General features: G+C 44.3%; 2 protein-coding genes, 1 long non-coding RNA gene and 1 other non-coding gene across 9 annotated transcripts; 3 read left to right on the forward strand and 1 right to left on the reverse strand.

Annotated features, from left to right (window-relative positions):
- Positions 1-8,840: 8,840 nt before the first annotated feature.
- LOC109943618 (uncharacterized) lies at positions 8,841-9,459 on the forward strand. The gene is made up of 2 exons (XR_002266662.1): positions 8,841-9,044; positions 9,333-9,459. It is a non-coding gene; the product is annotated as an uncharacterized lncRNA (long non-coding RNA).
- Positions 9,460-34,256: 24,797 nt separating this feature from the next.
- Positions 34,257-36,350, forward strand: LOC100276515 (Calcium-dependent phosphotriesterase superfamily protein). Its single transcript, NM_001150283.2, has 2 exons — positions 34,257-34,844; positions 35,447-36,350. The coding sequence occupies exons 1-2, from the start codon at positions 34,388-34,390 to the stop codon at positions 36,001-36,003; spliced, it is 1,014 nt and encodes a 337-aa protein (NP_001143755.1). The 5' UTR covers positions 34,257-34,387; the 3' UTR covers positions 36,004-36,350.
- An 8,713-nt stretch (positions 36,351-45,063) lies between these two features.
- Positions 45,064-55,164, reverse strand: LOC541955 (enhancer of zeste 3). Of its 6 annotated transcripts, none has more exons than XM_035960914.1 (17): positions 54,966-55,164; positions 54,762-54,875; positions 54,315-54,646; positions 53,647-53,813; positions 53,134-53,218; positions 52,875-53,012; positions 52,708-52,755; positions 52,561-52,632; positions 50,478-51,130; positions 50,197-50,347; positions 47,412-47,629; positions 47,090-47,221; positions 46,804-46,894; positions 46,665-46,712; positions 46,445-46,573; positions 46,278-46,355; positions 45,064-45,664 (listed from the first exon to the last, which is right to left on the reverse strand). In XM_035960914.1, exons 4-17 carry the CDS (start codon positions 53,796-53,798, stop codon positions 45,476-45,478), a joined length of 2,184 nt encoding a protein of 727 aa, XP_035816807.1. In that variant the 5' UTR covers positions 53,799-53,813; positions 54,315-54,646; positions 54,762-54,875; positions 54,966-55,164; the 3' UTR covers positions 45,064-45,475.
- Positions 55,165-55,465: 301 nt separating this feature from the next.
- On the forward strand, positions 55,466-55,538 carry TRNAK-UUU (transfer RNA lysine (anticodon UUU)). The gene has a single exon. It is a non-coding gene; the product is annotated as a tRNA-Lys (tRNA).
- The last annotated feature ends 16,551 nt before the right edge of the window (positions 55,539-72,089 follow it).

Genomic DNA, 72,089 nt, shown 5'->3' on the forward strand with positions numbered 1-72,089 from the left:
CTTTTTGGTGATTGATGACAACACAACCAAAGCAAGCAAATATAACAAATATTTGAATGAAATTATACAATTTACCTGCTAGGATGCATGAGTGTCCCCTTAAAGTGAGATTATGGACTTAAGCCTCCCCCTAACTCCATAATTCACTTACTTCCTATTTTAGACCAAAGAACCAAAACCACTTGCAAGATCACAAAATTTTAAATTGGTGGTGTTTGGTGTTTGATATAATTTCCATTGCTTTGGTCCCTAAAACTTCTCCCCCTTTGGCATCAACCACCGAAAAGGAAGACATTAAAAGCATGTAGGAAGCAAATAAGACTTGCCTTCTTAAAAGATTTATCAATTGAAGCACTAAAAGATTACTCCTCCTAAACGAGTGTTCTCCTTTTGAAAGAATACTCTCCCTCTTTGTCATAGACGAATAAATACTCCCCCTGTCAGAGATCTTCTTCTTAGGAAAAAGCATGTGAGAAATAGAGGTATAAGACATGATTTGATTAGACTAACTCCCCCTATGCATAGGTAACAAATATATTTTGACAACATATGCATTCAGCAACATAAGTATAAGATATGAAATATAGTCTAGTCAAAAATTGGAGAAGACGTGTAAAAGATACCAATGTAGTCATGTGAGACATGAAACTACTTGAAGATTTGCAGTGGAAGCTTATTGTCTTTCTCCGGGGACTCCATTTTCCTTCAATGAGACTACTACATATAATAGACTTGAAAACAAGTATTAGTCTCAAAGACTTAGATTATAGAGTAACCTCCCCTGAAAGTGTGCATACAAGTTTTGAATACTTGTATGAGACATGCACTTTGATTTTGATATCAAGAGGGGCAAATTATCTATAATCTAAGCTTTGGCACATATAAGTTAAATGATACCAATTGAAGCATGGAGGATATCAAATGTGGAATATGTCATATACCAATACCAATTGAAATATCGTTTACTTAGAATGTTTAATAAGCTATGTGCCATGCTTAACTAATATTTTTAAACCATGTAGGTTTGCTCAAGAATATGAATTGAAAACGAGCAATCCTACCATATGATTGACCTAGTATGCATGAAACTATAATCAAAAGTAAATATCATATGTAAAACTAGGCATGTAAGGTAAAATCTAGATATAAGAAAATAGATACGCATATCTAAAACAAGAAATACAATAAATCTAGTTACCTTAGTCATGGGTGGGTAATTTGGGTCCAAAGTATACACTAACCTACTTGGCAATAGACTTGATCCAATATGATGCATCCCATGATATACATCCCAAATTTGCCAAGTCTTCAAATTCCTCGATGTCCTTTGGACTTCTTACTTTCCTATCGGGATCCAAACCTTCTTGGTGCTTTTCATGGTTGAAATAATTTCCTTTGGCACCCAGATGCGTTTGGCCCATTTTCTTTGTTGGCTTTCTTGTTTGCCTTGATTGCTATCACCTTTCCATTCTTTTTCTTTTTGATCAAGTATGGTCTAACAGCCTTTTATCCACCTTGTTGATGTAGGTGTTGGAGATTTTGCATGTTGGCTTTTGCTTGAGCTTTTGCTTATCCCCGGTCTTCGCCTTGCATTGGTAAGACTTGTGGCCTTCCTTGTGGCATAGCCTACAAATCACAGTTTCTCCCTCTACAGGCTTGCTCACTCCCGTAGTGGTGTTATCTTGAGGAGGTTGGATTTGTTTGGCTTTGCCTTTCTTGTCATACAAAGCCTTGCCAAGGTGAGCCACCTCTTGCTTTAATTCCTCATTCTCCATTGCAATATCATCCGAACATGTTTCTATAACGACATTCTTAACAAAAACTTGATTGCAGGGGTTAGAATCATCAATTAAATCAAAACAAGAAGTAGAAGCATCTTTCTTAATAATTTTAGGTATTTCAACCAAAGATACTCCTGGGGTGCTACCGATGTTTTGTAGCTTAGTAGTTAGCTCATTATTATGTATGCTAAGAATTTCCATTTTTCCCTAGCAAGTTTTCAATGGCTTCTTGAGAGCTAGCTAACTTATCCTTAAGTTTTTCATTCTTTTTAATAAGTCCATCATCGACAGCTGAGGATGGAGCACTAGACTCTAATTTCTTAATTTTAGTTGATAGCTCACAATTTAAATTTGCAAATGTTTCAATTTTTTCTAGCAAACATTTGTAATCATTTTGAGAGCTAATCAACTTATTTTTCAAAGTTTAAAGTTGAGCCTTTTGTTTAGTGCATACATCCTGAAAAAAATTATGGCTTCTGCAAGCTCATCTAAGGAGGGCTTTCCCTCACCTTCATCATCATCAGTACTGCTATCATCACTAGAGGATGGGATACTCATTTTACCTCTTGCCATAAGGTATTTATGTGATGACCGTGATGAGCGTGATGAGGATCGGTGGCTACGCTTCCTTGGAGGTTCATCTTCGCTTGAAGAGACATCCCAAGTTTTGACACTTGTAAGCGCATTGCCTTTGCTCCTCCCGTTTGTGGGTTCGGCCATATTTGGCCAGTTGTCCCTGAAGTAGCCCTTCTCCCCGCATGCGAAGCATTCTCTCTTTCTTTGCTTTTTCCTGTCAATGTTAAAGAGAAGATCCTCGACCTGCAAGGGCACACCCATTAGATTAATCTTGTGGATCATCCCCATTAGATTTCCGATGCGTTGGATTGTTTCTTCGTCCTCGGAGGATGATGCTGATGGTTGATTATCTTCATCATCATCACTTTCTTCTTCTTCCTCTTCATCACTTGAACTTGGAGCGGGAGCCTTTTTCTTTCCTTTACTCTTTTCATCACATGCAAAAGCATATGGCCTTGAAGAAGTTGGCTCCTCCTGTCGACCCATTTTTCGCGACATTTCAAATGCCGCAATCTTTCCGATCACAATTGTCGGGGTCATTTGACTCAAGTCCTCCATATTGTGAAGAATGTTGATGATGCTCCCATATCTTTGTTGTGGTAGAAGGGAGATAATCTTCCTCACAATGTCCGCATCACCTAGCTTATTGATGCCAATAGAATTGAGCTCATTGATCATTAGATTCAAACGAGAATACATAACTCTAACAAGCTCATTATCCTTCATAGCAAAAGAATTATACTCATTTAATACTAGGCAATGTTTTTGCTCACGGACATTGGATGTGCCATCATGGAGCTCATGCAATTTTAGCCAAATCTCATTAGCAATTTTTAATGTTTGGCTCTAGCATTTAAATGATTTTTTTCCTCACTCGTAGTGGGTTTCTCGGGATTCTTAAGTGGTTTCATCCCGTCACGAATAACTCTCCAGACACCTAGATCAACAGCCTCTAGGTAACAAGCCATTCTAGCACTATAATACGGGAAGTTAGGGCCGTCGAAGTGTGGTGTCCTATGGGTATCCATCCCCTTTCTCTAAAAAGTGTCGGCTCTTTTAGCGGTGAAGCTAAATCATTTCAAATGAGCCAAACAAGGTTTTGATACCACTTGTAGGAAACAGTGACGCCTAAGAGGGGGTGAATTAGGACTTCTAAAAACTCTTTCTAAACTAGGCGACAAATGAATCCCTAGAACAAAACCTATGCAAATAATCAAACTAGAATGTGCAAACTAGGTTTTGTCTAAGTGTTGCTATCTCTACCGTAAAGCCTAAGTTTCAATCCTAAGTAATCTAACTAGACAGACAAGATTGAAACTTAAATACTTGATATAAATGCGGAAGGTAAAGAGCAAGGTAGAGATGCAAAGTCTCGTGGATGATGTCGGTATTTTACTGACGTATCCGGAACCACGCAAGGTTCCGACTAATCCTCGTTGGTGCCCCTACGCAAAGGGTAGCCCACGCGAGGGCCAAGCACCACGGTCGAATAACTCCGTCGAGAGTCGCGGGCCTTCTCCACGTGCAAGTGGTGCTCCGCTTCCGACTCCTCTCGGACGCTCCCCGCCGTCTCCACTATCGAGCTTCCGGCCGAAACAACGCGGGCCTCATTCCCTCCGGTACACGGTGGCGGCCGTGACGCAAACTTGGTTGTCACGGTCTCGCAAGACTCTCGCCCCACTCGGTACAATTTACAACGGCTCACGTAAGAGCCGAGGGGTTGTGCGGTTTTTCAAAACTCACTCAACTAACTAGGATTCACCTAGAGCAAGTGCTAATGCAGTCTAACTAACCTAAGCACTTCGCAAAGCACCTACGCTAATCACCAAGTGATTCTATTAAGCACTTGGGTGTTTGAGCACTTGAAAATATCTACAATATGCCTTAGTATGTTGCTTGGGCTCCTACACCACCAAATGGCTGGTTGGATGATGTATTTATAGGCCCCAACTCAATTATAGCCATTGGAGGAAAAGATGCAGCTCTCTGCGGCACACCAGATAGTCCAGTGGTGGGCACCGGACAGTTCGGTGCCCTGTCCGGTGCACCACTAGCCGTTGGATCTGTCAGTCGACCGTTGGCATTGCCAGACTTTGCACCGAAAAGTCCGGTGTGGCACCAGACAGTCCGGGCCCTCCTCCACAGTGACACTAGGAACTAGTCGGTTGGCTACTGTTCCCTGGTGCTTGTCACACCCGGATTTAAGGGAGAAAGCCGGGTGCATCTCATACATGCGCCAAAGAAGACAACATAAATAATAACAGAGTGTATAGAGATAAATGTCACAATATAATCAGAGTACTTATTACATAGCAGAAGTCTTACAAAATAAAAGATAAATATAACAAGATCTAAAATCCATCCTTGGCGCCAGAAAGTCAACTGGGAGACACCACCTAGATCAAATCGAACTCCTCGTTGTGTGGCTCCACTTGAACCACCTGTTCTTCTCCTGTGGGGGTGTGAGACAGTAAGGGTGAGCTCACACATGTTCATCGCTCAACAAGTTGTGGGGAATAATGTGGCATGAACTCACCAAAGGTGGGAGTTCATGTAATGTGTAACGCTGGTCAACAATAGGGGTTAAAGCTGAGCATTGCTTTTAATAAGTTGGTCAAATTTTATTAGCAGTTACTAAATGTATGTAAATACCAAATCATAATTAATAATAATAGAACAAAATTAATAATAAATCTCATGCAATGCATATGACAAATTGAGTTTAAGTTCCATAGATTATTCATGCGAGAGTCCTGAGCTGCTCATGACCATGAGCTCGGCTAGTATACCAGTTTTACACTCTGCAGAGGTTGTACCCTGTACCCACAAGTCGTGTATCCCATGTCACCAGGGTTTGCAAGGCCCTTAGACACTACCGAGGTGAATGGCTAGGGATCCACTACGAGGCCTTTACAAAGTTTCACTAGCTTCCAAAAACCCGCTACAGTTTATGGGAAGTGCACTTGCAAGAATCCCTCGTCTGACCGCCATCGCAGCAAAATCAACCCGAGAACCTCCTTGCATGCAGCTCCCCTACTACCCTTGCCCCTTTCGGGTAAGGTAGTCTTCCACTAGCTTTCCTAATTAGTTAGCCAAGGGCGTCCCATTCCACCCTTGTGGTGGCACGTGTTTCTCAAGCTAAGCTCCATGTTCTAATTAACATTAATGATCTTGACATGAACATAAATAAAATAACAGAATAATTGGAACATGGGTATAATGAAATATTAACACAAAACCATATAATGCAATAGCATAACTACCCAAGTGAATTAGGGGTAAACAAGGTAAACAGGATAAACAAACTAGGGTGACCTATTGGGTCCCATCAAAATTAAATCTATGCATGAATAAGTGATATTAAAGAACATTATTGGGTAAACAAAAGTGATCAAGGGCACAACTTGCCTGGCACTTGAGATTCCAGTTACCAAGGTAATTCTTCATATCCTCGTGACCGCACTGCTAGTCGTAGCAATACAAACACACATGGTATAGACAAAATTAACATCACACCAAACATAAGTACAAACTGAATAATAATGATCTACGCGTCGTAACGAGATCGTGGGATCGAGAACTACTAAGATCGGAGTTACGATTAAGGAGTTATGATCTTATAAAAGATCTGTGTGGTTAAAATATTAAACTATCTTATAAATTGGTTAATATAATCATTTGAGAGGTTATTCTCTAAATAGCAATCTCCACTTTAATCTAAATTATAAATTGACCTTAGATCATATTCTAGTAGATTATAATGGTAAGTAGATTAACAAGACTAACCCACATAAGTTAAATAAAGATCAAGTCACAAAATAATGAGACATGGTATAATAAATGTTGTTATTGCATAGTAAATACTTGTACGAGACTAACGCAACGCGAATGGATCAAATCGGAGTTATAGATTTTAAGTTACGAATTTCTAAAGATTCTATGTGTTTTGTACAAGATTAAATATGATATAAATTTTAATGTGACTTTCATGTCAAAACAGTGGTACTAAATGATAAACAATAATATTATAGCATTATAGAAATTGGAATGGATTAATTTGGACATCATATGAATTTCTAGGAATTAAATAAGTTTATGCAATTGTTTCTATATTCAAAAATCAATTTATAATTCTTTTCTCTGGTTTACTAATACTCTGGACTGCGCGCATAATTCCCGAGAAAGGCAGGGGCATCTGCGCAAGAATTCCTAAGACTCAAATTACCCACGCAGTGGGCCGCGAGTTGGATAGCTAAAAGCATAGGGTCTTACGCAAAACGCCCTGAACAAAGGGGTACGCAAAGATCTTGGCAGCACGATCTGATCACAAGGGTCCAGATTAGATTCCCACGCACCCGAACTGGTATGCAGCTCTAGCCGTCCGATTTTGAGTAGACGGCCAGGATTTAAAAGCCATGGATCTAATCACGCCCGTCCGTTAACAGATCAACGGCGCTAGATCGATTCACTCGAAACGTTACCACGTTATAATCCTATCCATTCGTGGAAGATCTGACGGTCGCCAAGGCAACCCCCTAACTTCTAATCGTGGCCGTTCGGATCGCATCCAATGGCTCGAGACTGCCCACATCCCCCGCATAAATCCTACGTCTACCGGATAAGGTTCCCCTTCCCCAATCCGAACTCAACCGTGGTGGCGCGTTCAGTCGACGACGGCGCCATGGCCGGTTCACACCATGAGCTTTCCCGATGGATTCCCCCTTCAAATCGAGCCGAGCAACACATTGCTGAGACTAAAGCGAGTAGTTTAGGGCCTTCTTACCTGAGGTTGGGGCGACGAGGCACTCCGCCCACGCGTTCTGCGGCACGGCAGTGGGAGGCGTGTTCCGGCGACAAATTCCTCAATGCCCGACCACCATCCACCTCGATGTCCATAGCTCCCCACTTTGGTGCCCTCCAGGGAACAATTCTGCGCGCACACCGAGGGCCCGACGCCGCTAGTCGTAATTATACCGTAGCGGCCGCTTCTCTAAGCTCTCTCTCTCTCTCTCTGCTTCAGCTATGGCACCAGGGTGACATGCGCATGGCTCTAAGGGACGAGGGGGAAGACCGCGACTGGTTTTATAGTCACGAGAAAAGGTTCGAGAGGAGAAACGGTCGATGACCAGCCGGAACGGAATTCCGAGATCTACGGGGCATTAGCGCGGTGGGCGGCATCGTTACATCCCGCATGCAATCCGCCAAGAAAGGAGGAGCGACTCGTTCAAGGACCCCACCTGGTCGTGGCGCGGCTTCATGTGCGGAGTGTAGAGATGGCAATGGGTACCCGCGACCCGATACCCGATGGGTATTTACTCCATTAGGGTATGTATGTGGGCTAAATATTCTACCCGTGGGTCTGTTATTGGGCAAAAATCTTCACCCAATGGGTAAACGGGTATTAGAACGTTCCGCCTTCACCCATACCCGTTAACCCGTGGGTATAAAATACCCAATATAAACTTAGCCCAAGCATGAACTTTGATTTTAGTCATCCATCTTTTTTACTATTTAACAACCTTTTAGGCCATAATGTTATAGAAGGTTTAACGACAATTTAATGACCATGTAATGGAACATGTAATGTGCTATGTAGTACTATCCTAGTGTTACTACTTTATCCAATTTTCTTTAGTGTGTTGAATGGATGGTTAAATAATGCTAGAAATTTTGTGATAGTATCTAGATAGATATACTTGACATTTGTATCATATAATATTTTGATAGATGTTTAGCTTTTGTGGGTACGGGTGACCCGATGGGTGACCCATACCCACATGGGTATGGGTATGGGGGTAAAACCATACCCACCAGTGTATATGGGTGACCCGATGGGGTTATTTTTGTGTCGTGGGTATGGGTATGGGGTAGTAATACCCGGTGGGTATTTACCCATTGCCATCTCTAGCGGAGTGTGCACCGAGTCCGGTCACCACCAGCAGGATTCGACGAGATTTGGTTGAGTCGGGGTGGGTACGGCCGAGTATTCCAGCGGCAACGGCGGCGACCCCATTGGTGAATTCGCGTTTACAGGGATGGCGTTGACGCCAAGGGTCCACACGCCATTGACTGGACACGCGCAACGTGGTAGAGAATGAGGGGCTGGTGAGATGGGCTCGCCCGGCACTCCGGCAGTGGCTATCGTGAGTTGTGTTACTGAGAGTCTGACAGATGGGGCACGATCGTTAGCGCCATGCTTACGGCTGGAAATGGGTTGTGCGCGGCTTGGAGGGGACATGGGCCAGCCAGGGAAGAATGGGCCCAGGTCACGTTTTACTCTTTTTCTTTTTATTTCTTGCTCCTTTTTCTTTTCTATTTTTTATTGCCCCTTCAAAATTCAGATTTAAATAGAATTTCAGTTTCTAATCTAATTGTAACATCCAGAATAACAACATGGAGGCAAAGTATATATTTTATAGACTTATATATTTATTTTAAGTATTTTTGTTTCCTTTGCCTCCTCCTTTTCTATTTTATTTTCTATTCTCCTTTGCCTGCAGCACGCCCTATCGCTTCATCCTGCAAGCGACGCACGCCACCAACACCTCCCCTGTGGCGATCAGAGCCGCGCGCTAGATCCAACACCCTCCCCGAAATCGCGGCGGATTCCGGCGCCAGCGGCCCTGCTCCAGATCTGCATTCCGCGCAGGGGCTTCTCCTGACCACCTCGCGCCCTCGTCTCTCCAAGTAAACACCCGCTTCCCTTCCTCATGAGTCACGAGCCTTGGCTTCCCTTCCTCGCGCAGGGGCTTCCAGTAACAAGTCTAGCATTGTCGAGCGAGGATACCGAGCAAGGATGTGTGCCTGCTATTTAATTCTTGCAGTTGCGATCAAAGCCAAGCCATGCAGCAACAGTGTAGATTTAGGTCCAATGAGCAGATGTTTAGTAGAATAGTCTGTTGTTGAGTGTAGCAAGATCGATGATTCAGTGATAACAAAGTGACTTACCTTCTCCTTCATCTGTGCACATTCAAGGTTTACTCAGAGCATCTGTTGCAACCTCTAATGGAGACAATTACTGCATTATTTCTGCAAAGCAGTTGTTTGGGAACTACTGAATCGTTGCATGCTATCCAGCTAGGATACGAGATCCGTTTGGCCACCGTCCATGAGAAGATGATGGAAATGTGGAAAAGCAATCATTGTGAAAACCATCTCTAAATTGTGAAAACCGAGTCTCGTATTGATGTTTGCTGTCAGTTCCGGGACTGATATATATGCTTATTATGTGTATTTTGAGACAGATGGATGTAAATAGTTTTTTGGTAGACTTGTGTTCTGCAATGGGTGGCCATGTATGTGTGAGCCCATGGATTATACTAATTCAATAAGCTAGTGGTGGTGCTTGCATGTTTGTGGGGGCCCTTGGATTGCTAATGTAATATTGCTATGGATTTTGAAAGGATCGGGGCAGGGTTGGGTTGCAAAGGCTTTAAAATCAGTTTGGATTGAGCTGCACCAAATTAGTTTGGATTCAAGTAGGGCTGGATCTACTCCTTAGTATTCTAGGATTGAAGTGGGGTTAGGATCGGATTATGACCCATTCCCAATCCTAGTTGTGCGCGGCTTGGAGGGGACATGGGCCAGCCAGGGAAGAATGGGCCCAGGTCACGTTTTACTCTTTTTCTTTTTATTTCTTGCTCCTTTTTCTTTTCTATTTTTTATTGCCCCTTCAAAATTCAGATTTAAATAGAATTTCAGTTTCTAATCTAATTGTAACATCCAGAATAACAACATGGAGGCAAAGTATATATTTTATAGACTTATATATTTATTTTAAGTATTTTTGTTTCCTTTGCCTCCTCCTTTTCTATTTTATTTTCTATTCTCCTTTCTCTTATTCTCAATTTCCAAACTAAATTTAAATTCATGTTTGAACTTTGAATTCACAATTCTCTCTTGAATAATACTTTTGTGCTTTGAAATCTTATTTATTATTTATTCTTATTCCCACTATTTAATTCTAGCAATAGTAGATGACTTTAATATAATTTCCTTCCTCTATTCTTTTTGAAGTTAAAAATTCAGAGGCATGAGAATTCCAAGAAGGTTTAAAAAATCTAAAATTTCTATCATAGATATTCTTATTTCTTTTTTTATTATTTTACTTTTTTATACAAGTTTTGGGATGTTACAGTGCTTCGGACAGTCCGGTGTCCTCGACCAGACAGTCCGCTAGTGGCAACACATTTCTTCGTTTCTTGGACTTTGCTTGATATTCTTTGATCTTCACTTGTGATCTTCATAATGTCTTCTTTTGAGGTTGTGCTTTCCTCAATTCCTTAGTCCAAGTCACTTTTAGCATCCTGTGAACTAAAAACATGAACACTAGCAAAATATTAGTCCACAGGCTATGTTGATCATCAAACACCAAAACCTTTTGAGCCAGATGGCTTGGGGTCCATTTTCCTTACAATGTGGATCAAGCGGATAGGGCGGTAGTCTCCCACTGACTTAGCATCTGGCTTCTTTGGACTGAGCACGATATTCGAAAAGTTGAGTAACTTGAAATCAGCTCCATTCATGGCATGTAGTTGGTTCAAGGCCTCCAACACATCCACTTTGATGATGTCCCAGCACTCCTTGAAGAAAATTCCTATAAAACCGTCTGGCCCTGGGGCCTTATCGCTTGGCATGGAGAAGATGGTTTCCTTCACCTCATCCAGGGAGAACGGCGCTTCCAAAGCCGAGAGATCGTGTCACGGTAAGGCTAGCGCCGACTAGTTGAGGGTGAGCTCTCTAGGTGGGGTTGTCCCTAGATGTGACTTGAAATGATCATAAATAATTTTTTTCTTTGTCATTATGGGTCTCTACCATATTTCCTATGGTGGGCTACAGGTATTGGATAAATTTATTCCTTGCTCTGGAGCTGGCGGTGAGATGAAAGAATTTAGTGTTTGCATCACCTAACCGAATGTGGGTAAGTCGGGTCCGTTGGCAAATCCTCGATATATCAATTACTGCAAGTCCCAAGGAGCCTTGAGCACCTTCAGGAATTCCAATTCTTTCGACATGAGCAATCTATCCTCAGTAGTTTCCAACCAAAGGATTAACTCTTTAGTAATTGCTAGTTGTAGTTCCGTGTCTCCAACTTTGGTTCTGCGCCACGCCTTGATGTCTTTTGCAGTGCGTGCTAGCTTGATATGGAGGCGTTTCAAGGGTGCGTAGGAGGAGCATAAAGGTTTGGACCATGCATCTTGAATAGCCTCTCTAAATCCCTCCATCTTTACCCAGAAGTTTTCGAAGCGGAAGGAGGGCTTGGATGTTCTCGTCAGCTCTCCTTATAGGAGAAGCGTAGTGTGATTAGACATGAGGGAGGGGAGGGAGTGCAGGTAGCAATTAGGGAAGAGCATCTCCCATTCAGATGCGCAGAAGAATCTATCAATCCTTGTTAAAGTTGGAGTAGCTTGACCATTGCTCCAAGTGAAACAGCGGCCATTGAGGCGGATTTCTTTGAGCAACAGGTTGTCCAATGCTGATTTGAACGAAACCATGAGATGCCGGTTTAAGTTTCTATTGTTTTTATCTGAGACCTAATAGATGAGGTTGAAATCCCCAAGCACAAGCCATTTGTCCCATCTCTGTGACGCTAGGTTTTTGAGCTCCTGGAGGAAAATGTGCTTCTCAGTCACCTCCAACATTGCCTGACATTACAAGGAACATCCTTGGTGTTTAAGCAAACAACAACAAGCCCCCAAATAATTTTGGCAATAGCACAACCGAAGAAAAGATGGTCAATAGATTCTATATGATTGCAGAAACAACAAGAGTTATCACCTTTCCAAATCCTCTTTGACATGTTTTCTTTAGAAAGAAGAACCTCGTTTTCAAGAAACCACATGAACATTTTGATTTTGGGAGGGATTTTCCCTCTCTAGATGTGTTTCATACTTGTACCATACACATGGTTACTCATATGAAGATAAAGGGATTTAATTGAGAATATCTTATGATTTTTTCCATTTCCATCTGATAATATCCGGCATAGTCAAATAATCAAACTCGCTGCTCATTTTACAAATATTTTCCCACTTTAACAACTGCTCACCTTGTAACATCTCCTAAATGACAAAAGATAGTTACACTCTTTACTTTGAGTACCATAATCTCTTTATATTTACAAATGACATAAAGGTCAGGAGTTGTGTCACACAAAGGCTGATTATTAACCCAACAATCCTCCTAGAATCTAGTCTTATCTACATATTTGAAAGCCACCTGCCTCCCTCTCATATAAAACTATTTGATTTTTACAAGATCGTGCCACACAGGAGAATCTCCTACATTATGAGAGACATAATGAATATTCTTCTCATGGAGATATTTTTTCATTACAATCTCCTGCCACAGGCCTTTTTCATTCTCCAGGTTCCACCACCATTTACATAAAAGGTTGATGTTCAACATTTGGAGGTCTTTTATGCCAAGACCTCAATTTTTTCTAAACAAGCTCTCTTCCAACTTATCAAATGCTATTTTCTTTTATCCACACCCCCTTGCCAAAAGAATTTCCTCCTTTTTTCATCAAGCTTCTTAATAGTAGTTTTAAGAAGAAGATACATATACATATGGTAGATTGGCGCACTGAATAAGCATGCGTTAATGAACGTGGTTCTGCCAGCAATAGATAAGATACTACCCTTCCATGCAAGCAACCTTTTTTCAATATTTTCCTCCCATATAATCCAATCAACTACATGAAGCTTACTAGGACTAACTGGAACAACAAGGTATCTCATAGGGAAGTTACTGATTTGGCAATCAAAGAGAACAACATAATTTACAGCAGTGTCTTCTTTGCCATTAATCACAAAAATCTCACTTTTTGTGAAGTTAATTTTCAGGCCTAACATAAGCTCATAAAGATAAAGCATCAGCTTAAGATGTCTGGCTTTCTCCAGGTTGTCCTTGATGCACACAATGGTATCATCGGCTAAAATAGCCACACTAGAGGGGATTATGTGATCACACAGACTAGTATTCAAATCATTCTCCTGAGCTTTATGAATCATTCTAGCTAGGCAATCTGCTACGAAGTTAAAGAGGATAGGAGACAGGGGTCACCTTGTCTGACCCCCTTATAGCTTCTGATATATTTGCCCAAATGGTTATTAACTTTTACTCTAACAATCCCTCCTTCAATCACACTGTTCATCCAATTAATCCATTTGGCACAAAACCCTCTTTTATAAAGTTAGTAGAATAGAAATTCCCAGCAAACTTTGTCATAAGCTTTTTCAGTATCAAGCTTAAGAATGATCCCAACCTCTTTTTGTTTTTTGTCTCATGCAAGATTTCATGAAGGGTCATCACCCCGCACATGATACTTCTCCCTTTCATAAAGGCAGTCTGTTGTTTGTTAATGAACTTTTGAGCAACAGTTTCAATCCGCATCGTCAAAGTCTTGGTAATCCATTTATATAAACAATTCAGAAAGCAAATGAGCCTATATTGTTGTATCTTTGAAGCTTCATTGACCTTAGGGAGGAGGGAAATGGTACCATAATTAATTTTGGTTACATTGATCTTTTCACTGTGAAACTCTTCGAAAACTTTAATGATATCTTTCCGTATAATGTCCCAACAACTTTGATAAAATTCGGAAAGAATATTGTCAGGCCTAGCAGCTTTATTTTTTCCATTTGGAACAAAGCTTTTTTTGATTTCTTCCTCAGAGAAAGGTCTACAAAGATTATTGTAATAAAAATGGAACCCAGGCCATTTGGCTAAAGGGATTTTGGTGTTTGATGATCAACATAACATGTGGACTAATGTGTTTGCTACTGTCTATGTTTGTAGTTCACAGGATACAGAAGTAACTTGGACTATGGCATTGAGGAATCAACACCTCGAAAGAAGACATTATGAAGACCCTAAGTGAAGATCAACAAGTATCAAGCAAAGTCCAAGAAATGAAGAAAAGTGTTGCCACTGGCAGACCGTCCGGCTGAAAGCACTGGACTGTCCGGTGCCACACCGTCAGACTATCCGGTGCACCAGGGAACAGTAGCCCAATGACTAGTTTCTGGTGGCACTGTGGAGGAGAGCCTGGACTATCAAGTGTGACACCAGACTGTCCGGTGCAAAGCTGACAGCGCCAACGGTCACCTGACAGATCTAACGGCTAGTTGCGCACTAGACAGGACACTTGGCTCTCTGGTGCCTACCACTGGACTGTCCGGAGTGCCGCAGAGAGCTGCAACTTTCCTCCAATGGCTATATTTGAGTTGGGGCCTATATATACTTCACCCAACCGGCCATTTGAAGGTGTGGGAGCCTAAGCAACATACCAAGGCATATTGTAGACATTTCCAAGTGCTCAAACACCCAAGTGCTTAATAGAATCACTCGGTGATTAGCATAGGTACTTTGCGAAGTGCTTAGGTTAGTTAGACCGCATTAGCACTTGCTCTAGGTGAATCCTAGTTAGTTGAGTGAGTTTAGAAAAACCACACAACCCCTCGACTCTTGTGCGAGCCGTTGTAATTGTACCGAGTGGAGCAAGAGTCTTGCGAGACCGTGACATCCGCGTTTGTGTCACGGCTGCCACCGTGTACCAGAGGGAATGAGGCCCATGTTTCGGCCGGAAGCTCGATAGTGGAGACGGCGGGGAGCGTCCGAGAGGATCCGGAAGCGGAGCACCACTTGCATGTGGAGAAGCCCTACGGCTCTCTATAGAGTTACTCGACCGAGGTGCTTGGCCCTCGCGTAGGCTTCCCTTTGCGTAGGGGCATCAACGAGGATTAGTCGAGACCTTGCGTGGTTCTGGATACCTTGGTAAAAATATGTAGCATCCCAAGAATTCAAATCTTGAAATTTTCTCAAACTCGCTCTAAATTCAAAATGAATTTTAAATTTCATTTCAAAATGTTTGTTTGCGAGTTGATATCAGCAAATAAAATATAGTGGTCTATATTATCTCCAGAATCCTCCTCAAAATGTCCTACAAATATTTCCCTAGTGATCCCCTTCAAGTTCTTTCTAGAAATACTGCCCAAATATTCCACCCATAATCCTCCAAATATTTTCCTCATGAGAAATACCTTCGGAATCATTTTAAAGTCCCTACAAATATTTTCTCCATAATTTTCTCAGGCTCATACGTATACGTACGCCTCTGGTGTCATACACTGAGCTCTACAAGCTAATTTCACTTATACATGACTAATACATGTTTATCTCCCACTAATCCTCGTCTCCTCCCCCTAATCACCCCCACCGAGCCTATAAATAGAGGGGAAAGGGCCTCCTCTCAAGCCACCCAAGCCATTTCATGGCAACTCTCCCCCCACCCACACACGCCCAATCCACCTCCCACACAAGCGCACACTAGCACAAGGATCGTTCGGTCGTTCTTCGAACGTTCGTCCACCTGTTCTTAGTTTGTTCGTTCGTTCATCCGATCGTTCGATCGTTCGTCCGATTGTTCATGGTTCGTTTGTCCGATCGATCGACCGTTCGTCCGTTCGTTCGTCCAAATAATCTTTGTTCATTCATTATGCTGCCAAAATTCCGATCGATCGTTCGTCCGTTCGTTCATAGTTCCTATTCATCGTTCGTTCATAGTCCCTATTCATCATTCGTCTCTTCGTTCGCCCAAATAATCTTTGTTCAGCCGTTATGCTGCCGAAATTCCGATCGTTCGTTCGTCCGATCATTCGATCGTTCGTCCGTTCGTTCATAGTTCCTATTCATTGTTCACCGTTCGTTCATAGTTCCTATTCATCGTTCATCGTTCGTTCATAGTTCCTATTCATCGTTCATCGTTCGTTCATAGTCCCTATTCATCGTTTGTTCATTCGTTCGTCCAAATAATCTTTGTTCAGCCGTTATGCTGCCGAAATTCCGATCGTTCGTTCGTCCGATCATTCGATCGTTCGTCCGTTCGTTCATAGTCACTATTCATCGTTCGTTCATACAAACTATTCACCATTACTATTCATCGATGATATTTATTATTACTATTCATCGGTCATCCGATCACCCCAAATTTCAACTACTCATCCATCATGTTGTCCAGTTCACCTAAGACCTGCCAGACCAACATTTCAGTCATACGAACTCCAGTTACTGTGATTTTCCTTCCAGTAAGAACTTTCCATCTGGTCACCCATCCTAGGTTTCTCCAAGTTGATCACTCTTAACTTTGAGATTCTTTCGAACCAGGCTTCCAAACTCATATTCCAATAATTCTTATTTTTGAAATTTTATCAAATTATTCCCTATCCAACGATGTCATCCCTTAAGCATGGTTCATATTCCAGAAAACTCCAAAAATACTCTTGTCTCATATTCTGCCTATAATTTCCTTGTTCAGACTAAGTCAGACGATTCATTCGTCACTATTCTCACCAACAGTGAATTCTACTGTACTACACCACATACACCCAGCTATAAATACACCGAGCTACCCTCTCCCTCTCCACACACTCAACACCCTCAGCCAAGGAAAACACCCCCACCCACTCGGTTACCCCGCTCTGCCGGCTACGAGCATAGTGTCGCTTCGCCTCCAATCCACCCTCCTGGTAAGTACCTCCACTCCGCTACCAGTAATATCTCAACACCACATGACACATATTCTACTTAAGACTCTACACATTCATATATCACCATTCTGACCACTATACTAAATATTTGTTGGTATACTTGCTGGTTTGTATGTTTGCTTGTTCATGTTGCATAGTTATCGGAGCGTTCGTGTCGTCTCGTGAAGGCCAGATCAGCAAGTCTACGCCAGGCGGTGGAGCCAGAAGCCAGTTCCGCGAGCTCTCACCCCTTTCGCCGGTTAAGCAACGACAAGCTCACTGGATCCCTTTGATGCATAAATTACCTATGCTTTTACAACCACAACCCTCAGCCTGTTATTTTATGCATGATATGATTTTGAGACAAGTTATTATGGCCACCCAGCCTTTTGCCGCAATCAATCTTTATACTCCTTGATATCTTTGTTACAAATGATTTGAGAAAAGGTGTGAGTTTTCAAAAGAAAATGCTTTTCAAAATGGGTATGATGAAGGCTTGTCACCCTTATCACCCTTGAGTGAGATGATCAGGGACTCCCTGGTTTAGGGGAGGGCCTAAGATGATGGCTCAGCTGGTTTAGGTGTGAGCATGAAGGATTGTCCCTCTCGACTAAGGACTGGTTTGTCATCACTCCTTACCTATACTCTTATCAAGTACAACCACTCGAGACTGTATGGGTAGTCTCTTGATCTGAACTTGTACGGTCCGAACCCCAGGGTTATGATGGCTGGGGAGCACTAGGAGGATAAGGAAGGGGAATGTTTTGTCCGGTTTGGGCATGGTGGTGGCCTGACTCCTTCCGGTATAATCGTTAAGGTAAGGACGTGCAAGGAAAGAGAGAGATTCGGCATTTGGATCTCACGACAGTGAGATTGCAGAAACCGGACTAGTGGGTAAAGTGTAAACCTCTGCGCAGAGTTTAAAAACCTATTCAAATAGTCTGCATCCACGAATATGGATGAGTCATGGCATGGATTTGACAATTAGTGTTTTGTTTTCCAAAAATTCTTTCGAAAAGTGGTTTTAAAAGGTCCGGCGGTTGAGCCATGAGATATGGTGGATGAGAAGTCCAGTAGCTGTTTTTGAAAATAAAAACCTATGGAAAACTACTAAGATACCTGGATGGTTTAGTCCAGGGGATTTTGTTCTATATCGAAAAAACTTTCTGCTCCTTTGGGAGAGGATGCGCTTTGAAAAATATAAAATGTTTTACAAAATAACCCTGCATCAAATATTGCTCTTTCTGCAAAATATCCTGAGCTCCACATATTCCATGCATTATATCTGATTTCCCCATTCTGTGGGTGAAGGTGGGCTACTGAGTACGTAAGTACTCACCCTTGCTTATTTGTTGTTTTTCAGAGAAGGAGATTGTTGATCGGGTAAGAGTTACGCCCGTTCCCAACCTTGCTTGTGGTTGTTGGACCGCTGATTTGCTTCGCTGCGTATATCGAGCTGCTTCAGCCCAACTCTGATATTATGTCCCGAGTTGTTCGCCACCTTTATAGGTTTGTCTCGTTTAAGCAGATTTGTAATCATCTAATGTATAAATGTGTTTACTAGCCTCCTGGGACTAGTAATTGTATCACATTTGAGTCCCAGAGGATTGGGGCGCTTCAAAATACCGGTGTCGTCCACGAGAGATTACATCTCTACCTCGCTCTTTACCTTCCGCATTTACATTAAGTATTTAAGTTTCAATCTTGCCTTTTTAGTTAGATTGAAACTTAGCCTTTGCGGTAGAGATAGCAACACTTAGGCAAAACCTAGTTTGCACATTCTAGATTATTTATTTGCGTAGGTTTTTGCTCTAGGGATTTATTTGTGGTCTAGCTTAGAGATAAGTTTTTAGAAGTCCTAATTCACCCCCTCTTAGGCGTCACTGTTTCCTTCAGTTATAATTGTCAATCTCATCCACCTTGTCTAGATTGTCCCAAATATCGTCATTAATTTGAAATTAGTTGCCACAGGCAGGGCCAAAAAGGTCATAGTAGTAAATGGTAGCATGCTCTAACAAATTATCATCTCCCTCAATCTTCTTGCCATCCTCTTCAAAAAAACTCAATATAGTTTTATTTTTTTTCCATTGGCAACTCTATGAAAAAAACTCATTATTGCCATCGCCCTTAAGAAGCCAAGTTTCATGAGATCTCTATCTCCAGTACATCTCCTCTTCTTCCATCATCATAATATTTTCACTTAACATCCTGACTTTTGGTTCCATCTGGAGGCCATTTAAGCCCCTCTCCTCTTCAATTCTCTCTAGCTCGGCTAACCAAAGTTGGTTTTGGATTTTCCTTTTTTTTTCTTTTTCCACCTTTTTCATTCTAGACCCAACCTTTTAGAAACTGTTTGCAAAGCTTCAGCTTTTGCTGAACTTTATCAAGGGAACTTTTGGTTCTACAAGGCTTCCCCCATATTCTTTCTATATGCTCCAAAAATTTAAGATGAGAGAGCCAACCAATCTCAAAACGAAAGACAAACTGCTTATCCTCATTCACTATTTCAGTTAAAACGAGCAAGGGGTTGTGATCAGATAATTCCCAAGGAAGCTTTCTTATGTGGACCAAAGGATAGATGGTCTCCCAATCTTCGCTCATTAAAATTTTGTCCAGCTTAACTAGTGTGGGGTCATTTTGGTTATTTGACCAAGTGAAACCACCACAGGGCATCTAGATCTCAATTAATTCATACTTATGAATCAAATCATTGAAAAGATCAGAATGCTTATGCAGACCACATTTTTTATTTCTTTCATTAGAAAATCTAATGATATTAAAGTCCCCTCCCACAATGTTGGGATCTTTATTATTTTCACAAAATACTGCCATTTCAACTAGAAAGTCATTTTTCTCCTTGTCATGGGCAGGGCCATAAACAGCTCCAAGGATCCATTTTCTATGGAAATTCTTATCCCAAACAATCAACTTTATCATATAATCTCCTTGATTAAAATACCCTACATCCAACTCCTCCATATTGATTCCCACCAAAATACCACCAGATTTACCATTAGAGGGCATGCAAACCTAGAGATAAACTTCAGAAGGATCGAACCCTTTGACCATATCTCATTATATTCATCAATCATAGTCTCCAACAGACATATGAAAGCAAACTTGTGAAACTTAATCAAATCCTACAAATAAACAGATAGTCCTTTCTTCCTTATGCCACTACAGTTCCAAAAGAGGCCTTTCATTGTAAAACACTTGAGGTTTTGTCATCCATCTTTACAAGAGGATTCCCCTTGTCACACTCCCCTTTTTTAGCCTTTTTCCTCGAGAACATTTTCTTTTGTTTCTTAGTCTATTTTTTCTAGATTGAACTAGAACAAAATCCCCTTGTGCACCTCTATCATCATAATGCTCATACTCCACCTCACTTACGTTATTTTCATCAATCGCTTCTAAACCATCCTTACACTGCTTTTAATCACTTGCAATTTTTTCTGATTTAGATTGTGTCTAGATAGTTCCATTTCTTTAATTTGGTCAGCAATATCAAAGTTTTGATCACTAATTTTAACCCCCATTTTTTGAAACCTTAATGATATCTTAAAAAGGTAAACCAGAAAATTTATCAGGTTTCTGGGAATTACCTTCAAGATTTCTCTTGGCATCCATCCTTCTATTTTTCTCCTCGATTCTAATTCCACTGTCCTTTTTGAGCCTCTCGCTGACCCTTCTTTCCTGGGGAGCTTCAACTTTTTTTTTCTTTTTGGCAGGAACCATACCTCCAGGTAGATCATTTGTCCTACAAACTTTTTCACCCCCTTCTTCACCTTTTTCACCTTGAGAAGCATTCAAGACAATACTGTCTTGGGTAGACCTCACATTCTCCTCTATATCATGTTGTCCCTTAATGATTTCTTCAATCACCATCGAGCTCTTAGCAACAGACTTTTGTTTAAAGATTTCCTCATTCACCTTCTCACTCCCCTTATCTTGTATTTTCCACACATTTATGTTAGAAGAACCACAAATTTCCATGCCTCCACCAAAATTTTCTTCCCCAAACATATCATTGTTTCTTCAGCTTCACTGTCTGTTATTTGAACCTTTTCTTCGTTATCCATATGATGTTTTCCAAGACTCCTTCGTAATATTGCCTTCCTCTATCACCTTCTTTCCTTTGTTAGCCTCCACAATTTTAGTGAAACTAGACTAAGTTTTCTTCATAATCTTTTGATCATTGTATTTTCCATTGCTACCTTTTCCAAGTTTAGGGAATTGTTCACCTCTTTCAAACTTGGTGCTTAGCAGTATGATGCTTGTTTCCCTCACTGCTGACTGCAGTTTTCAATTTCTCCTCATCTTCATCAGCTTGAACTTCTCTCTTGAAGAAGAAATCATAAATGTACATGCCCAAAGCACTCTCAACAACCTCAGGGACTGCACTAACCTCTCTACAAGCAATTCGAGCTCTGACATATTCATTACGCAATCCGGATTTTTCATCAATCTCCACCACTTTACCCACCAAACCACCAATTTTTGCAATAGTTTTGATAGACCTTTGTTCCATCGGAATCCCACGGATTCTGAACAAACCTCTCTGAAGGCAGCCTTTAGCATTAATAGATGGGGACCACGGGTCAATGGTGATTTGGGCATTAGCAGATCTCATACCAAGGGGACGAAAATAGCCCAGATCATTGATGATTTTGGGATCAGGTAACCTCATTAAAAACTTATCCTCCCTAATCTTCCTAGCCGACCACTGAAAGGGAATTAGGCTTACACCTAGTTCCTAAATAATTTTGGTGGTTGAATTGCCCAACACAAATATTGGACTGACTAGTTTGCTCTAGTGTATAAGTTATACAGGTGCAAAAGGTTCACATCTAGCCAATAAAAAGACCAAGTGTTGGATTCAACAAAGGAGCAATAAGGCAACCGAGGGCACCTCTGGCTGGAGGCACCGGACTGTCCGGTGTGCACCGGACTGTCCGGTGCGCCCGTAGACTTCGTTTTCTACCCTTCGCCAGAGGACTTCGACTTCAACCCTTCGCCCTCGGGAATTCGCGGAGGCCGGCGCGCTATAATTCACCGGACTGTCCGGTGTGCACCGGACATGTCCGGTGCGCCAACGAACCGCGGCCTCCGGAACTCGTCATCCTCGGGTTTTCACGACAGCCGTTCCGCTATAATTCACCGGACTGTCCGGTGTGCACCGGACTGTCCGGTGTGCCAGCGGAGCAACGGCTCTCTGCGGCGCCAACGGCTCCCTGCGCAGCATTAAATGCGCGCGCAGCGCGCGCAGACGTCAGACTTGCCCATACCGGTGCACCGGACATCAAACAGTACATGTCCGGTGTGCACCGGACACCCAGGCGGGTCCACAAGTCAGAAGCTCCAACGGCTAGAATCCAACGGCAGTGATGACGTGGCAGGGGCACCGGACTGTCCGGTGTGCACCGGACTGTCCGGTGCGCCATCGAACAGACGCCTCCAGCCAACGGTCAAGTTTGGTGGTTGGGGCTATAAATACCCCAACCACCCCACATTCATTGCCATCCAAGTTTTCCACTTCTCAACTACTACAAGAGCTCTAGGTATTCAATTCTAGACACATTCAAAGAGATCAAATCCTCTCCAATTCCACACAAAACCCTAGTGACTAGAGAGAGTGATTTGCCGTGTTCATTTGAGCTCTTGCGCTTGGATTGCTTCTTTTCTTTCTCACTTGTTCTTGAGATCACAACTCCATTGTAATCAAGGCAAGAGGCACCAATTGTGTGGTGGCCCTTGCGGGGAAGTTTTGTTCCCGGCTTTGATTAGAGAAGAGAAGCTCACTCAGTCCGTGGGACCGTTTGAGAGAGGGAAGGGTTGAAAGAGACCCGGCCTTTGTGGCCTCCTCAACGGGGAGTAGGTTTGCAAGAACCGAACCTCGGTAAAACAAATCTCCGTGTCTCATTTGCTTATTCGCTTGGGATTTGTTTTGCGCCCTCTCTTGCGGACTCATTTATTATTACTAACGCTAACCCCGGCTTGTAGTTGAGTTTATATTTGTAAATTTCAGTTTCGCCCTATTCACCCCCCCTCTAGGCGACTATCAATTGGTATCAGAGGACGGTGCTTCATTAGAGCCTAACCGCTCGAAGTGATGTCGGGAGATCACGCCAAGAAGGAGATGGAGACCGGCGAAAAGCCCACTACAAGCTACGGGAGCACTTCATCGGAAGAGTCCCGCACCAAAAGGAGGGAGAAGAAGAAGAGCTCCTCCAACAAAGGGAAGGAGAAGAAATCTTCTTCTCACCACAAAGAGAAGAAGGAAAAATCTTCTTCCCACAAGCCACATCGGAAAGGCGACAAGCACAAGAGGATGAGGAAGGTGGTCTACTACGAGACCGACACTTCATCAACTTCTACCTCCGACTCCGATGCGCCCTCCGTCACTTCTAAGCGCCAAGAGCGCAAGAAGTATAGTAAGATCCCCCTACGCTACCCTCGCATTTCCAAACATACACCTTTACTTTCCGTCCCATTAGGCAAACCACCAACTTTTGATGGTGAAGATTACGCTAGGTGGAGCGATTTAATGCGATTTCATCTAATCTCGCTCCACAAAAGTATATGGGATGTTGTTGAGTTTGGTGCACAGGTACCGTCGGTAGGGGATGAAAACTATGATGAGGATGAGGTGGCCCAAATCGAGCACTTCAACTCACAAGCAACGACAATACTCCTCGCCTCTCTAAGTAGAGAGGAGTATAACAAAGTACAAGGGTTGAAGAGCGCTAAGGAGATTTGGGATGTGCTCAAAACCGCGCACGAAGGAGATGAGCTCACCAAGATCACCAAGCGGGAAACGATCGAGGGGGAGCTCGGTCGGTTCTGGCTTCGCAAAGGGGAGGAGCCACAACACATGTACAACCGGCTCAAGACCTTGGTGAACCAAGTGCGCAACCTCGGGAGCAAGAAGTGGGATGACCACGAAGTGGTAAATGTTATTTTAAGATTTCTCATTTTTCTTAATCCCACTCAAGTTCAATTGATTCGTGGTAATCCTAGATATACTAAAATGACCCCCGAGGAAGTTATCGGGCATTTTGTAAGTTTTGAGTGCATGATAGAAGGCTCGAGGAAAATCAACGAGCTTGGCGACCCATCCGAAGCCCAACCCGTTGCATTCAAGGCAACGGAGGAGAAGAAGGAGGAGTCTACACCAAGTAGACAACCAATAGACGCCTCCAAGCTCGACAATGAGGAAATGGCGCTCGTCATCAAGAGCTTCCGCCAAATCCTCAAGCAAAGGAGGGGGAAGGACTACAAGTCCCGCTCCAAGAAGGTTTGCTACAAGTGTGGTAAGCCCGGTCATTTTATTGCTAAATGTCCTATATCTAGTGACAGTGACCGAGGCGACGACAAGAAGGGGAGAAGAAAGGAGAAGAAAAGGTACTACAAGAAGAAGGGCGGCGATGCCCATGTTTGTCGGGAATGGGATTCCGACGAAAGCTCAAGCGACTCCTCCGACTACGAGGACGCCGCCAACATCGCCGTCACCAAGGGACTCCTCTTCCCCAACGTCGGCCACAAGTGCCTCATGGCAAGGGACGGCAAAAAGAAGAAGGTTAAATCCAACTCCTCCACTAAATATGAATCTTCCAGTGATGATAATGCTAGTGATGAGGAGGATAATTTGCGTATTCTCTTTGCCAATCTTAACATGGAGCAAAAAGAAAAACTAAATGAATTGATTAGTGCTATTCATGAAAAGGATGATCTTTTGGACTCCCAAGAGGATTGTCTAATTAAAGAAAACAAGAAACATGTTAAGGTTAAAAAGGCTTATGCTCTAGAAGTAGAAAAATGTGAAAAATTGTCTAGTGAGCTAAGCACTTGCCGTGAGATGATTGACAACCTTAGAAATGAAAATGCTATTTTAAATGCTAAGGTTGATTCACATGTTTGTAATGTGTCAATTCCCAATCTTAGAGATGATAACATTGACTTGCTTGCTAAGATTGATGAATTGAATGCATCTCTTGCTAGCCTTAGATTAGAGAATGAAAATTTAATTGCTAAGGCTAAAGATTTTGATGTTTGCAATGCTACTATTTCCGACCTTAGAACTAAGAATGAAATGTTGCATGCTAAGGTTGTAGAATTAAAATCTTGCAAACCCTCTACATCTACCATTGAGCATGTCTCCATTTGTACTAGATGTAGAGATGTTGATATTAATGCTATTCATGATCACATGGCTTTAATTAAAAAACAAAATGATCATATAGCAATATTAGATGCTAAAATTGCCGAGCACAACTTAGAAAATGAGAAATTTAAATTTGCTCGTAGCATGCTTTATAATGGGAGACGCCCTGGCATCAAGGATGGCATTGGCTTCCAAAGGGGAGACAATGTCAAACTTAATGCTCCTCCAAAGAACTTATCTAACTTTGTTAAGGGCAAGGCTCCCATGCCTCAGGATAACGAGGGTTACATTTTGTACCCTGCCGGCTATCCTGAGAGCAAAATTAGAAAGATTCATTCTAGGAAGTCTCACTCTGGCCCTAATCATGCTTATATGTATAAGGGTGAGACATCTAGCTCTAGGCAACCAACCCATGCTAAGTTGCCTAAGAAGAAAATTCCTAATGCATCAAATGATCATGCCATTTCATTTAAAACTTTTGATGCATCTTATGTGCTTACTAGCAAATCCGGCAAGGTAGTTGCCAAATTTGTTGGGGGCAAACACAAGGGTTCCAAGACTTGTGTTTGGGTACCCAAAGTTCTTGTTTCTAATGCCAAAGGACCCAAAACCGTTTGGGTACCTAAAGTCAAGAACTAAATTTGTTTTGTAGGTTTATGCATCCGGGGGCTCAAGTTGGATACTCGATAGCGGGTGCACAAACCACATGACAGGGGAGAAAAGGATGTTCTCCTCATATGAGAAAAACCAAGATCCCCAACGAGCTATCACATTCGGGGATGGAAATCAAGGTTTGGTCAAAGGTCTTGGTAAAATTGCTATATCTCCTGACCATTCCATTTCCAATGTTTTTCTTGTAGATTCCTTAGATTACAACTTGCTTTCCGTTTCTCAATTATGTCAAATGGGCTACAACTGTCTATTCACTGATATAGGTGTCACTGTCTTTAGAAGAAGTGATGATTCAATAGCATTTAAGGGTGTGTTAGAGGGTCAGCTATACTTGGTAGATTTTGATAGAGCTGAACTCGACACTTGCTTAATTGCTAAGACTAACATGGGTTGGCTCTGGCACCGCCGACTAGCCCATGTTGGGATGAAGAATCTTCATAAGCTTCTAAAGGGAGAGCACATTTTAGGATTAACAAATGTTCATTTTGAGAAAGACAGGATTTGTAGCGCTTGCCAGGCGGGGAAGCAAGTTGGAGTCCATCACCCACACAAGAACATCATGACGACCGACAGGCCGCTTGAGCTACTCCACATGGATCTATTCGGCCCAATCGCTTACATAAGCATCGGCGGGAGTAAGTATTGTCTTGTTATTGTGGATGATTATTCTCGCTTCACTTGGGTATTCTTTTTACAAGAAAAATCTCAAACCCAAGAGACCTTAAAGGGATTCTTGAGACGAGCTCAAAATGAGTTCGGCTTAAGGATCAAGAAAATAAGAAGCGACAACGGGACGGAGTTCAAGAACTCTCAAATTGAAGGCTTCCTTGAGGAGGAGGGCATCAAGCATGAGTTCTCCTCTCCCTACACGCCACAACAAAATGGTGTAGTGGAGAGGAAGAATCGAACTCTATTGGACATGGCAAGAACCATGCTTGATGAGTACAAGACACCGGACCGGTTTTGGGCCGAAGCGGTCAACACCGCCTGCTACGCCATCAACCGGTTATATCTTCACCGAATCCTCAAGAAGACATCATATGAACTCCTAACCGGTAAAAAGCCCAACATTTCATATTTTAGAGTTTTTGGTAGCAAATGCTTCATTCTTATTAAAAGAGGTAGAAAATCTAAATTTGCTCCTAAAACTGTAGAAGGCTTTTTACTTGGTTATGACTCAAACACAAGGGCATATAGGGTCTTTAACAAGTCCACTGGACTAGTTGAAGTCTCTTGTGACGTTGTGTTTGATGAAACTAACGGCTCTCAAGTAGAGCAAGTTGATCTTGATGAGATAGGTGAAGAACAGGCTCCATGCATCGCGCTAAGGAACATGTCCATCGGGGATGTGTGTCCTAAGGAATCCGAAGAGCCTCCAAGTACACAAGATCAACCATCCTCCTCCATGCAAGCATCTCCACCAACTCAAAATGAGGATAAGGCTCAAGTTGATGAAGGGCAAAATCAAGAAGATGAGCCACCTCAAGATAATGGCAATGATCAAGGGGGAGATGCAAATGATCAAGAAAAGGAGGATGAGGAAGAACCAAGACCGCCACACCCAAGAGTCCACCAAGCAATCCAACGAGATCACCCCGTCGACACCATCCTCGGCGACATTTATAAGGGGGTAACTACTCGATCTCGGGTTGCACATTTTTGTGAACATTACTCGTTTGTTTCCTCTATTGAGCCACACAGGGTAGAGGAAGCTCTCCAAGATTCGGATTGGGTGGTGGCGATGCAAGAGGAGCTCAACAATTTCACGAGGAATGAGGTCTGGCATTTAGTTCCACGTCCTAACCAAAATGTTGTAGGAACCAAATGGGTCTTCCTCAACAAGCAAGATGAGCATGGTGTGGTGACAAGGAACAAAGCTCGACTCGTAGCCAAAGGGTATTCACAAGTCGAAGGTTTGGATTTCGGTGAAACCTATGCACCCGTAGCTAGGCTTGAGTCAATTCGCATATTATTAGCCTATGCTACTTACCATGGCTTCAAGCTTTATCAAATGGACGTGAAGAGTGCCTTCCTCAATGGACCAATCAAGGAAGAGGTCTATGTTGAGCAACCTCCCGGCTTTGAAGACAGTGAGTATCCTAACCATGTTTATAGGCTCTCTAAGGCGCTTTATGGGCTCAAGCAAGCCCCAAGAGCATGGTATGAATGCCTTAGAGATTTCCTTATTGCAAATGGCTTCAAAGTCGGCAAGGCCGATCCTACACTCTTTACTAAAACTCTTGAAAATGACTTGTTTGTATGCCAAATTTATGTTGATGATATTATATTTGGGTCTACTAACGAGTCTACATGTGAAGAGTTTAGTAGGATCATGACACAGAAATTCGAGATGTCAATGATGGGGGAGTTGAAGTATTTTCTAGGATTCCAAGTCAAGCAACTCCAAGAGGGCACCTTCATTAGCCAAACGAAGTACACTCAAGACATTCTTGCTAAGTTTGGGATGAAGGATGCCAAACCCATCAAGACACCCATGGGAACTAATGGGCATCTCGACCTCGACACGGGAGGTAAGTCCGTGGATCAAAAGGTATACCGGTCGATGATTGGTTCATTGCTTTATTTATGTGCATCTCGACCGGACATTATGCTTTCCGTTTGCATGTGTGCAAGATTCCAATCCGACCCTAAGGAATCACACCTTACGGCCGTAAAACGAATCTTGAGATATTTGGCTTATACACCTAAGTTTGGGCTTTGGTACCCTCGGGGATCCACATTTGATTTACTTGGTTATTCGGATGCCGATTGGGCGGGGTGCAAAATCAATAGGAAGAGCACATCGGGGACTTGCCAGTTCTTGGGAAGATCCTTGGTGTCTTGGGCTTCAAAGAAGCAAAATTCGGTCGCTCTTTCCACCGCCGAAGCCGAGTACATTGCCGCAGGACATTGTTGCGCGCAATTGCTTTGGATGAGGCAAACCCTGCGGGACTACGGTTACAAATTAACCAAAGTCCCTTTGCTATGTGATAATGAGAGTGCAATTAAGATGGCCGACAATCCCGTCGAGCATAGCCGCACTAAGCACATAGCCATTCGGTATCATTTTCTTAGGGATCACCAACAAAAGGGGGATATCGAGATTTCTTACATTAATACTAAAGATCAATTAGCCGATATCTTTACCAAGCCACTTGATGAACAATCTTTTACCAGACTTAGGCATGAGCTCAATATTCTTGATTCTAGAAATTTCTTTTGCTAAGCTTGCACACATAGCTCATTTAAATACCTTTGATCATATCTCTTTTATATGCTATGACTAATGTGTTTTCAAGTCTATTTCAAACGAAGTCATAGGTATATTGAAAGGGAATTGGAGTCTTCGGCGAAGACAAAGGCTTCCACTCCGTAACTCATGCTTCGCCATCACTCCGAGCAACTCTCTATTCCTTGGGGAGAAATGAGCATCAAAGAAAAGGACTTCATCCTTGGGGGAGAGAGTAAAAGCTCAAAAGCAAAAGGACCGGACTTCATCTTTGGTATAATCTTAACTCGTTACTTATGACCAAAGGGGAAGAAATTACTTCGAGGGCTCTAATGATTCCGTTTTTGGCGATTCATGCCAAAAAGGGGGAGAAATGAGCCCAAAGCAAAAGGACCGCACCACCACCACCAAATTTGAAAACTTAGTGCTTTCCAAAAGTCTTTATCATTTGGTATCCTATTGTGTTCAAAAGGGGGAGAAAGTATTATTTCAAAAATGGTATATCAAAACCCTCTTGAACACTAAGAGGTGAATCTCTTTTAGGGGGAGTTTTGTTTAGTCAAAGGAAAAGCATTTGAAATAGGGGGAGAAAATTTCAAATCTTGAAAATGCTTTGCAAACTCTTATTCATGTACCTTTGACTATTTGCAAAAGATCTTTGAAATGGATTTACAAAAAGAATTTGCAAAAACAAAACATGTGGTGCAAACGTGGTCCAAAATGTTACATAAGAAAGGAACATTCCATGCATATCTTGTAAGTAGTTATATTGGCTCAATTCCAAGCAACCTTTGCACTTACATTATGTAAACTAGTTCAATTATGCACTTCTATATTTGCTTTGGTTTGTGTTGGCATCAATCACCAAAAAGGGGGAGATTGAAAGGGAATTAGGCTTACACCTAGTTCCTAAATAATTTTGGTGGTTGAATTGCCCAACACAAATATTGGACTGACTAGTTTGCTCTAGTGTATAAGTTATACAGGTGCAAAAGGTTCACATCTAGCCAATAAAAAGACCAAGTGTTGGATTCAACAAAGGAGCAATAAGGCAACCGAGGGCACCTCTGGCTGGAGGCACCGGACTGTCCGGTGTGCACCGGACTGTCCGGTGCGCCCGTAGACTTCGTTTTCTACCCTTCGCCAGAGGACTTCGACTTCAACCCTTCGCCCTCGGGAATTCGCGGAGGCCGGCGCGCTATAATTCACCGGACTGTCCGGTGTGCACCGGACATGTCCGGTGCGCCAACGAACCGCGGCCTCCGGAACTCGTCATCCTCGGGTTTTCACGACAGCCGTTCCGCTATAATTCACCGGACTGTCCGGTGTGCACCGGACTGTCCGGTGTGCCAGCGGAGCAACGGCTCTCTGCGGCGCCAACGGCTCCCTGCGCAGCATTAAATGCGCGCGCAGCGCGCGCAGACGTCAGACTTGCCCATACCGGTGCACCGGACATCAAACAGTACATGTCCGGTGTGCACCGGACACCCAGGTGGGTCCACAAGTCAGAAGCTCCAACGGCTAGAATCCAACGGCAGTGATGACGTGGCAGGGGCACCGGACTGTCCGGTGTGCACCGGACTGTCCGGTGCGCCATCGAACAGACGCCTCCAGCCAACGGTCAAGTTTGGTGGTTGGGGCTATAAATACCCCAACCACCCCACATTCATTGCCATCCAAGTTTTCCACTTCTCAACTACTACAAGAGCTCTAGGTATTCAATTCTAGACACATTCAAAGAGATCAAATCCTCTCCAATTCCACACAAAACCCTAGTGACTAGAGAGAGTGATTTGCCGTGTTCATTTGAGCTCTTGCGCTTGGATTGCTTCTTTTCTTTCTCACTTGTTCTTGAGATCACAACTCCATTGTAATCAAGGCAAGAGGCACCAATTGTGTGGTGGCCCTTGCGGGGAAGTTTTGTTCCCGGCTTTGATTAGAGAAGAGAAGCTCACTCAGTCCGTGGGACCGTTTGAGAGAGGGAAGGGTTGAAAGAGACCCGGCCTTTGTGGCCTCCTCAACGGGGAGTAGGTTTGCAAGAACCGAACCTCGGTAAAACAAATCTCCGTGTCTCATTTGCTTATTCGCTTGGGATTTGTTTTGCGCCCTCTCTTGCGGACTCATTTATTATTACTAACGCTAACCCCGGCTTGTAGTTGAGTTTATATTTGTAAATTTCAGTTTCGCCCTATTCACCCCCCCTCTAGGCGACTATCAACCACCTCCAAACATTCTTGCCCAGCATATTCATAAACTCTTGTTCGAGCTTTCTTTCACCCATAGCTCCTTGCACAACAGAAATGATAGTCATACTAGCTTTCTCTTTAATCATTCTGTTCTCAATGATTTCTTCTATATAAAAGAAGCTTTGATCTTCAACCTTGACAACACACAATTCTGGACCATAATTTCAAGCCAAGCATTTTTTGCATTCATAGATCACATGATCATCAAAGGCGTAGACCTCACAAGCGAAGCGATGGCGGAAATGCTTAATTTCTAAAGTGACAAAAAGCACATCCAGGACGCTCAGGATTGGGGTTATAGGTTACCTCTTTCATCGACGCATTCTCTTTCGGTCATCGGATTCAAGGTTGAGTCTCTGGTTTTTCCAAGGGTTTTGCTCTTTCCTTGTTTCCTCAGCTTGAAGTACTTTTTCCTAGGGAGAAGCCTCCAGAGGAGGTTGCTTACCATCATCAGATCTCTTTTCATCATCTTCTCTCATATCCCCTTCTTCTTTGTTCTTACAAAAAACTTCATCGCCAAGAGTTTTTTTGGATAAGGGAAATTTTATTGCTTTAAGATAATCATAAGTCACAACTCTCTTGAAAACAAAAACCCGACTTCTGCATCGTGCAAGATGCACACGGTCTAATCAAAAAACCAACAACCCAGACACTCTAATAGTAATCAATATTAAGACTAGATCGCCACCCATGAGCCTGGGTAAAAAAAACTCCTTGACCAGTTGCTCCAAACGTTGACAGGTAGCCAAAACCATTTCCTGGAAGATAGGCTTCTGTAGCATAGCCCAGGAACGGAACCAGTGGATAGCCAAATGAAGAACATGCAAAGAATTTTTCACATTTTTACGTTCAAACACAATGTCATTTCTATGTTGCCAAATGACCCAACAAACTGCCGCTGCCCCTAATAGCTCTAACAATTTTAAATCTTTACTAATCCCCCTAACCATGAACCAAACATATTCGCGACACTAGAGGGAGGGTAAAGATTTGTGACTATTTGGACTATATGCCAGATTACCCGCACTACCTGGCACTCGAAGAAGAGATGCTTAATTGTCTCATTTTTCTGGCAAAAGCTACACTTCACGTTGCCATTCCAATTTGGCTTCGCTAGATTATCCTTGGTTAAAATTACACCTTTTCATAAAAACCAAAGAAATATTTTTATTTTTATAGGGGTCTTTAGTTTGCATAATTTTTTTTTGTTAAGGTTGGGTACATCTAGGTGAATTAAGCCAAGGTAATGTAACTTCACTGAGAATTGCCCATCTGGTGATAGATTCCATCAAAATCCATCCTGATCATTCGATAGAACTATATTAGCAAGTCATGTGGATAGATCATTCCACGCTACTAATATATGACCTATTAGATCTCTACGCGAAGACAAATTTAAAAGCTAGGTGCTGAATACATCTGCCACACTCAGATGTTTATATCTGGCAATATGGTACAAACAAGGGTATTGGTCACGAAGGGTCGACGTACCCAGCCAGATGTCCTCCCAGAACCTAACCTGAGAACCATTTCTTATTGTGAAAGTCCCAAACCTCAAAAAGTCGTGTTTCACTTTTATTAGCCCAGCCCAAAAATGGGAATCCCCTAATTTCCAAAAGGTTTGGGAGATAGTTTTCACATTCAAGTATTTGTTGTGGATCAGTTGTTGCCAAGTTCCATCAGTTGTCAAAAGTCTATAAAGCCATTTGCTGAGCAAAGCCTTGTTTTGAATATCTAGATCCCTAATTCCTAAGCCTCCTTGGTCTTTGGGTTGGCACAGAATGTTCCATTTCGCTAGACGGTATTTCTTCTTCTCCTCTTGTTGCCAAAAAATCTGGCCTGAAAATAATCAAGCTTTTTTAGGACTCTTCTCGGAACAGCAAAAAAAGATATCATATACATTGGTAGGCTACTCAACACTGAATTAATCAATGTGAGCCTACCCCATTAAAAATATGCTTTCCTTTCCAACTGCTAAGTCTTTTTTTTAATCTTTCTTCCACCCTTTTCCAGTCCGCATTTCTTAGCTTTCTAAAATGAATTGGGATACCTAGATACCTCAACGGCAACACTCCCTCTTGGCACCCAAATAGGTCTATGTAATGGTCCACGGCTTGTTGAGCTTGACCAAAACAAAACAACTCACTTTTATGAAAGTTTATCTTTAACCCTGAGGCTTGCTCAAACGCACATAACAAGAGCTTCATGTTTCGAGCTTTGTCCAGGTCGTGATCCATAAATAAAATCGTATCATCAGCATATTGAAGCATTGAAATACCATCATCTACCAGATATGGTACTACTTCAACAACTTGTCCATCCGCTTTGGCTCTATGTATCAAAATAGCTAGCATCTCAGCCACAAGGTTGAAAAGCAATGGAGATAGGGGATCACCCTGCCGAAGACCTTTTCATCGCCAAGAGTTGATCCAAGATGACCTATAAAGGAACAAAAAGTTCATCTCGTTAAGGTCTTAAAACCGTGAGGTTCTAAAAATATCAGTGCATCTTCTAGTACTAGAAGGACGACAGGGCGGTACGAATCGTCCAGGTCGTAGCACTAGCAGGAACCGGAAGAACAGAGGCGGGCTTGGCCGCTTGGCCCCCCCCTCGCGTTCACTCCACCACCTTTTCCTTCATCTTTTGATCGACGCCGACCGTCTCACACAGCCCAGGACCCCACCGGAGAAAGGTACAGAGTCAGTCACACAGCATGTTAGCGTTAAAGACGTGACAGCCCTATATTTTCTTTTCTGGCACAGCACAATGCCCCTCCTCAGGCATCCCGTCCGGTGCTGGCCTGGCAAAAGCCGTTGTCCTCATGCTCCCGCCGGTCCCCGGCCGCCCGATCCCAGCGTCACGGGACGGGAAGCTGCGCGCCGGCGAGACGATTTCCTGGACCACATGGCATGCATGACGACGTTCGCATCTCACACATCGACCAACCGTGGCCGGCCGCGCTAATACTGACAAACCCCAAAGGTTCTGTCCCCAACAAACAGCCACCAGAACCTCACCTAAACCGCTCGTTTATATTCTGACAGCACAACAAAGCATCCCAGCTCTCACTCAGCTTCTCGCCCGTAAACCAAATTCGTTTCATTTGGTCAACAAACAAGGAAGCCCTTAGCCCTCCCACCGTGTCCATCTCCACTCGCCAGTCTCAGCCCGCCGGCCACCCCCCACATCTCGCCATGTGCGGTGGGTGCCGCCGCCGCCAATGTGGCCCCGACGGGACGCCCGACGGCGGCCGCCGGGGCTGCGGAACCGTGATCGCCGTGCTGGCCCTGGCGGCCGCCGCGGCGGTCGCGTTCCTGGAGAGCGCGGCCGGCGGGATCTCCTACGCGGGGGACGGGTGGCTGCACGAGTGCGCCAAGTGGGACGCCGAGGGCGGCAGGTTCCTGGCGTCCACCTTCTTCGGCGGCGGCGTGGCGGAGGTGCGCGCCGGCGAGGGCGAGGCCGAGGAGCGGGTGGTCGTGGCCGACCCCGTCGCGGCCGGCCGGGTCGCGCTGGGGCTCGCGGTCGACGCGCCCAGGCGGCGCCTGCTCCTGGTCTACGCCGACCGGCCGCCGCGCCTCGGCTACGCCGCGCTGGGCGCCTACGACCTCGGATCGTGGCGCCGTCTCTTCCTCACGCGCCTCGACGTGCCAGGTGTGTGGGCCTCTCGGCAGTACGGTTACCCTGTTTGCTGATTAGGATAGCACTGTCTGTTTCGCCAGAGGGAGCCACCGTGCACCAGGAGTAGATCACTTGGCCTCCGTATGCTCCGCCGCCGCCAGATTTCGTTCGCTCGGATCCTAGAATTTCTCCGGAATGTTTGATGGAAGGCATTAAATTTTGTCTAGACTTCCATGAACGAAGCCTGCAGCTGAGCTGCATTCCGTAGTTCGGTACAGGGCACTAGGGTTTAGAGGTGTTCACTTGTACGTGTTGGACAGGACGTAAAAGAGGAAAAACAAACGGCAACAGCAGAAATTCCTAGTGAGGTGAAGCTGACCGCCTGACATGTTAGGGTAAGTTTGGAAAGTTTTAAGAAAATCGTGTTATATTCTCGCGGAATTTAAGAGAGCGATGTTGCTCGAGAGTCGAGACACGTGAATTTTGTGTTTCAGACGCTTTCAGCTAGTACTGGTGTTCTAGATTTACTTCTAATGAAAATTGGGTTGTTTGATTCACACCGCACAGCCAGCACAAAACTTCAATTTTCACTACCACGTACAATACCTTCATGACGGAGCCTCCTTGACTCGCAGGCGAGTCTACATTTCCCGACGACGTCGCCGCCGACGAGGAAGGCAACGCCTACGTGACCGACGCCAAGGGAAGCAAGATCTGGAAGGTCGGGCCGGACGGCGCGCTGCTCGGCGTCATCAAGAACGCCACGTTCGTGCAGCGGCCGGGCCTGCGCCACAACCTCGTCGGCCTCAATGGCATTGTCTACCACCCTAACGGCTACCTCCTCGTCGTCCACACCTCCGGCGGTGACTTCTTCAAGGTCGACCCGAAGACAGAGACCGTGCGCGTCGTCAAGGTGCGGGGGTCGCTGAGGCGAGGGGACGGCCTTGAGCTGCTCTCCCCGACGAGGCTGGTTGTCGCCGGCCTGCCGAACCGGCTGGTGGAGAGCTCCGACGACTGGGAGACGGCGAGTGTCACCGGGCAGTACGTCGGGCCGGTCCACCGGATCGGGTCGTCGGCTACGGTGAAGGACGGGGACGTGTACGTCAACCATATTGTCGGGTTCGGGCTCGGCAGGAAGAAGACGCACGTCCTTGCAAGGGCGGTGTTCTCGCCGTTGGCAGTGACGAGTTGACGGGCCGGCGCCTCCGCGCGCGCTCCGTCGTGGGATCAACAGTTGCTTTTTGCTAAGCGGCAGTTCATACTTATGGACTAGAACTAATAATTAGTTGCTAAAATTAGTTGAGATATTTAAACAATCTAGGTAATAATTCAACTACTAGCTACTTTTCGCAAATTAGCTATTTGTTAGGTAACTAATTCGACTAACAATTTTAGTCAATTAATTATTAGATCTAGTTCATTCAAACACCCCATAGATGCTCGTAGTACTTTTGTTCCTACACTTGACACGTTGCCCAAAGATACAAGATTGTATTGTTTGGTACATGCATGGCGGAGGACCCAATAAAATACCAATAGTAAAATAAATCTCTATACCACACTCTATTGTTCCTAGCCGACTAGGATTACCTCCGCTTAGCTTCACGAGCCTTCGTCGTCTACCCAATCGCCAGCTCCACGTAGGGATGGCAACAGAGAATTCCCCGCCGGAGAATAGCTCCCCATCCATGTCCCACGAAGAAAAAATTTCTCCGCGATGATCCCCACGAACACTTGCGGGGAACATTTCTTCCACATCCCTGTTCCCCACGGGGATCCTCATCCCTTTTAAATTATAATTAAGACATATGTTCTTTGTTATTAATGTTAAACATTGTCACTTATATACATTATCAAATATAAAAAATTATTATGCATACATCAAAATAAACACATTTGTACAATTAGTGTTCTCTTGACAAGGTAATTATTTATTTTTGTTGTTAACTAGTACATAAAAAACATAGTCACGTGTATGGTTAACGGGTCCCCGCGGGGATGGGTAATGCTTTCTCGTCCCCATCCCTGCTTACCCGTTGGGGGATATATTTTTCTCATTTATATCCTCGCGGGAAAGTTTATTCCCATCTTCATCCCCTAATGGAGGAATTCCTCGCGTGGATCGGGTCCACATTGCCATCTCTAGCTCCACACGTCTCCATCTAGACTTAGCTTCGCACTTCGTCGTCTGTCTGCACTCGCTTCGCCCATCACCTAGCTCCACCTGTCTGGCGCGACTGTCTGGCCTAGCTCCGCGATTCACCCCTAACCCCTATTCCGTCCATCGCCTAGCTCCGGTTCCTATTGTATTACAGCCCCTATCGCCATTCGCTCGTCCTTGTTCTTAGAACGACGAGTAGCTCAAAGCAAATCAACACAACAGCCTCCGCCTAGCTCACGCAACAAGATGACCAATGATTAGTTAAATGATTTGATGATATGTTATATCAAAAGAGAAATCTTAAAAGGACTTGATCTTCATAAAATTAAAAGATGTCTCAAAGTAAGAAAATATATAAATGCAGTTGTCTAGGTTTTCTAGAACTAGACTAAACTAGAGGTATATTCTTATATCGTTTTACTTCAATTTACCATCATTAACTTATTTTCTATTTTTTTCAGAATTTACTTACTTTATAATATTTGGTTGTAAATAGATTATTGACATGATGACTCTTGAATAAAATATTTTCATATTTATCGATTATTTTATAGCTATAAATTGTTTTTTTTTGACGAAGGGGCGAAGCCCCCTATTTCATTAAGAAATAGGAAAGTTTGGCACATCCGTAACTACGCGGCACACAAACCAAAAGGATCGCACACGGTCAGATCCCTATCTAGACTCTAAACACTATCAAACTAGATCAGTGGAGAGCCTAGGATAGCAGATGAAGTTTGACCTACGATTAACCACATAAGACTTTCTTATTTACAACTCATAACCAGACAGGCAGAAGCAACAAAAGGAACTGAACTAATCCAAGCACCAAAAGAAATGCAAGCATCAGCACCATCTTCCAAGTTCCAGCTTCAAGATCAACCAGAAATACGCCTGTCTATAGGGCACCATCCAAAGGCCCCACCGAACGCCTCACTTGCCGTCTTTCGGATTAGCTTGCTTCCTAGGACCACCATTTTTTGCTTCTTCTTTTTCTGACGAGTAGCCCAGGAGTCCAGCCAGAAGCAGCAAAGAAAAATGATGTTAGAAGGATCAAACAAATTTTTATTTCCAAAGCACCAATCATTTCTAGTGCGCCAAATAGCCCAGAATAAAGCTCCACAACCAAACAAAACCAGATTAGCAGTTTTGTCTTTTGGTTTACATAACCAGTTGTTATAAAAGGTTGCTGATGCTACTCGGAATCAGTCTCAAATTCAAGGCCACTTGAATCACTCTCCACATATATTTCGCAATGGGGCAATGAAAGAACAAATGATCAATAGATTCATCAACTCCACAGAAACAACATTCCAAAGAACCATTCCAGTTCCTTTTCTTCAGGTTGTCCTTAGTAAGAATTTTATTTCTCACAACCAACCAAAAGAAAATCTTGATTTTCTGAGGCAATTTAGATTTCCACAAAAACTTATATGGAATCAAAACTTGATCTTCCATTTTCTTTTTGTAAATAGAATTAACAGAGAAGCCTTTTTTCCCAGATTCCACACATTTTTGTCCTCCTGCCTCCTGGTCAGACAAAATCACATGTTTACAACAACTCACCAGCTCATCCAATAAGACCCTCAAATTACCAACAATCCTTCTTCTAAAAGTGAGAGCCTCAAAATTAGATGTTAATGCAACATTAACCGTTATATCTTTGTCATAAGCCAAGTCAAAAAGAACAAGAAACTGAACAGACAAAGACAGATTACCAATCCATATACTTTTCCAAAAACTAGTCTTCAGACCATTATCCACAACAGATTTACAAAATTTGTAAAAATTATCACGCATACTCAGAATTTTTTTTCCAGAAATGAGAATCACCTTGTTTTTGCTTAATCAAAATAAGGGGTTTTCCCTTAATATATTTACTGGCAATAATTTTTTGCCATAAGCCATTCGAAGTTTCTATATTCCAAAGCCATTTAGACAATAAGGAATCATTCATAAACTCGAGATTCAGAACACCCAGACCTCCCTGGCTTTTGGGAGAGCACACCGACAACCAATCCACCAAATGAAATTTTTTGGACTGACGACCCCCTTGCCAAACAAGACGCCTCCTAAGAATATCAATTTTTTAATAACCGACTTAGGGGCAGGATAAATCAAGAGCATATATAAAGGGACATTGGATAAACATCTGTTTAAAAGAGTTAGTCTACCTCCTAGACTCATAAATTTTCCCTGCCACCCAGCGAGCCTCTTTTCCAATTTCTCAATCATGGGTACCCAAAGACTTTTATTTATCTTCTTATTATCAATTGGCACCCCAAGATATTTCATAGGAAGATTACCAATAGGACAAGTGAAGATATCAGCATACAAATAGTCAATCTCCTTAGCATTTCCAAAACACAAGATTTCACTCTTGTGAAAGTTAATTTTCAAACCCGACATGCTTTCAAACAAACACAATATGAATTTAAGATTTCTGGCACCTTCTAAGCAATCTTGAATAAGAAAAATGGTATCATCAGCATATTGTAAGCAGCAACACCCATTGTGAATGATATGAGGAATCAGACCCACAATCAGACCCTCAATTTGAGCTTTATGAATCATGCTCGCTAAACCATCAGCAACCAAATTGAACAGAAGAGGAGAAAAAGGATCCCCTTGCCTAACCCCTTTATGAGTAGTGAAGTAAGGCCCCAAAGTATCATTAGTTTTAATGGCTACTTTGTCACCACGCACAATTCTCATTACCCAATCACACCAAGTGCTCCCAAAACCTTTTTTTCCATCATGGTATAGAGGAAATGCCAATTTACTTTGTCATATGCTTTTTCAAATCAATTTTTAACACCACTCCACTTTGATTTTTTCTCTTAACCTCATGAAGAATTTCATTGAGGGAGATGACCCCATACATAATTTATCTGTTTTTAATGAATCCGTATTGAGAATCACTTATCACTTTTGTGATACAACTCGCAAGCCTGTTATTCAGAACTTTGGATATAATTTTGTAACACGCATTCAAAAGACAGATAGGTCTGAAATTCTTCATGTCAACCGCATTATCAACCTTTGGTAATAAAGTAACCATCCCATAATTCAATCGTTCAATCTTAAGATTTCCATCATAAAAATCTTTGAATAAATTCAAAATATCCGTTTGAATCAAATCCCAAAAGTTTTGAAAGAATTCCGCAGGAAAACCATCCGAACCAGGAGCACTATTATGTTTCATCTCGAAAATAACTTTTTTAATCTCATTAATAGAAAATGGAGCCGTCAGGAATGACCTGTCATTGTCCGACAACTGATTCATATCGAGATTAGAAATATTAATACTAGATAGCACAGAAGGGCCAAAGAGATCTTTATAATAAGAAGAAGCAATTTTATTGATGCCTTCAGAATCATTTACAGAAACACCTTCATGATTCAAAAAGGGGATTTTAACCCGCCGCTTCCGGCCTTTCGATAAAAGGTGAAAGAATTTAGTATTCTCATCACCCCCATTGATGAATTTTTCTCTCGCTGTTTGTTTTCTTTTTTGCAAATTTCTTCTTCCATGATTTTTTTCAAATTCCACTCCATATCGAGCTTTTTGATTCTTTTAGCATCCAAAATACCCATAACTTCACATTTTTTATCTAAAATGTCAATTTTTTCCATCAATTCTTTTTTTTAATTTCAAATATCTACCTTCAACATTAATATTCCACCCCTTCAACATTTTTTAGCCGCTTTGTTTTTTCTTTCCAAATATCAATACTCTTTTTACCTCTAACAGTCAGAGCCTAATTATTTTCAACCAAAGTCCTAAACTCAGGTCTCAGCCTCCAACATAATTCATATCTAAAATCTCTCTTAGCAGGGGTAGAAAAATCAGTTTTAAGACATAAAGGCACATGATCAGAAAAGGATCTACTAAGACCAGCAACATTCACATTATTATAATGCAGATCCCACTCTGGGCTAACAAGAAATATGTCCAACTTCTCATAAGTGTGGGGATTTCTATTATTAGACCAGGTAAAAAGCCTACCACTAAGATCCAATTCAATCAGATCATGAACATCAATAATAGAATTAAATAAGGAACTCCACTTATTGGTACCACCAGGCTTGTTCTTATCTGACTCTTTTCTAAGAATGTTAAAGTCGCCACCAATCAACATTGGATGAGAGCAATTGGAACAAAAAGAGGACAATTCACTCAGGAATTTCTGTTTATGATCATTTTGAGCAGCCCCGTAAACATTGATAAAATTCCAAATAAATCCTGATTCTTTTTGAATCACCAGAGTCCGAATCATAAATTCACCCAATTCTTTCTCTCTAACATCAAACATGTCAGAATCAAAACCAACCAGCAAACCTCCCGATCTACCATTAGGGGGAGACCAGACCCAAACAAAATTCCTGTTACCACTAATGAAGTTCAACCAAGAGTCATCAAAAAAAATTTGTTGGTTTCTTGTAAACCAATAAAATCGATCTTCTCTTTCCTGATAATATCCCGAAGGAACTCACTTTTTACTTCTTTTCCCAGACCCTGACAATTCCAAATCACACCAATCATTCTAAACAATTCTGGGTATGCCCTTCAGTCTGACCTCTCCACTTAATAGGGATGTTCCTATTATTGGGAGATTTGCTACCCTTATTTTTCTTTCTCACTGTTTTTTTCCTGTGATGAATTTTGCGGCCTTTTCTGAGAACCATAACATCATCAAGATCAGACAAAGCATCATCCACACTTTCATTATGACTATTATTTTCCACATCAGAAGTAATACAGTCTACTTTGGAATTATCAACATTAAGTTTAACAGATTGAACAACTAAATTTTTTCTGGAAAGCTCTAAGGATTTAATCAGGTTTAAGTTTTCCACAGCATCATTAAAAGAAGAACCTAATTCAACTCCAATTTTATGAGCAACATCCATAAGAACAGCATTATCAGTATTAAGAACAGAGAACGGATTGTATGACGTACCTTTGTTGATGAATGCATCTTTAGCCATTGCTCTTGCTGCCGCTTTATCTCCAATCTTCATTTCCTCCGTAGATTCCAACCTCCTCCTCCTCCTCACTCCTTCTGCCAGATCTCCTTCCATGGCTCCTCCTTTCTTAACTCCAACATTCTTACCACCCTCATCAGAAACATTTGTATTCGTTTTCTTTTTCTCTTGAGTAGGAGAAGGAATAAGGTCATCATCCTTGATGAACTCCTCCAACTCTTGAGAATCCAACAAATCATCCTCACTTTCATTGTAATCATCATTATTACCTGACTGTCAAGATATCCTTTGGTTCCTTCAGAACCTTTCCCAGACTTCATACTCTCAAACTGTTCAGACAAAGACCCAGCAACATTGACATGACTAGAAGACACCTTTAAGGGAGATGTTTCCCTTAACATCCCTGCCAGATTCTTCATCACCACTTTTGGCCTTTTTAACAAATTTTTCAAAAGAGAGGTCACCAAAACCTTGTCTATCTACAGAAGCCCTCTTGCCCAGGTTAATAGACTCATCATTCCACCCTTCATCAGTAATATTATCAATTTTAAAGAAGATGTCATACAGAAAAGGTTTGACACCAACTTCAATGATAGGGGGAATCATAGCCACACTCTTAACATGAACTTTAAATCTAACAATCTCTTTAGAGTTTAAAGAGGTAATATCCACTTCTTCCACAGCCCCAATAGTAGAACCCAATTCACAGATAGCCTGGTAATTCTGAAGTTCTTCAGGCACATTCTCAGCCACAATCCATACCGAGTGCAGTTTGGATTTGGGCTTAGCCTGAGAGCTCCAAGAAGATACAGAGATTTTTGCACCCGACAATTTCATTTTCAGTTCAGGAAAATTAATCATCTCATCCAGCCTCTCTTGAGAAGGAAATTGCATTAGAAAACCAGAGTGACACTTGGTAGCTTTCCAAGTACGGCCCCAGGGGAAATGAAAACCGAAATCCTTCTCAAGATCCTCAGCCGAGATCAAACCCTCAACAATTTTAACCAGACCAATAAAACTGCGCTTCGGTTTGTTAGATAACGGCTTGGAGAAATGAGAAGAGTAAAACCCTAGCCCATCCGCCGCCATCCCGACAATAGGCATGCTGGGTTTGTTCTGTTTGGGGAGAACACACCAAGCGGTATTGTACGTTTCCTTGCGACAGATCTCACACCACAAGGATTTGAAGCACTCCCTAGCATGATGGCCATCCATACTGCATTTTTGACAGAAAACCCTACGCACCATTTCATTCTCTACTTTTAGAATGGTAGGGGGAGGGGTTTTAAGAATACCTGAATGGCCGCCATCGCCGGAAGAAGAGATAGGGATGTCATCCTTGCTCTCGGGTTTTCCAGACCCCGGCTTCAAACGCCAGCTGAGGCTCCGGTTTTTTCCCCAAGATTGGGAACCCTGCGGGGCTTCTTTCGGCCCCCAACGGTCCCAGTTAGGGTTACGATTCTTCGGATCCATCTGGAGCGGAGCCGCCGAGAGACCCGGGAGGGGCCACTCCTCGGCAATTGTCGGCGGACGAAACGGAGAGAAAACCCAACCACCGCAGAAACTAGCACGCGACGAACACGGGAGAGACCAGAGACGAGAGAGACACGACACGAGATGAGGGAAAGAATGCGAACCCACGTAGTCGGACAGAAACCCTAGACGCGTACCTGAAGGAAATCGCCCATTGTGCGCCGCTTCAACTGCCTGCCGCTCTGGGCCGAGCGAAGACGACACCGCAGAAGACCGCCCAAAGCAAGGATGCGAAGGGGGCGGCCCAAGATCCGCGCGCGAGTCGCTACGGGCCGACGATGAACAGGAGCGCAACGCGGGAGAAGCAGGGCTCCGCCCCTTCTTTTTTTCCATCTCATTTTCTCCCCTTCTCCGTTTTGAAGCATTCCCCATAGCTATAAATTACTTATGAGATATTTTAGATTGTGTTGTAAATTTTTCTTTCGTTGTTACATTAGCAATACCTCGATTTTACCATCCTCCATCACTGAGTGCATGCAAAACATGATACTTGAATCTATTACTGGGTCGATTCTGAATTCTGAATTAGCTGTCGTGATATGTAATGGACGCATTTTACGTGAATACGTTCAACTATCCACATCGTGTAAAATGAGCTTGGTCATGCATTTTTCGACGACTCTCCCTCCTCTGCGGGTCTATATGTGCATAAGTGTGCTGATAGGCATGCTTACTTTTCGCGTAGTGCATTGGCATGCGCGTTCTATTAGGCTCGAGCACTTTTTTTTTGGTTGGGCATGTAAACATTGCATGTATTTTTTTAGTTTGCCTTTCATTTTAAGGATTTTAGAGTTTTTTCATCTTTACTAGTTGTTTTTATTTTTAACTCTATCTTTCACGTGAAGGACTTCGAAGTCTTTTTATCTTTACTAAGTGTTTTATTCTGCTTTCATATGAAGGTATTCATGATTTTTTTTTCTTTCTGTTACACTCGACATAGTTACATTTATAGATTTACGAAGGGTGCATGCCCTTATGGTTCATTGCTACAAAGGTAGTACAAGTGTGAAAACAACAAAATGTAAACAAATTTTCTGGTTTCTTTGCACAGCTTCAGTATCTTAGGTCAGCCCCTCAAACCCTGATATATGTACTTGGATTGAGAACCACACTGTTAACTGTACGAGCTTCGGAAGACCCCCTTCTATCCTGATGAAGCATATCATGTCTTGGAAACTAGGGATAGATAGATTATATAATTTGAGCATATTATAATCTTAAACACAGACCGTAAGTTAGATTATATAATCTAGATAGGTTATAATCCCAAACAAACAGACGTTTAGCCTTGCCTATAAATGTTCTTTTTAATATTTGAAAAGAGGGCGTAACTGTACAATCAATCAATCATGCTTGTCTCTGCAGTCTGCACCCTCTCTACAGCCAATAATGTGACATGCAAATACCCTAGTTTTAGGTTCTAGAAACACTCGTACTGAGGGGTGTTTGGTTTACACCTCCTAAACTTTGGTTGACTAAAATTTAGTCACTTTTAGTTTCTAAATTACCACACTGTATGACTAAATGAGACCTCCTAAACAGAAATTTTAGAGACTAAAGTTTAATTTCTAAAATTTAGGAGGGTGACTGAAGAACACCTCCTAAATCATTAAATACTTCCTGCAACAATGTGTACATTTGGCAAATAAATTCCATCCCTCTTGCCAAAAAAAAATACAAACAAGGCTATAGTTGTAGCCATCTCAGCTATTTGATACTCTAGCAATGGCCACACCAGTTTGAAAACCTGTAAGCACTAACTTTACTCAACCTAACAAGGTTGTCAGTTTGTCACCTTCCGACCTAAGGTAAAAAATATTTATATGCACTTATTCCCCAACTTGATGTATGGGAGTTTATTCACTAATGAATATACAATATGCTTATCTACCAACGAAGTCCTCGTATAATGAACTAGGACTAAATCATGTATTAAATATATAATTTACTGCATATTGTATCATCCGGAGCTGCTCTTCAGCTATCGAGCAACTTTGTGTGCTCGATGGTGAGAGACGGATGCTTCGTCCTTCTTTGACCCTTCGGGTCTCCTAGCCCAAGCTGGAGCCTGGTCAGGCCCATAACGATAATCATAGAAGAGTTCCTCACTAGCCTCAATATGCTCCTTCGCATAGATACCAACCCGATGGTCGCCAGCCACCAGCATCACCTGGAAAGTATGATGAATTTAAGATGAGCAACATAATAAAGAACTAACGAGCTGTTTCGTCGCCCAAATGGTAAGGAAAACGCAGACCAGACAAGATTGCGGGACATAAGGACGAAATTTTATTTGATTACATAGGTTAGGAGATGTATTAATCTTGTATATCTACTGTGCTCACGGAGCCTTTAAAGCTGGTGCATCCATGAGCAATACAACGATGCCGACAATTTTTTACTTACCTCCTATGCCATCAAAGAAGGTAAGTAAAAAAATACCGGCATCGTTGATACACTAGATTTATAGTGTTTATACGAGCACGGAATCTCCATGAGCAGAGAATACGTTCTCTATATAGAATGGTACTGGTTACCCATGGGACTCGATTACACAAATGTGGAACAGACATTGGATAACATGACCTATTACCTGACGTAATCAAGTTGTGTTACATCTACTTGAACCAAACGCTATTTAAGGGCTAGTTTGGCAACTTTATTTTCCCAAGGGAAAATGAACTAATTTCCCTTGGGAAAATGGAAATCTCTTGGAAAAATAGGGTTGCTAAACTAGCCCTAAATGGTATATCTAAACGGTATTCAGTAATTGCAATTCTTACCTTTGCATAGCAGTTGGGGTTAGATGAGTGATTTGCAAACTTTAATTTGTCCCCCTTGCGATAAGCATCCAACACATACTGCATAAAAGTATTGAATTCAAGTTTACTGCTTTGAACTAAATAAATATTCCAATCCATAGAAGAAAGAGAGGAGGGACAAGAAGCACCTGGTCATTTAAATCAAACAGAAATGATGAGTTTGCCCGGTCATAAATTTTGCCACGTTTGTCTGCTTCCTTGTGAGAGATCAATTCACCAGTATATTCTCCAAGATAATCATTTTTATTTACAGGATTCTACATATTGCAAAAAAAAAAAACAAAAAGGAAATTAGCCAGAACAATAAAGAAAATATCACACTCGAGGTTTTTTGTTCGGTTATCTGACCTTGATGAATGCACCCCAACCTGCAACATCAGATCTTCCTAACAAAATCTGGTCCATGGTAAACAATTAATGCAGTTAGAATTAGTACAGTACAGTGATACAAAGGGACAAATAGCACCGTGGATATACTCAGCCTCACCCTTTGTTGTTGTTTCAAAAGGAGCTTCATATTTCCACACTGATAACCATCACCTCTGGCAGGTGGCTCACCTAGTGAACCATCTCCACAGCTGAAGATAATAAATATCATGTTATGTGTGATAAGCTGTAATAGTAGAAATCATAAATCTGAATATACAACGGTACAACAAGAGAGGCAGTTAACAAAAATTACAGTTTCTTGAGTCGTGACCCTGTTGTATGATTATTTTAACTAGTTCATGAATGCATAAAGGTTGATTGTTAATTAGACCAGTGCTGATTACCTCACCCAACAATTCCTACAAACATCTGGATCACATTCACGACTGGCTGCAAAACAGGGGCACTGTCTGCTTCTGCATTGACTTTTTGCACAATGACAGCCTCTAAACTTGTTTTTGCAGCTCTTCGAACACCTATTGATTAATCATGACAAATGAGGCTTCAGAAATGAAATCAGTATCATTTTTTACTCTGCATTTTCATTAGTAAAAATACACGAAATAATTGTCAAATCATACTTAATCACTAGGAGAACGGGGTAAAGAAACAACAGAAATCTATCTGCCCAATAAAAAGGGAAAGTTAGCATAACTTGGGACGCACCCACAGTACTTTTCGCAGCAAGTTCCATTTTCCACACAGGGGCAATCTTTACCACACATTTGCTGGCACACGCATGGGTTATATTGTGTGTACCATTGCTTCCCATCACCAATTCTTTTTCTAACAGTTGGATGCCCTGCAGACTTCCAAGTATATTTCAGCTTTCGATTGCGGCCCCTCCGACGATAGATTCTTGTTCTGGCAACCATGTCTTGCTCCTAGAAGACAAGGACAAATAATCATATTATTACTAGCATAACAGCACCAACAGAAAAACAAAGGGTTTTTGAGCTGTAATAATAGTAGGCGAAATAAATAAATTTAAATACTGAAAGGACTGTGCAGATGCTTATAAAAAGAGGGTTAGTGTTGGAAGCCCCCACATGAGTGAGGTCTAGAAAGTGATAAACCGAGACAAACATGTCTCCCGCAAAAATAGAGAGGCTGCTTTGGTTCCACGACCTAGTGAGTCAGTAAGACAGCTCTCACCACTGCACCAAGCCTACCCTTCTCTATAGAGATGCTTATAAAAACAACGAAAAAGAAACCATATGAAACAGAGACGAAAAATTAACAAGGGTGGCAAGCCAATCTAATAAAAGACTCCTAGCTAAGGTGGGCTCTAAATTTTACACTATAAAATTTAAGGATAGGGCGCTATTTCTATTCATTTTGGACTAAAATTAATTAAGGGCTCAAACGGATCGTGAAGAAACATTTAGATCGTGATCCATTACCACCCCTAATCCTAGCTGGTTATTTATTTATTTTTGACTTGTCAGTTTTGACTGTGGAGTGGTAGTGAGGTCATATATTAGTCACTTCATTTGTCGAGCCAGGGTCTTAAAAGCTGACCTCTGGCATGGTGGTACTAGCGTTATGAGCCCAGATCACCAGTTGGTTTAATCAGGGGAAAAAGAAAGTGGATAAGGAGTTTCATCTAACTGCTGCTGGGGAAAATTGGATTTGGGTTCTGAGAACAAGGATGGTCCAGCCCAAGCAGATGGTGCTGATTATTGCTTCACAAAAGCATCCGGAAATGGAGGTTCAAAACAAGCATATCCAGTTGATGAAACCAGCCAACTAAGCACATGAGCTTATGTTGGGGAAGCAGTGGCGGACGCAGGACGAAAATTCAGGGGGGGCCAAAAAGACCACATGAGAGACATGATTTTCTAGTTCGCCATGTCCGTCAACCGCATGGGACAAGTCATATCGTTGCGACGAGCGAGATCTAGCTTGTCGAGCGGATTGACGTCATGTAAAAACAAAACAAGGGACGAAGGCGGCAGGAAGGGGCGAAGTCGGGTGGCGTCGCATCGGGAATGGGTCGGCGGCGAAAACAGGACAACGAGCAGACTGGTTTAGGTGGTGTCGAAAAGATTAGAGTTAGACAGGTAGATGCAAGGACTAGACCGAGAGGATCAGACGAGCAGGCTCATAACATGGTTGTTTTATGTCATGTTCTAAACCTTTATAACTAACTGTTAACTGGTTTTAGCTGGGTTGTGGCATCTAACAACTAATATTTATTTGAGGAATATAACTAACAATTAGTTGATCCATTCTAAACCTCTCGACTAATTTTAGCAACTAGCTATTAGTTTTAGAGATTTAGAACAAGACTCTATACTATCTAAAACTTTGATTTTTTTTTTCTACACTTAATACTAAATAATCATATACATAAAAGGGTGTACAAAATTGAGGGGGGGCCATGGCCTACTTTGCCCCCCCTATGGATCCGCCTCTGTGGGGAAGAGCAGCCTATGAGGCCTTAGAACCTGCATGCATGGTTATTCCTCTAGATGAGTTGGTTAGGTGGTCTGAGACTCTGAGTAGCACTCCTTAGGTCCTGAGTTTGAATTCCATTGGAAGTGAATTTCAGGTTGAGGTTAGAAAATGTCACTCGCTGGTTCCCTAGTTCAGTGCACACGAGATGGACTGATCTATATGGGGCGAATCCTCGTGTAGGGGCTGGGAGGGCTCAAAGCACGAGTAAAGATCCGACCTAATAGAGGGCAGACCCTCATGTTACACGGGGGGCAGCTTTCGTGACCTTTATCGGTCGGGGCTCCAATTAAGCTTCTTCTTAATATAATACCGTGGAGGCGGTCCTTCCCTACCTGCGAGTTTTATTGCCACCTCGTCTTTTTCTCATCTATTTATATTTATTTAGTATGAAGGGCGGGCCTGGAGCAGCGGTAGAGCCTACCTTCTGTAACCGGAAGGTCCCGGGTTCGAACCCCAGCCTCTGCATATTATGCAGGTAAGGCTTGGCGCTTAAAGATACCCTTCCCAGACACCGCACAGTGCGGGAAGCCTACGGCACTGGGTACGCCCTTTTTATATTTATTTAGTATATATAAAGAAAAACTCAGTTTCCAACCATTGATCTAATGACCCTACTTTTGATCTGGTAACAGGGGTGGCAACAGGTCTGATCACAAAAGGAAAGTTGTTTTACATACCCCCGTAGTAGCATACGTTACCTGTTTTCTGGCATGTATAAACTAGCAATTCCTTAGCTTTTCTCCTGTTGGCTCAACATTATCACAAAAGTTACTCCCAAAAGGATAAAAAAAATATCCTCATATTACCCTAATATTTAACCCTCGTAAACCCCTACTCTGTGGCCAATCATAACAAACATAATCACAACAGCATGTTAATAGGCTGAGTGCAGACCAATGTGGGAGTTTACGCACTTTTAACTGTTCTGATCTGATTGAATACCAAATGATAAGGTAAATCACACAAGCCAACAGGACAAGGAAGTGCATACCATGTAGTCTTGTTCAGTTTCTGCAAAGTCGCCTGAGATGGATTTATTCAAGAGAGGTCTCTTCGCCATTGCTGCACCATTGTTATACATGTAGTTGGCCACTTCCATGCAGGTCTTCATACCAGATAGTAAGTTTCTGGCAATGAGACAGCTGTGACCGATGCACACAAAGGATCAAATCATCAAATTAAACTAATGATGGAACTCCTTTTTTCAACAAGCCTAGGGAAACTAAAAATATAATAAAATGAAGTGTTTAGTTACATATAACATATAATTACCTGTTCTTTCCAAATATCTCTATGCCCTTCAAGTATAGATCTCGCTCTAAGGCACTCCAACATGAAAGAGTGTGCTCCAAGAAATTCTTTGTTGAAGATACTTTTTTACTCTCTCTTCCCACATTTTCAGTAGTAGTAATTGGGCTTTCTCCACAGATATCTTTGCTTGAAGTTTTCTTAGTGGACTCGTCAAGAATTTGTAGTTTATCACCTCCAGGTTCTCTAGACTCTAGTCTTGTGTCGCGAATCTCCGGAATCGAAAGTTTATTCAGTATATTGCTTGCAAAAGAAATGTCATAAGTAAAAACCTTCTGCCTTTTGCCAGGAGAACGCTCCCTGTACCTAGGTCCACGTTTTGAAATCTTGTATTTCCTTAAACTACTGGGAGGCATATCAGAGGATGCATTCTCTGTTTCAGAGGTATCTGCTGAAGGCGGAGTAGTGCTTTCTTCAGCACTAACAGAAGAAATTATTTTTGATCCACTGGTTCCAACTAGTGTCATGGACCTAATGTTGCCTTTCTCACGGTTTGAATCTTCTGATTCAGACATAATACTAACATCAACTTTGTGTGAGACAGTTCCTGATTCCATATTATATGTTGCACAGCCACTAAGACCAACATCATGAATCTCTTGAAATCCTTCTCTCCACTGTGGAAACTAAAATTTAAGTTAGCCCTGGCACACAATCAGGTAATTGCCAAGAATCTTTATAGAAATATACAAACTCAATGGGATAAATGCACTAAATAGTTGAAAAGGTATTAGGCACTTCAGTCAATTTAAAGCATTTCTATTCCTTAGAAAAAAAAATAGGTGGAGATGTGTGCCTGCTTTCTGGCTAACATCAACCATGGGTTCTGGGTCCAATTGTCCTGGTAAACCATGTGCCATGAGCGTAGCATTATGCCATAATAAGTTTTAGTTATATACTTGCAATACCACTAACGGATACCACACCCCGTTCACTCGCTCCCCAACTTGCGTCGGTTCACCTTGCTCTGCTTGCCTCTGTGAAACCCTAGGTGGCCACTGCACCTGCCCCCTCACCACCACCACATCTTGACACGTAGTGGCCATCTATGCTGCATTCAACAGCATAGCTGCTCCATCCAATATGCCACCCCTCCATTCCAATGGCCCTCCATTTCACATGTACTGTTGCTCGTTGTCATCGTCATCCGCTCCATAAAGTAGGATAGTAGAGCAGTGCTCATCACTTGCAGTAATGAAATTCTAGATCACTAATCTCATTTCCGGCCACGGCTTTTTTTCCTGGGCGCATGGGTGGCGCTCTAGTGTTCGGATTGCCGCTAGCTTTGGGACGGTGCTGTGTTTCTTTTTTAGTCCTTTAGGTTGGCTATGTGCATTAGGCAGAGGCCAGAAGTTTGTACCAAAACTTTGTATCATCTTGATGTAACACTCTTGGTAACCTTTTATAAAGCTTATGCGTATATAAGCATGTATATATTTCTTAGCAATTTGCTGCTATTAGTGGTTTTATCATGCTTTCTTTGCTGGTGTCCCCAGCAAGTTTCAGACATTGTAAACATATTTTCTTTCTTATAAGCATGGTTAAACTTGGTCAAAAATAATAAGGGTGCCACTGAAAAAATAGGTCAAAATAATGTAGAAGTTGTAGGAAAAAGGTTTCTTATGGATTGTGAAATAGGCTACCGGTGCATAGAGACATCATAAGATGGGACAATAATGTGAAGAGAGATGGAGGTCGACCAAATTTGACATGGGGGAGGCAATTAAAAGGAACTTAAAGGAATGGAATATCACAATGGAGTTGTGTTTGGATAGAAGTGCTTGGAAAGAAGCTATCCACGTGTCCCAATCGTGATTAGGCCTTTTTTCCTTTTAGTGCTCTGTGCTCTCAAAAGCTTTTCCCTCCCCTTTCTCTTTCTTTCCCCTTTTGGTGACATCTTGTTGGGTTTCAACTCTAACCTACCCCAACTTGCTTGGGACTAAAAGGCTATGTTGATGATGAAGGATAGTGAAATAGGCTAAAACAACAAGTATTTAGAAGTGGAGTAGCCAATATGGTAGTAAATTTCATTCATGAGGAGACATACTCGAAGGTAGCACTGACGACCACATGGCTTCTTGTTTTCATCAGGCTCAAAGCTGTAGGGTTGCTTCTCACTCTGCCAAACAAAATATTTTCATTTACTTAGCAGGGAAAGAATAGAAATTTCAAATGCAAGTGAACTGTTACTTACTGGGAATACCAAATTCTGTGAGCAACCATGGAGGCGACAATCAAAAACCTGAGTGAACAAATGTCCCAGGTAAATCTCAACCTTGAAAGTTTAGTTGAACCAATCGGCAAAACACAGCCTTGAAAACAGGAAATAAAAGCAACAGAATGGCAGAAGTGGAACTATACCAAGCATCTGCGGCAGAAGAGATTATCAAAAGAATCCAGAACGGCATCCATAGTTTTGTCAAGAGAAAGTTGCCTCTCTATCTTATCTGAAGATCCAGAGTTTTTCTCATTTTTCTCAAATAGGACTTCAGATCTTTCCTGTCATTTTAAGGAAAAAGCAGAGTCACTATCAAATTTTGGGAATCTTATAGGGACAGTTAACATTTATGGTATACAAGTCACTTCACTAACTTAAAATCTTATTAAAAAGGTAAACAACCTCAATTTCTGATGGAGTTGAATCAATAAACTGGCAGAGGACATTAACAACCTCTCGGTTTAACCCATGCTCTTGAGTAGCTCTCCTGTAGAAGTTACATAAAAATCAAATAAACATGAATTCATATAGAAAAATAAAGGTCAATTTCTTATTCCAGTGTGCAAATTAGCTAAATTCCATGTTTAGACAACATGGGAACTGTACAGTAAAGCTTGTCTTGAACCACTTTCAGTAGACTATACTGCATAGTGCATAGCCCTACAGGGAATGTATAATGCTCAAGGCAACAAACAGGTGGAATTTGGCATATCAAGCAGGCCATGCAACCAATTTCCTCAGCACCACATATCTGGTTTCTTTCAGCGAATGTAGCGGCCTGGTTCTGATACATGGATTTTGCCTTGATATTACATTTGGGGGGGGGGGGGGGGGGGGGGGAGCTTAGAACCTGTTTGAATATTGAAATATTTTTTCTAATTTCATTTACCATGCCATTTTTAATGAGGATCTTACCATATCAATTGATCTTCTCCCTCTGTGAAAAAGTGTTTCTCTTCCTCTGGTTCTGGAATTTCTTCATCGCTGTCACTGCAGATCAGAGCCTCGTTTCCGATTGGATCATAGTAAATTCTTCTCCTACCAACAACTGACTGATCATCAGCCATTCTTTGATTTCTGCGCTGTGTTATTTAAAAGATAGTAAAATATCAAAAAGAAAAAGGATGCGATAGTTATTCTAAGATTTTATATCAACAATGTTGCATGCACACAACTACAATCCAATCTCCCTTAAGAGTGACCATGAATATCACAAAATAGTGTCCTTGGTCATCCCATTTGGAAAACATATGAATAGAAGAATACAAATATCTAAAGTGTCAGATGTGTGATGGTAATGAAGATATAAAATGAATATCAAAGATGCTGATAGAGTTCCCACAGTAAAGGGTATGGAAATTTGCTGTTTTCCCCCAAAAGTTTTATATTTTATCATATGACTAAAGTACTCCTGCATTGGTTTGGGAGCATATCATATAAGCACATGCATTGTCGATTATACAGCCCATAACCTCACGCTAAGATTAATTTGGCACATGAGGTCATGAACTCCAACAAAAAATGTGACGCGTCATAATAAGACGTAATCAGAAGGAGGAGGGATGTAGGCAACAAAACCATACTTGTCCAGGAAGATCCAAGTGGTGTACGGAGGGATCCTCTCAACCAACGGCAGCTTCACGAACCGCACGACTGTCCGCTGCGCGGCAGCGCCCGAGCTGGAGAGCACGAGCGTCCCGGACGCCAGGTTCTCCTCCTGCATGTACACCACGTCCCTCTCCCCTATCCCGTGTGCCAGGTCTGACCCAGCGAGCCTGAACTGTCCCTCCGCCGCTCGCTGCGACAAAGCGTTGCCGCCATCGCTGCCCCTCGACGCCACCTCCGCCGCCGCTGCCACGTCGAACAGCGCGCAGGAGTGCCTCTGCAGCGTCTTCCTGTTCGCCTCCAATTTCTCCTGCAAAGAGAGCCAAATACCCAACCCACCGTCACATCCGATTGAGGAAACTAAACCCGACGCTCTACTCCCCCGGAATTTCAGTGACATGATCGGGCCGGGCGCGGTCGCTCACCTTGATGTACAAGAGGCGCCTCGATTTGATTTGGCGTATCAACTGCGTCAGGTTCCCGTGGATCGGGACAACAGAGGCGGGAGCGGCTTCCCTGCCCGTCCCTTGATCCGACCGCTGCAGGGCACAGAAGACAGGGAAACATGAAGCGGAAGAGAATCGAAACCAATCAGGTTGGGGAGATCGGCCGGTGAACCTGGGTTGCACCTTGGATCGTTGGGAGGAGGAGTCGGAGGCCTTAGATGACGAAGCCATGGCGGGCGGTGGCGCGAGTTCTGCGACGGCCCCCTTGGAGGCTTGGCTTCCGTCTCCACTCTCCAGTCTCCACACTCCGCTACGAAAGACTCCTCTCTGTTCTGTCCAGCTCTGTGTCGCAGTAAAAGTGGGGGCGACGCTGGCTCTGTGTACGTGTCGGTGACAAGTAGGGAGGATCAAAAGGACGGGCCTAGCTGGCCGTTTCCCGATTTTTTTGTTTTTGAGTCCTTTTTTGTCAAAATTTTCCAATTAGACCCCACAAAACTTAAATGCAATTTTGGACCCATTTCTCGGCGCCATGAGCTATGGCGCCGAGTTTACACATCTCGGCGCCATAGATCTTGACGTCGAGCTACCCGTCGCGCTGTCGTCCACCAGCTGACGCGACGCCGACGTGGCACCGAGCTCGGCGCCAAGATCTATGACGCTGAGCTTGAATGTGTAACCACAAAGCTTGTCTAGCTCAGTTGGTAGAGCGTAAGGTTTTTAACCTTAAGGTTGTGGGTTCGAGCCCTACTGTGAGTGTTCAATATTTTTTGTCTTTGTCACTGATTTGTTTTTTTATTGTCCAGATTTTTTTCGTTGTTGCCGCTGATTTGTCTGTCCAGATTTATTTCTCATCTAGATTTTCTTTTTGCTTTTGAAATCGTCATTATACAAATCTTGGCCCATGCAGCTTGCGAACCAATATATGGTCACATCGCTCTACCTGCAGGCTGTAGACTTGTAGTAAGCGCAGACGCACAGCTATGAGTAAAACTAGAGTTTAGTGAGATCAAACGAATTTAAAATATATAAACTAATTATAGAATGATAAAAGTAATATACACTAACCACAAGCAAAAGATTTTTTTAAAAAAAGAAGCGTGTTTCGAGAACTGAGATGACATTTTCAAGAATACGGACTATGTCGGTGTTTTGGGTCCGACCGCACACCCGGGGGTTGCCCCTCAAGGTGTTTTAGGAGTAGGACGGTGTCGCCGACTGTAGCTAAATGGTTCGTGCCTGATGCACGAGGAACAATGGACAATGTTTACAGGTTCGGGTCGCTTGGAGATGCGTAATACCCTACGTCCTGGTGAGTATGCTTTGCGTATGGGTTACAAGATTGCTCTCTAAAGCGTAGAGAGTTGAAGTGGATGGTTGAATAGTAATGGGGGTTCATCGTTCTGAAGGGGTGCCCCCTAGGCCTTATATATTCGACCGTGAGGCAATACATGTGGATATGCACCTAAAAGATAGTGAACCGTTTTTGTCTATCTTCCTATGATTCTGCCGACTTATCCTCGCCTGGTTACGTCGTACGGGGCTCTAGCGCGGGAAAGTCGGATCTTCTGTTGCGGTCGTTTGCTCAGCGTTGTGGGGCCATCCGGGCTTGCACTAACCCGGCCTTATGTCGATCTGCTTCTCTGGTCGCTCCTCCCCAGGCCCATGAAAGAGTGACCTTACGATTTATTGGGCCCTTGGGCCTTTCGTGAGGTCTTTTATCCTTCCAGTGAACCCGGGGGATATCTGTCCCCCACAAGCCCCCGATCTTCGGGCTGATTTTAAAATAATCAGCCCAAAGATCCTAGGTCTAGCTTGCGGTCTTTGTTTATGATAGGAGATGCTTTCCAAGCAGTCCGGTAAAAATGATTTTTCACCGTCTCCTTCTGCTTAGATCACTCGTAAACTGGAGCCTTGTTTCATGCTTGTGCCTTAGAGGTCGGCATTTCTTATTGTAGGACCCTGGACTTCATTGGGTGCACCGGAGGTGCACCCAATGGGTGTAGCCCCCGAGCTTCGAGTGGATTTTGGAAAATAATCCACTCGAAGGTCTTCATCAAAAATTATCTTTATTTTCCACTTGTACTTTGGTTGAGGATCAATCTTGTCTTCAATCTTGCCTTATGCCTTAGAAGTTGGTGTTGTCTTCTCTTGAAATGGTGATTCATTGGGTGCACCGGAGGTGCACCCAATGGGTGTAGCCCCCGAGCTTCGAGTGGATTTTTGAAGATAATCCACTCGAAGGTCTTCCTTTCGTGTCTTTTTGCTGAGGGTTATCTTTTCTGCCTTAGAAGTCGACATTATGTCATCCACATTATGCTCTAGAGGTCAGCATTATGTCATCAATATTATGCTTCAGAGGTCAGCATTATGTCATCAATATTATGCTTCAGAGGTCAGCATGTATTTTGTCTTTTGCAGCCGAGTTCGTGATCCGCCCATATCTTGCTAGGTGGTGCAATTTATTTGCTCTGCGACTGATTGGACATTTGATGGACGTTCCCTGGCTAGTCTTCACGTCGCTTCTGTCGGTCAGATTTTGTACTTCACCGGCTATATTTGGCTTTCCTTTGATCCTTACTGATATCTCATTTTTGTCTTGAGGTATTCATTGCATGCCCTGCACGGTTGTGACAGTTTTGAAAAATATACTGATAATTCCTGGGCGTCCCCCCAATGGGTGTGGGCAAGGGACGGCTTGGTACGCTGAGTGTTTTAGCCGGCTGCTTCTGAGTAGTAATGTGATGTGACAGCGGGCGTAATCATATCATCCGTGTTGTTGACTGGAGTCCCAATGGGTGTTGCGTTGCGTGAAACGGCGTCAGCCGCCTGACGTGTCTTCAGACGGGTTGAAGTGTGTATTGAATGCTTCGCGACTGTTCAGTGACCGTGGTTGGAGGCGAGCGGTTGCCTTCTTCTTCTATAAATAGTGCCTTTGCCTCTCTGGTTTTTTCACATCTCTCGCTGTTCTCCGCTGCTTGCTTTCTTCCTCTCCTTGCATTTCCACCATGGGCAAGAACAACAAACGCAAGCGCGAGCCGACTCCTCCATCAGAGGACTTTGGCGACTCGGAATACTCAGAGGAGGAGTTCTCCTCTGGGTCCGAGGGGTCTCCGGCTCCCGTCTCTCCCCCAGCGTCGTCCGATGACTCGGACGACTCTCAGGGGATTGCCGTGGAGGTCTGGACTTACATCCGGGCCGTCGAGCGCTCCGGGCTCAAGGGCTCGGATGAGTCGGAGTACTCCTCGGACGAGGAGGACTCGCCCGAGGAGGACGACGAAGGTGACGACGACGACGGAGGCGACGGCAGCGACGACGGTGACGACGGCAGCAGGGGCGACAACGGTGGCAGCAGGAGCGGCAACGGCGGCAGCAGGGGCGGCGACGGCGGCAGCAGCAAAGGCAGCAACAGGGCCAGTGGCTAGGTTCCACTAGTCTTTAGATGTTAGTATAGTATAGTTAAATAATGTAGTAGTATTTAGTAGTGTAGAGTAGTATAGTGTAGTGTAGAAGTAGTAGTAGTAGCAGTAGGGAAGTATCAACTCATAATGAGTTGATTTGTAAGTACTGTTACTTCCCTTAAATGAAGAATGACTTCGCCTCCTCCTGTGTCCATTGTTTTGTTTCGTAGCAAGTTGATCTCTTTTTTGTGAAGTTGATTTCTTCAGAATAGAAACTAAGTAACTCGGGCATCATATGGCCGCTTTGGAGGTGATGGCCGAGCTATTGTTGTCGATATTTTACGCATTTGAAATAGAGTCCGAGTGATGACGAAACTATGTCAGCGTCAGAATGATTGATGACCACGTCGGCGCTCTTAGAGCTGACAGCCGAGTGTCTTGTGACATCGCCAGCGTTTTTTAGAGATAGCCGCCGAGCGACGGATGACAACGTCGGCGCTTTAGAGATAGCTGCCGAGCGACTGGGGACATCGTCGGCGCTTTAGAGATAAATGCCGAGCGACTGAGGACATCGTCGGCACTTTAGAGATAAATGTCGAGCGACTGAGGACATCATCGACACTTTAGAGATAAATGTCGAGCGACTGGTGACAACATCGGTGTTTTAGAAATAACAGCCGAGTTAGAACGGGCCGTGTCAGCCATTTTAAGGGTAACAGCCGAGTGATGATGTGGCACACCGGGGTTTTTGAAGTAACCGCCGAGTGACGACGTGGCACGCTGGTGTTTTGGGAGCAACTGCCGGGTGCTGACTGGGCGCTTTTGGAAACGGTATCTGACTCGGGAATATCCCATAAGTATTGCGCTTTCAGCCGCCTCTGCTTTCCGTGCCCTAGTTCTTGCTTTCCTGCCTTCAGATTCTCTCTGCAATTCGTCTCCCACTCTGTTCGCCGGTAGAATTGAGATGGCGCCCAAGCGGAAAGCCTTGAGTTCATCCGCCGTGGTGATTCCCCCAATCGACCCCAACAGCCAGTTGCCTTTCGCAGGTAACCATATGTCTGTTGTCTCCGAGCCTGACCTTCTCCACCTTGTGTCCATCGGGGTCCTTCCCTCGAGGGAGCTTTGTTCTTGGCGGATTTGCCACGGGGTCACTGTTCTGACAGAGGATACCGACGAGTCCGTGATTTATGTCCCTTTTCTTCTCCGCGGTCTCGGTCTCCCCATTTCTCCCTTTTTCAGCGGCCTCCTTGATTTCTACCGTCTTAACTTGACCCACCTGAATCCCAATTCCATTCTACAAATTTCCATTTCCATTCATTTATGCGAAGCTTTTCTCGGCGTGCTGCCACATTTTAGTTTGTGGAAATATTTGTATCACTGTCGCCCTGGGATGGCCGGGGGGCAGCATCAGCTGGTTGGGGGTGCTAGTTTAGAGATGTGCCGTGGGAGGAAGACTGAATATCTTGAAATCCCTCTCAAAGACAGTATCAAGGGATGGCGCTTGGAGTGGTTTATTGTTGAGAATCATGGAAATTCTCTCCCCCTAGGTCGGGAAGATAGCCGAATGTTCGCACTCCAAGTTGGACCGAATCCCCCACTGATCAGGAGGTGACTGAGGCAGGGGCTCTGCTAGCTGAAGTTGGACTGCTGAAGGAGAGGGGTCTGACTGCAGAGGCTGTGGTTGCTGATTTTGTTTTCAAGAACATTCAGCCGTTCAAGGACAGGGCTTACCCGGCTTATCTGTATCGAGGCCTTGCTGACTCAACTCGGGTTACCAACAAAAGAATTCCCTCTGTAGACTTGGTGAACCGACTTGAGATGATCCTTAGAGGCAAGGTATCAAACATTGGTGCCCCAGTGGCATACTCGGCCTGGAACCTGCCTCCTTCCAAAGCTTTCACTCATTTTGTTTCGAATCCACCTGTTGTTGATGGCAGTTTGGGCCTTAGAGTGCGACCCTCTGCTGAAGAAGTTAACACCTTGGTTGCCTCGCTCGGGGAAATTCCTGATGATGAACGGCAAGTTCACTTTGAGGTACCTTTGGATCCTAGTGACGCAGAAATAAGTGCTATGCTTGATTTGCTGGCTGAGGACTCTTCTGATGCTGCTCCTGCTGGGACGTTGGTGGTGGCGCCTCCCCCAGAAACTGATACAACCTTGGATGTTCAGAGGCCTGTCAGCGTTCACCCAAGACGCCCTTCCCGAGCCAATTCACTTGATCCTCCTGCTGACGAGCAGAAAAGGAAAAAGAGACGTCTCCGGCGAGTATCTAGTTTGGATCGGGATGTTGGTCCTTCGGTTCCTGCTGCTGAAGAAGTGCCTGTTCCTGAATTTACTGACGCTGAACTCAATGGGGGTGCTCCACCTGCTGCTGATCCCAATGGGAATGCTCCTTCTGCTGCTGACCCCAATGGGGGTGCTCCTTCTGCCGCTGACCCCAATGGGTGTGTTGTCTGTGTTGCTGATGAAAACGACGGGGAGGAAGAAGATGAGGTCCCTTTGACTTGGAAGAACAGTCGGCAGTATGTCGCCAGTGGTGAAAGTAGTGGAGTTCCTTCTCCTGCTTTGTCTGCCCTCATCGGTCTACAAGAATTGTCCCTAGCGAACTTTGATCGGACTCTTGAAGATATGGTCCCAGAGGATCTGTTATCGGAGCCAACGGATGATGGTGTGATGGAGGTTTGTACTGATGTGCTCGACGCTGGGTTGGGGTCATCCCGCGCCTCATCGACCTTAGAGCGCGGTCTTGAGGGTCAGGAGACTGACTTGGATTGTCTTGCTCCCATGGAAGTAATTGAGGGACACTCAGCCTTAGAGGCGGCTACTGCAGAGAACTTGGTCCTCAAGGATGGTGTTGACACTTGCCCAGCCCCCGAGGATGTTGCCGGGGATGACTCGGCTCGGGTGGGAAACGCAAGCCACTGCCTAGCCCCCGAGGGTACTGCCGGAGATGATCCGGCTCAAGTGGGTAGCGCAAACTATAGCCCAGCCCCCGAGGGTGTCCGAGCGGGGTCTCCCTCTTGTACTTCCCTGGATGTTCACGCAGGATCTTCTCTGTGCTCCGGTTGCATGGTGGTAGCCCAAGCGTTGGGCCAGGGAGTCGCTTTAGAGGCTAGCGTTCCCGCTGACCAAGTTTTGGGCTCTGTTGATGGTACCGAATTGGTCCCTGCTGGTTCATTGCAAGATGCTTCGGGTGGCGACCTTACGCCAGGTCGTCAATTGATTTCTCACGATTTGGGAGTCCCTTCGTTCTTCTCCAATCTCCAGGTACTGTGGTATATTCTGGCCTGACTTTTACACCATACGAACTGCTGCCAACACGCTCATATGTTCTCCATATCAGGCATTGGTGGACGGAATGGCTAGTCAGCTGAGGTTGCAAGGTGCTTCTGTTCCAGAAGGAGCTTCATCTCTGGCACGTTGGAATCCGGTGTTGCTCCAACATCGCGTCTCTGATTTGGAGGCGATGAATGCCGGTTAGTACTCTTTTGCTTCTTATTGTCTATCTTATTGAACTGCTTTGCATTTTGACTCTTTTTGCTTGATTGTCTCTTACTAGATATGGCTCGGCAGATTTCCGTCCTTGAAGAAAAACATTCTCGAGGTCAGGCTTAACTGGTCCAGCGGTGTTCTGATTTTGAGGAAAAGTATTCTCTAAGCCAGACTGAGCTGGCCCAGGTCTCTGCTGCTCTGAATGATGCTAAGACACTGAACTCTACTCTTCGCGCTCAGCTTGATTCTGAAAAGGTGACTTATGAAACTGTGCCTTGTATTGCTGTGTTTTTATTGCTTGCATGATGTTTGAAGGAGTTGATTCTTGTTTGCAGGAAGAAAAAAGTGCCCTTGTTGCTTCTCGCGACAATCTTGACAGACTGTATCGTGATTCCAGCAACTCGTTGACCATCCTAGAGAGGAGTCATCGCTTCACCATGGAGGAGTTAGACAATCATCGCTGTAAGCTGCAGGAATCCACAGATGAAGTGATCCGTCTCCGGCAGTTGATATCAGCTAAGGATGCTGCTATCAAAGAACTCCGTGCTTCCAAGAAATCCATCGCCCAAGAGCTAGAGACTGCTCAACTGGCTGTCAAAGTTGCTAAAGAAACTTCCATTACTCTGAGGGCCCAGCGCGATAGAGCCATGGATAAAGTCATTCGCGCGGGGCGAATCTTGATGAGGAGACCCGGCGTGGTTGTTCCTGAAGACATAAGGGCTGACGTGAATGCTGCACCTGATTCCTCAAGTCGCCCTTCTTCGTCGGTTGCTCCTGAGAAAGATATTGTGAAATAGAGAAATATTTTGCGTGCTTTGAGCGTGCGGTTAGCATGATCGAATATTTGTTGGAGGACACCAGTTCAGTATTTGGATGATATTGTTACTCTCCTATTGTTTTGGAATTCGACAGTACGTAAATTTGCAGTAGTAAAATGCTGTGTGATGGTTTTGAAACTTGTTTATGGGATATAGAAGTCACCCCTATATGAGTATTCGTAAGCACGTGAAATCGTCTTAAGTCGTCGCTGACTTGAATCGACCGCTTTTGTTAGTAGGGCATAGTGGTCACCCCGAGTTAAGTAAGCGTGAGCATGTTGCACCGTCTCAAGTTGCTGCTGACTTGAGCCGATTGCTCTGTTAGCAGGGCATAGTGGTCACCCCGAGTTAAGTAAGCGCGAGCATGTTGCACCGCCTTAAGTCATTGCCGACTTAAGTCGATTGCTCCGTTAACAGGGCATAGTGGTCACCCCGAGTTAAGTAAGCGTGAGCATGTTGCACCGCCTTAAGTCGTTGCCGACTTAAGTCGATTGCTCCGTTATTAGGGCATAGTGGTCACCCCGAGTTAAGTAAGCGTGAGCATGTTGCACCGTCTCAAGTTGCTGCTAACTTGAGCCGATTGCTCTGTTAGCAGGGCATAGTGGTCACCCCGAGTTAAGTAAGCGCGAGCATGTTGCACCGCCTTAAGTCGTTGCCGACTTAAGTCGATTGCTCCGTTAGCAGGGCATAGTGGTCACCCCGAGTTAAGTAAGCGCGAGCATGTTGCACCGCCTTAAGTCGTTGCCGACTTAAGTCGATTGCTCCGTTAACAGGGCATAGTGGTCACCCCGAGTTAAGTAAGCGCGAGCATGTTGCACCGCCTTAAGTCGTTGCCGACTTAAGTTGATTGCTCCGTTAGCAGGGCATAGTGGTCACCCCGAGTTAAGTAAGCGCGAGCATGTTGCACCGCCTTAAGTCGTTGCCGACTTAAGTCGATTGCTCCGTTAACAGGGCATAGTGGTCACCCCGAGTTAAGTAAGCGCGAGCATGTTGCACCGCCTTAAGTCGTTGCCAACTTAAGTCGATTGCTCCATTAGCAGGGCATAGTGGTCACCCCGAGTTAAGTAAGAATGCAAGTCAATCATGAACAAACTGAGTATCTTTGAAGCCTTTTTTTATTGATGACATATTTCCCGTTTTACAGAGTACATCGTCGTCCCGATAGCTTTTGAAATACAGCTAGGGATAAAACTTCCTGAGGTGTTCTATATTCCAGGAGTTCCCAATTTCTGTGCCGTCTATCTGAGTGAGACGATATGATCCGGCCGAGTGACTTCTGCTACTATGAATGGTCCTTCCCATAAGGGCGATAGCTTGTGCCGTCCCTCCCCCGTTAGAATTTGGCGGAGGATGAGGTCTCCTACTGAGAAGGATCGTAGTCGCACGGCTTTGTCGTGATAGCGTCTCAGAGTCTGCTGGTACCGTGCCGATTGAATTACTGCGTTCAGCCGCTCTTCTTCGAGTACATCGACATCTTCCAGCCTAGTTGCTTCGGCCTCTGCTATGCTTTCAAAGATCAACCTCGGCGCCCCAAACTTGAGATCAGTAGGTAGCACTGCCTCTGAACCATAGACCATGAAGAAAGGAGTGTTTCCATGCAGGGCTCGACTAGGTTGAGTTCTTAGGCTCCAAACGACGTAAGGCAATTCCCTTATCCACTTTCCTGTGAACTTCTCATTTTTATCGAAGACCTTTTTTCTGAGTGCCTCCAATATCATCCCGTTAGCTCGTTCAACCTGCCCGTTGGCTCTCGGGTGTGCTACCGAAGCATACTTGACCTGAATGCTTTTTTGCTTGCAGAAATCGAAGAACTCTGAACTTGTGAAATTGGACCCAAGTCGGTTATGATACTGTTCGGTATTCCAAACCTGAATATTATGTCTTGTATGAATTCCACGACTTTAGCTGAGGTTAAAGAAGCAATGGGTTTGAACTCTATCCATTTAGTGAATTTGTCGACTGCTACCAGTACATGAGTGTATCCTCCTTAAGCTTTCTTGAAAGGTCCAATCATATCTAGCCCCCAGCATGCAAAGGGCCAAGTCACCGGTATGGTCTGCAATTGCTGTGCTGGTAGATGTTGTTGCTTCGACAAGTACTGGCAAGCTTCGCACCTCTGAACTAACTCGGCGGCATCACTTTTCGCTGTTGGCCAATAGAATCCCGACCTGAAGACCTTCCCGACTAGTGTCTTGGACGCTGCGTGTATTCCACATTGTCCAGCATGAACCTCATCCAGAAGTTGCTTCCCAGTAGACGATAGAATGCATTTCATGAAGATGCCTGATGCGCCCCTTCTGTATAGTGTCTCCCCATTGAGTGTGTAGTGAGCCGACTGTCTGGCGATGCGCTCGGCTGCATTTTTATCGTCTGGCTCCTCTTCATTCTTTATATATCTGATGATCGGCCTTCTCCAGTCATCAGAGCTTTACTCTGGTTGATTCACGATATTACACTCTTCTGCCTGATCCATTGAGATGCTTGGTTGTGGTATTTCTTGTACAAAGACTCCGGGTGGGACCTGAGTTCGACTGGATCCTAGCTTGGACAATACATCGACTGCCGTGTTTCGATCTCTTTCTACATGATGAAATTCCAGGCCTTCAAATTTATCTTCTAGTTTCCGTACGACAGTGCAATATTTTCCCATTGAATCATTCGAACAGTCCCATTCCTTGTTTATCTGGCTTATGACTACCAAAGAATCTCCGTATACCATTAGTCTCTTGATGCCTAATGATATGGTGATGTTTAGTCCGTGGGTCAGAGCTTCATACTCGGCTGCATTGTTAGAGGCTGGAAAGAGCAACTGGAGGGCATATTTGAGGTGCTCGCTTCCAGGTGCCATGAAGAGAATTCCCGCGCCTGCTCCCTGTAGCTTCAGCGACCCATCAAAATACATCTGCCATACTTCTGCAGTTTCTGGGTTCTCTGGTACTTGTTGTTCAGTCCATTCTGATACGAAGTCAACCAATGCTTGGGTTTTGATGGCAGTGCGAGGTCGAAATTCGATGTCATGAGATCCCAGTTCACAGGCCCACTTGGCTATTCGGCCAATGGCTTCCTTGTTGTGAAGGATATCCCCTATCGGAAAACCAGTGACTACTATGATTTTGTGGTCATCAAAGTAGTGACGTAGCTTGCGGGCAGTTAGAAGTACTGCGTATAATAGTTTTTGAACTTGGGGATACTTTTTCTTCGAAGGCCCTAGAACTTCACTGATGAAATAAACAGGATGTTGTACTGGGTAGGCATGTCCTTCTTCTGCTCGCTCGACTACCAACGCGGTGCTTACCATGTGAGTCGTGCAAGAGATATACAGCAGCAGACCTTCAGCTGGTTGAGTTGATGTGGCTCGCCGTGGCGGCTTCGGTACCGGTGGGGTTGTCAAGAATTTCTTCAGTGCATCTAGGGCTTCCTGTGCTTCTGAAGTCCACTGAAACTTGTCCACCTTCTTGAGTAGCTTGTAAAACGATAAACCTTTTTCTCCTAGCCTGGATATAAATCTGCTCAGGGCTGCCATACATCCGGTAAGTCGCTGAACCTTCTTTTGTGATCGTGGAGCTTCCATTTTCATGATAGCTTCAATCTTATCCGGATTAGCTTCAATTCCCCGGTGGCTGACAATAAATCCGAGTAGCTTCTCTGCCGGTACCCCAAAGACACATTTTTCGGGATTAAGCTTCCATTGATATCGCCGTAGACTGTTGAAAACCAGCTGTAAGTCTTCGATGAAGTTTTCCGAGTTCTTCGTTTTGATTACTACGTCATCCACGTAGGCTTCCACATGCTTGCCCCAGTGATCGGCTAAGCATGTTTGAATGGCTCTCTGATAAGTCGCTCCAGCGTTTTTGAGGCCAAACGGCATGGAGGTATAGCAGAAAGCACCGAATGGAGTGATGAACGTTGTTTTTTCCTCGTCTTCCTTTTCCAAACTGATCTGATGATACCCGGAATAGCAGTCCAGAAAAGACAGCACAGAACATCCAGCGGTGGAGTCTACCACCTGATCTATCCTAGGGAGCCCGAAGGGATCCTTTGGACAATGTTTGTTGAGATCTGTATAGTCGAGGCACATGCGCCAATCCACTTTATTCTTTTTGAGTACAAGAACAGGGTTGGCTAACCACTCGGGATGTAACACCTCTCTAATAAACCCAGCCGCGGCCAAGCGAGCCAACTCAGCGCGAATGGCCTCTCTTTTGTCGGGCGTGAAGCGACGTAGTTTTTGCCAGATCGGCCTTGCTTGGGGGTAGACCTTCAGTTTGTGCTCGGCCAGTTCTCTCGGGACTCCCGGCATATCCGCAGGTTGCCATGCGAATACGTCTCGGTTGTCTTGCAGAAACCGGACAAACGTGCCTTCCTATTTATCGTCCAGGCTGGAGCTGATGATGGCAGTTTTGTGTTCATCAGCAAACCCCAGGTTGATCCTTTTAGTTTCTTCAGTCGGCCGCATAGAGGTCGCGGCTTGAGCTTCGTTCGCCGGTGTTGTAAGGTCTTCCTCAGTCTTAGAGTTCGCCTGCGCTGAAGAAGTCGCCGACAGTTTGGTGGTGATGGCTGCTTGGATGGCCACTCGGAAACATTCTGCGGCGCCTTGGAAGTCAGCGCGCACAGTTATGATTCCTTGTGGCCCTGGCATCTTCAGTATCATGTACGTGTAATGCGGGATGGTCATGAATTTTGCCAATCCCGGCCTCCCGATGATGGCGTTGTACCCGCAGTCGAAGTTTGCTACTTCGAACCTCAGGAACTCGGTTCTGTAATTCTCCGGAGTTCCGAAGGTGACGGGCATGTAGATGTGGCCCAGCGGGTATTCCCCTTCGGTCGGCACGATGCCGAAGAAAGGAGTGTCCGACTCGCGGAGTTCTTTGAGGTGAACTCCCAAGCCTTGGAGTGTCCGGGGGAAGGTGACGTTGATGCTGCTTCCCCTGTCCACTAACACCTTCTTCACCCTGCTCTCTCGGATCACCGGATCGACGAGGAGCGGGTACTTGCCTGGGTGGTCGAAGTTGAGCCATTGATCTGCCCGAGTGAAGGTAATCGGGTGCTCCGACCACCGGTACGGAGCGGGAGGACCGGTGGTCGCCACCAATATCTGGCGATCGTTGAGCTTTTGTTGTCTTCTATTCTCCTGCGATCCATGTCCGCCGAAGATGACGTTGACCTCCCTGTCAACGCGTGGGAAGGCTCCTCCTTCCCCCTCCTCCTGCTACTAGGGTTGTCGTGGTTCTTCTGGTCCTCCCCGCGGCGGAGGAGGAGGTAGAGGTTGGAAGGGTCGACCATGTCCGATGGAGTGCTTGAAGTCCCTGCAGCTCCGCAGGGTGTGGCGCATGTCCTTGTGGTACGGGCACTAGGCATCGAGGATGTCGTCCAGCGTGCGCTCGCCTCCGCGAGGTCCACCCCGGGCACGAGAGCAGGTGGTCCGGCGGTGTGCACCTCTTCGCGAGGTCTTTTCTCCCAGCGTTTGTCGGGTTGCTGGTTCGCGTCGTGTCGTGGCGCTGCCGGTGCGGGCTTCGCTCCCTCGATGAGGTCTTGAGCTCGCTCGTCGGCGGTGATGTAGAGGTCGGCTTCCCGGAACAGCTGCTCGGAGGTAGTCGGCGCTTTCTGCAGTATGGCTCGGACGAAGGCCGATTTATTGGATCCTCTGTAGAAGTCCTCGATCACGGCCGCCTCCGTGACCTCGGGGATACGATTTCTCATGGTCTGGAACCTTTTGAGGTACGACCGGAGAGTTTCGTCCCCCCGGCGCTTGATGGATTTGATGTCCCATGGTTGCGCTGGTTTGTCGGAGAGGGACTAAAAGTTGGCGGTGAAGCGTCGACTGAAGTCGTTCCAGTCGTCGATGCAGTGTCGAGGTAGATGTCGCAGCCATTGTAGTGCGTCTTGCCCGAGGACAATGGGTAAGTACGTAGTCATCACGTCCTCGGATGCTCCGGCGGCTCGGGCGGCAGTGGTGTAGACGGCCAACCAGCCTCCTGGATCCTGCTTAGGTTCATATTTGTCGACATTGGATACCTTGAAGTTAGGGGGGCCACTGAATGGCCCTAAGGCGTGGAGTAAGGGCTGTCACTCCACACGTGTTCTCCTGTCGTCGGGGATGATGTCTGTCCCGGGGAGGGGAGTAGTCGTTGTGGTTCCTCGACTGACCCCGGGTAGTACCGCCAGTCGAAGCTGTTGCTGACTCGGTTCTGGTTGCCTGACTCCGAGCTGGGATGTCGTGATCCCTGTCGTACTCCTCCCCGCGGCAGATCTCGTTCTCATGCCGTCGTTCACGCGAAGCGTTGATGGAGCTTCGCGCATCCCGGCGACTGTTGATGGCGTGTCGTAGATCGTTCGGCGGGTGAGCGAGCGGTAGAAGATGGTTGGCTGCCTGGGTGAACAGTCGTCGATACCCTTCGGCGTCGGGAGTCCGAGGGAGTCCATCTGCTATCGGAGCTAGTACCCCTCCGACTTCACTCGGCGTGTTCATGGCTCGGGCGAAGTCGAGATTCAGGTTGCGCCCGAAGAGTGGATTTTCCCGGCACTGCCTTGCGTCCTGCTCGGCTTGTTCCTGAGCTCGTCGGCGATCACGTCGGCGGGAATTCCTTCGTTCTCTGAAGACGCGTTCCTCCAGAGTTTCTCCTATCTCCGAGACCTCGTCCCGCGAAACAGGTTGCTCCGGATCCCGTTCTCTAGCCTCATGATGTCGCCGAATGTTTCGGCGCCGGTTTCTCCACCGGCGGGATTCCCGCTGAGGTGGTTCTTCTCCGGGTGCGGTCGGCTCGTCGTCGGAGATGGGGGGCGACTCCACTCTCCCGATGAAGAGGATGTCGGGGTAGAATGGTGCGGCGGTCGTGGCGATCTTCTTCCCATTCTCCTTTGAGGGCGGAGGAACGGAAAGAACGACTCGCTTCCTCCCGGTCTCTTTCTTCCTTGCGATCTGTGTCCATTCTTTCGTCGGGGAAGTAGACAATGGAGTTCTCCGGGTCAGTGGGCTCTCGGCCCCTGGCTTGCCGAGGGCGATCTTTTTTCGGAGCGCTGGAGATCGCGCTTTTTCCTTCCTCACCCTGATATTCTCGGAGCGTGTTGGAGTGGACTTCTTCTTTGGTGGATCGGCGATGCGGTGTAGAGTTCCCTCTTCATCTGCTATGGACGAGATCGTTCCAAAGCAGAATACAGATCCGGGTCGGAGGGTGATCTTGCTGTAGAAGGTGACGACCATTGAGCTAGCTTGGATCGGCGACACACCCCCTACCTTGCGCGCCAGCTGTCGGTGTTTTGGGTCCGACCGCACACCCGGGGTTGCCCCTCAAGATGTTTTAGGAGTAGGACGGTGTCGCCGACTGTAGCTAAATGGTTCGTGCCTGATGCACGAGGAACAATGGACAATATTTACAGGTTCGGGCCGCTTGGAGATGCGTAATACCCTACGTCCTGGTGAGTATGCTTTGCGTATGGGTTACAAGATTGCTCTCTAAAGCGTAGATAGTTGAAGTGGATGGTTGAATAGTAATGGGGGTTCATCGTTCTGAAGGGGTGCCCCCTAGGCCTTATATATTCGACCGTGAGGCAATACATGTGGATATGCACCTAAAAGATAGTGAACCGTTTTTGTCTATCTTCCTATGATTCTGCCGACTTATCCTCGCCTGGTTACGTCGTACGGGGCTCCAGCGCGGGAAAGTCGGATCTTCTGTTGCGGTCGTTTGCTCAGCGTTGTGGGGCCATCCGGGCTTGCACTAACCCGGCCTTATGTCGATCTGCTTCTCTGGTCGCTCCTCCCCAGGCCCATGAAGGAGTGACCTTACGATTTATTGGGCCCTTGGGCCTTTCGTGAGGTCTTTTATCCTTCCAGTGGACCCGGGGGATATCTGTCCCCCACAGACTATATATTGGATGGCGCTATCATATAGAGGAGTAGTATTTCCTTTTATATATACGCAGGAATTTATAAAACATGAAACAATCTTTTTGCTAAAAGAGGTCAAGCCATCAACTAAAGCATATGCCATGTGTTGGGACCATGCTTCGTCGCCGAAGGTCCTGCAGGAAGAAACAGCTTCGGCTGAAGCTGTCTGCACGTGATACCGAAGGTTGCTGTTCATGAAGCTTCGGAATTACAAACCGACTTAAAAGTAGAATGACCTTTTAGTCCATAAGTGTTTGAGTCGTTGTTGTAAACTTTTATGAGGGGCATGATTGTAATTCCTCACAGGCTGTGTCCTGTGCCTATAAATAGTGAATAGTATTCCTTTACTGTTCACGCATTCCTGTATTTTGCAATCGCACTATTCGGGAATTAATCTTTTCCAAGGCTGAGGTATAAATGTATTTAATATTTGAATACATTAAGTTGATATAATATGAAAGTGATGTTGTTCATTTATAATTTATTTGTCTTTGATGCTTCGTATTTCGTATTATTTTATATAATCTACTAGAATTCAATTACGAAGATTCAACCTTCGTAATTATATTATCCTTAACCTTCATCCGAAGTTCATTAAATCCTTAAAGGAATAATGCTTCAGCGGACGAAGAGCATTAACATTTAACATTTTATGTTGCCTTGTTCTTAACTCATAGCATTTGAGAACGAGTCCCCAACATTGGCGCCCACCTCCGGTGAACTCACTTCCACTTTTCTAAGCTGATGGCTTCGTTCAATATTCAAGCTGGAGCTGCTTCGGTTCCGAAGCTGGTACTCCCAATAACAGGCGGTTCATGTTCAGAACCAGCCAACAAGAAACAGAAGAAGGAAGCACAGAGAAGGGTACAACATGTCGGGGTGCAAGGACCCTTCATCAAGTCAAGATGGTCTCACATTCCTATTACCTTCTCCCAAGAGGACCTTCAACTCAAGGATTACCCACACAATGATGCTATGGTTATCTCTTGTGTTATCAAAGGATTTCTGGTCCACAATGTTTTGGTTGATACAGGCAGTGTAGCTGATATCATATTTGCTAAGGCCTTCAGACAGATGCAAGAGCCCGAAGATAAAATTCTTGATGCCACACATCCCCTCTGCGGCTTCGGAGGAAGGCAGATTGTAGCACTCGGCAAAATCTCAATGTCAGTGGCCTTTGGATTCATCAACAACACAAGGACTGAGCAAGTTATGTTTGATATTGTTGACATGGAGTACCCTTACAATGCAATTATTGGTCATGGTACTCTTAATGCCTTCGAAGCAATTCTGCATCCAGCTTATCTTTGCATGAAGATACCTTCGGACCAAGGGCCCATTGCAATTCATGGAAGACAAGAAGCTGCCAGAAGGGCCGAAGGAAATTGGACAGACTCAAAAGCAATCCATAATATAGATGGAATTGAAGCTTGTGAGCAATACAAGTTCAGAAGGGAAAAAGCTGCTTCGGCTGACCAGTCGAAACCCATGCTCTTATGTGAGGATATAGCAGAGCAGAAGGTGCTATTGGGATCTCAATTGTCCGAAGAGCAGGAGAAAACCCTGATAAGATTTTTGTTCAACAACAAAGATGTTTTTGCTTGGTCAGCTAATGATCTTTGCGGAGTTAACAGGGATGTTATTGAGCACTCGCTCAATGTTGATCCATCTTTCAGACCCAGGAAACAGAGGCTTCGGAAGATGTCTGATG

This window comes from Zea mays, chromosome 1, assembly GCF_902167145.1.
Source record: "Zea mays cultivar B73 chromosome 1, Zm-B73-REFERENCE-NAM-5.0, whole genome shotgun sequence".
NCBI classification, from domain to species: domain Eukaryota; kingdom Viridiplantae; phylum Streptophyta; class Magnoliopsida; order Poales; family Poaceae; genus Zea; species Zea mays.

Coding starts and splice junctions, on each gene's coding strand:
- LOC100276515 (NM_001150283.2), top strand. CDS start 34,388: ATGTGCGGTGGGTGCCGCCGCCGCCAATGTGGCCCCGACGGGACGCCC. Junction 34,845..35,446: donor CACGCGCCTCGACGTGCCAG/GTGTGTGGGCCT, acceptor CTTGACTCGCAG/GCGAGTCTACATTTCCCGAC.
- LOC541955 (XM_008650070.4), bottom strand. CDS start 55,013: ATGGCTTCGTCATCTAAGGCCTCCGACTCCTCCTCCCAACGATCCAAG. Junction 53,219..53,646: donor GGAGAAGATCAATTGATATG/GTAAGATCCTCA, acceptor TAACTTCTACAG/GAGAGCTACTCAAGAGCATG. Junction 53,013..53,133: donor CAACTCCATCAGAAATTGAG/GTTGTTTACCTT, acceptor TTAAAATGACAG/GAAAGATCTGAAGTCCTATT.